The following is a 72,089-nucleotide window of genomic DNA, read 5'->3' on the forward strand; positions in this document are numbered from 1 at the left end:
TTAGGATATGAGTGATGCAATTGGTGTGAATGGACAGAGACAGGGAATGCATTGTTCCAAGGTTATTTTTCTCATTAAACCCAATTTAGCAGACGTACTTGTTGTGTCCCCGTGATTAATCGAGAATGTGCACAAAATTATCATCCGCAGCATTCGTCACATGAACCGACTTCCTCAAAACAGGCTGATGCACTAAAAATCCAGGCTTTCCAAAACATAGAGCGGTGGTGTTTATCTCTTTAAGAACTGCACACTCCACCACGTTACTTTGATTGACAATTGAGAATTGTCACTCTCCTGTAGCCCGACTTCTCGTTCTTCATTCCAATCTCAACACAGCAACCCATTCCATTGGTTGGCGCCCGCGTAGCTCAACGTAATCGACGTATTCAACTACACAGCAGTAACTCTATTGGTCAACCCTGTTCACCGCGTCATTTACCCACGTGGAGCGATTGCTTCCATTGGCTGTTCTCAGTTTTCGGGGCGGATCTTCGCATGGTTAGCTCTGAGAGTGTGAAACCGCGTGTGAAAGTGACCAGTGGAGGAGAGTAGGGTAAAGAGCGGTGTTGCTATTCCTATTATAGAGATTATTATTATCACCAATACTACTGTTTTTTCATTGCATGATTTTATTGGTATGATATTTTGTTGGACACGTACCGCTGAGTACTTTTTGGTCGCATAGGGTGTTTTATACATGTCAAACATTGCCCCGAGCTGATCGTTAATTGGGGGCACAGTCGCAATTAACTTTTGATGATTCAATTGCGTGCGATTCTGGATGGGTTTTGGACTTCTGTCGGAGTAGTTTTTGTTTGTTTTGGTCGTGCGCTCCTTCGCTAGGCTTCTTTTGCTGGATATTGCTATCCGGAGCCAACATCATCACATTGACAGAAAATACATTTCAGTGGAGTTTTCTCTTTTTTATATTTCTCTGTTTTTGGTTGTTCGTCTGGTGATTTATTTTTTTTCCCCGTCGTTTGATTGTATTTCTGTCTCTCCGGTGGAATACCAAAAGCAATCGAGAAATAGCTCGCAGTTGGATCCGAGTTAGGTAATTACAGAGCAGCGGCGGTGGAAGCGCCTGTTTTTGTTCTGGGGAGACACCGAGCACAGGAGAACGACGGGGGGTCGGCCATCGGTGCTTCTTTTGCGGCCCCTTTTCATCGGGGACGGTCCAGGATGAATTTATCCTAATCTCGAGCTTTCCTTTCGGCGATTCCGAGTTCTTCCTGAAACAAGCTTAAAACGTAAACAAGCGAGACTTTAAGATTCCCGAAGGAGCTTCAACGATGTTTCCCCAAAGCAGGCACCCGGTGAGTCAATCGATATCCGGATAAAGAACAACTTTTCTCTTTTATAGTTTAACGACGGTGTGTTGCGTGGGTTGTTAGTTATGCCGACCGATGCATTGGGAGTACATGCCGCTTTGCCCGCGACACCGTACCGCATGGTCGGCTCCGCGCGATCGCCGCCGTCCTTTGATCGGCGCTACTTAGTAGCTCCCTTGTTTCAAGCATCCCCTTTGTTTCTCATTAGATGACCTAAAGTAACACGGCCAGTCGTGCTGTAGCGCCCCTCCGCATGCACTATTGTCGGAGGCCACATCCCAGAAGAGTTGCACTACAGTTTGCCCGATGCTTTTATGACTGTTGTTAATAATCATTATGTCAGATCTGGCTTTTGGGGTTCTGGGGGAGGGGAGGGGGAAACGTGTCCCCGATGTCACATCTGCGTTTCACGGCTTATTCAAAAACACACGTTTTTTAGTATAAGAAAGGGACGTTGTTTCGGATTTAAAAAATAACCTCCTTCTTTTACAGACCCCGCATCAGGCTCCTGGGCAACCGTTTAAGTTCACAATCCCGGAGTCCTTGGATCGGATAAAGGAGGAATTTCAGTTTCTACAGGCCCAGTATCACAGGTTTGTGCGACATCTGATTAACATGAGAAGAGCTGAAAGTTCCCCCCTCCCATGTAGGCTCTTTGTGTCCAGTCTGCGGTAGGTAAAGCTGCGGTATGGCTTCCGAGCCAGACGGTGGCGTCTAAATCACTTTAAATAATCTCAGTCCCCCTCCCGTCCAAATATGCCATGCTACTGTCTGTGCGCGCTGTGTAAATATACTCTATACTACAGCATTTTTTAATTGACCTTTAATTAGGGATGATTTTAAACATGGTTTGTGCCGATAACTTTTAAAAAGATGACATGTCCCATCCTTTCGTAATTAGAAAGATAATACAGTGAATATCTGCGAATCATAGTAGTAAAGTATGTATTCCGTTGCGTGTTTAAGGATTTTGGTTTCTGACTGGGATCTTACTTAAGACGCTTGTGGGGATGTAACATGAATTTGTATAAACCCGTATTTGACCTCGCGAGCTGCTGTATGGCACTGAATGCTTCCCTGTTAGAGACAGCTGCTCAAAATGTCATGTTGTGATTGTTACTTGAGAGGCCCTCCCCCACACAAAATGCTCAGAGACGGACACCACATGTAGTGGTGGGCCTCAAGTCGCTATGGCTGTAAATTAAGTATTAAAGCATTGGGTTTACAAAAATTGGCTGCATGCTATGGAGGGGGTGCATTTTACAAGATAACTTGGTTGGGCGTTGCAGCTGTCTTCCGAGGACGTCCGTATTTCATTTAATGGCTTCTGGCAGGGATGGGTGTGGGATAGTTGATGGGGAGAGGATTGTGAATATTCCTTCTTGTGTGACGGTCTTGTGGGGCTTGGAATCTGCACAGAGGTTTCTGCCCGATGTTGTCTTTTGGTGGTGACCTTTTTCGTTATTTATTTTTTTTTTTAAAAAGTTCGCTATCTGTGCATTTTGTCTGCAGCCTGAAGCTGGAGTGTGAAAAACTGGCCAGCGAGAAGACGGAGATGCAGAGACACTACGTCATGGTGAGTTTGCGGCCTCCTGCCAGAGTCCACGACAAGCCCCGGTCAGCGCTTTGTCCCACAGACTGGCGGCGAAGTGGGCGGTGCGTGTGCCCAGACCGATGTGTTTTACGAATAAACTGATGCTATTGTCTTTTTTTTTTTTTGCAGTACTATGAAATGTCTTACGGGCTGAACATTGAAATGCACAAACAGGTAGGTGATGCATTATTTTGTTACCCTCCCCTGCCAATTCTCTGCTCTTGATTTGAAACTGGAGTACAGCTGGCTGGGGGGGATGGTGGGCCGGTTGGGGATAGCGTTAAACCTGTGTGGCAAATCCTTTGGCGTAATGAGAAAAGCAGGAGACTTTCTGAGCTGGTTTTTATAGAGGGACTCTTCTGAAGTTGATGGGGAAAACATTTGTGTATGGGTCAAGCCTGGGTGACACTCCTGAATCAGTGGGCGGGGCTTTGTGGGCCTGGCTCATCATGGGGGGGGCGCCAGCATAACTCACAAAGCCTTGAATGCTGTGACATATGAGTGATGTCTTGGGACAGTTGACTGAATGTCTTTTGTGTTGGGGTGACGGAGCGGTTGTTCAACATCCACATTCTACGTTACAGTGGTCATCGTTTGGAGAGGAGATGTTTGTGGTTGGGGGGGGTGAGGGATGCTTGTTTATGTGCTCGCTAGCGCATTCTATAACATCAGAGTCTTGGCAACGCCGTGGCCATTAGGAGCTGATTGGTGCTTTATCGGCAGATCATCGTTAGTTGACAGCGTGGCGGTTCAGCCGTGGAATGAAATTCTCACTTGATGAATTTGTGCTGCCTTGGCGACCTCCCACCCCCCCCTGTTTGATTTCATTACCGTGCCTGCCTGGCCCGGCCCGGTCAGCCAGTGTGCCGTGGGGGGGGGGGGGTGGCAAGTGGAATTGATTAGTGGAGTCCACTGTTCTTGTTCTCTCCCCTCTGCCATGTTTGGAGCCATTTATTAAGCTTGTTTGCTGGGAATGTCACCGAGTCCTGCTTTGTGTGTGTGTGTGTGTGTGTGTGTGTGTGTGTGTGTGGCAACTTATTTTACTTCGAAGGTTCCGAGGCATCTCATCTCCGCCCGCACGGAACCTTCTGGAGGATTAGCAGGGCTGTGGGGCCGACCGAATTAATTTTCTCGTAATTGCTTCTAAAGCAGAGAGGGAAACAGGCACGGCAGAGTGAGGCAAATTCCGGCGAGATCCTGTAGGGTTTGGCTGGGGGGGGGTGGTTGGAATGGCTGGGCCTGTGCTTACGGGAGGGGCGGGGCGCGTCACGCTTGCGGGGAAAGACCTCGGTGGGAGGCGGGACGGGCCGGGCTGTTTCGGGTGAGTCCCGGGCAGCCGCAGACGAGCGGTAACCTCAGGGCGTTGGCAGTACCGTTGTTGTTTTGGCCTTTCTGGTGCCATCTGTCGTGGCAGAACACACGCCCCGGTGGCCCGTCGGAGGTGCGGGCGCGTCCAATGAGGCTGGGAGGTGTGGTAAAAATAACTGCCGTTATAATCGCTGCAATAATGCATTCATGGCGCCTGGTTAGGTGTCTGCTGGGGACTCTTTGGGGGCTCGGTGGGTCTGACATCCAGGCATCAGTGTTTCGGTGGCAGGGAAGGGGGCGGCGAGGCCGGCTTCCTCCCTGCAAGCCAGCCAGCCCTAAGTGCTCATTATGTTGTAGAGAGGAGCCAGGACGGCTCCCATTACTTCTGACAGCACTTCTCTCCAGAGGCAAGCAGGCCGGGAACGCGCCCCCCCCCCCCTCGTCCCTCCCCCGCTGGCCCTCAGATCGTTTCTCTTTTATTGCTTTTAAGCAAATGCTGGCGCTCATTGTGAGGGAAATGTCATCCTGACAATGTCTCTGTCGGCGGGGGGGGCGAGCGGCCGTCCGGCGGCGGCGGCCCCGTCACCGGGGCCCACTCCGTGCGGGGCCTCGCGGGGGCCCCCCGCTGCTGCCCTTTCTTCTCCCCCCTTTCAGGAAGGCTTTAATTCAGCCCCCCATTTGCTTATTCAGGCCCCTGTCATACTCTGCGAGCAGACTCAGATATTTTCTATCTCCTGGTTCGTGGCCTGGATGGGGGGAGGGGGTGCATGTTTTTTTTTTTTTTTTGTTTTGTTTTTTTAGTTAAAGAACACCCCCCTTTCCCTCTGGATTGGTCCTGGAGGTACAAAAACCCATGGAATTACAAATTGGCTATGATTTGCTGGTATAAACCGTGGTGTGTGTGTGTGTGTGTGTGTGTGTGTGTGTGTGTGTGTGTGTGTGTGTGTGTGTGTGTGTGTTGCTTTAATTTCATTAGTTAAAATTTCGCCAATCTCACTCAATCACCATGCCGGTTTTGTGCTTTGAAAAGCGGTACGCTTCACTTCACTTGTAAGAGCTGTTTACTCAGCCATCCCACATGCCCCCCACCCCTCCTTTACAAAAAAACAGCACAAAGTGGCTGTTCCAGCCTCTGACTGTTTGTTCTTTATTGGGGGGTTTTGGCTTTGAGACAGGATTTCCCATGGGGAGGGGTGGAGGTGGCTAACACCGTAAGGAGAGCCCCGGTGGGGAGTGGTCACGGGTCATCGGGCCGCCCCAACCCCACTCCCCTTCTCATTCGACCCCCCCCCCCCTTTTTTTTCCCCCTGTACTACAATGCACCAATTCATCCATTGTGTGGAGGAGAAAGAAGAGGCAGGTTTGCAGAGGCTCCAATGATTCTCAGATGATTTAACTAAAACAAAAAAAGTCTTAAATAGTTTCCGCTGTCCCTGGTTGCCCTGGGGGCCTTGGGGCTACGGATGGTGGTCCTCCACATGTGGTCGTCCAGGCGGCCATGTTTGGTGCTCCTTCAAGGATTTGGAGAGACAAAAGCAGTTTATTTGGTAAACAAATTCTCTACTGTCCTAGAGCAAGATGGGGATCTACAAATTAGGGTTATCTGCTGGGTTGTGTTGGATTCTTCAGCAGAAGGTGTTGGAGGACTAGCTCAGTTGGTCTGTTAATAGACACCTGCAGAGCCAGTCTCCACCATGAATCTTCCACCAGCACTGTAAAGTCATATAAGCCATATGACCTTAAAAGACGGCCCCTGTGCTCAGGAGGAACCCTGCAAGTGCAAACAAAACTGACCAGGGCTCTAGTGTCAAAGATCATTGAATAAATGGTGTTTTTTTGGGGGGGGGGGGGGGGGAAGGTATTGATGTTGGCATCTGGCCTGTTGGCTGCTTTCACCCAAACAGATGCTCTAAGATGTCACTGATGCACAAGCATAAACCTTCACATTTGTCTTTGGCTGCATGCTCTCAATATTACACGTAAAGTGGGTTATAATCATTAATAAAGCTTTGATTGGAAAGAAATGCCATTTCCTCTCTGTGATGGACCAGCTTCAACAGGATGTAAAAGTAAAATCATCATTCATTGCAGTTTTCCATTGAATCCGTTGTTGGGACATTATAACTAGATCGACATTGTCGTCAGAGCGTAGCTGTCAGTACATTGGGTTTGACCCTCCATATTGGCTCTCAGTAGGACCGTTGGCTGCACTGTTTTGTTCCGATGACACTGGGCCCCATGAAATCATACAATCCAGTCCTCCTTTGGGGTCCAGTTCCTGTATGCTGGAATTTGCTTCTACACCTGCTTGATGAGATTAAAAACACATAAAGATTGAATAGAAATGGTCAACAGCTGGACGTGCTCATAACATGATGTCTCAATGGTCTTTGGGGTCAGATGTGCTGTGTAAGTGAATACACTATTGCTGGTATACTAATACGTCGTCGATGCCTTTGTTGCATAGCGTGCATTACTTCTGCATTCAAATGCTCTGGCAGAGAAATGTAAATAATGCTATGCAAAGGTGAGAAACTTTATATTTTAAGTACTTCTGCCACAGAAAGCCTAAAATTCAAAACTTGCTGCCCGCAAATACATGGGTCTTTAGTTTTTGCAGTTGCAAAAACAATATGTAGCAGACAATTGTCCAGAGCAGTGCACAAATGAGGCAAATTGCGCACACAGCTACAACGTTTATATGACAGGGTGGGGTCTGAGTTTACTGCGCTGCTGATGGATAGCGGTATATGTTACCGCGTTCTACTCGCAGGGAGCACCATCCCATTGCACGTTTCCGGTATACGCCGATGGCACCTTGTACTTTCCTCACGGGCTCCTGTCACGGCCGCTAAGCTCTGGCACATGCAAATCGAAACACGTTCCCACGGCGTTAATGTCACCGACATCGCCGTATGGGCTGCACTCCGCCACCCGTGAAACACGCATCTTTTTGGCAGGGTTTCTTCCTGGGGCATTAGAGTTTGGCCTCATTGCTGATTTGCCAGCGGGTTTGGGGACCCCTGGTTTGGTTACCTGTCCCGGTTTAGTGTGTGGGTTTGTCAGCTTGGAGGTGACGAGCTGCTTTTAGTTCTACTGAATTCTTTCAAGCATCACATTCTTCCTAATTTTCTTTTGTTGACTCATCTAGAGAGATGTGCAGCTTTCTAGACTCCTGTTTATACAGGCCGGTTAAAAAGTCTGATGTGTTCATGTGAGCTCCGTGTTTGTGCTCTGGAACTCATGCTTCCCATTTCATTACATTTTTTTTCCTACTAGCAAAACACTGTTCTGGAGGGAAATTTTAGTACTCGAATATAACATGGCCAGTGTTTTGTTCTTTAATAAGCATACTCGAATAATGAGTTCAACTGTACATCAGCTTTAGAAACAAGCTGTATTCTATTTAATGATCCTTTTTGTTCACGGCAGCAGTCTTCCACTGGAAAAGTGCAGCTTCTGATTTCAGTGAAACGGTTCAGGGTTGGGTTTTAATCTAGGATGTAAAAGCCCTAACGTACCCAGCGTATGCCGACCCGCATGGCCGCTTAGCTGGTCTCGACTCGCTGGGAAGGTTGCGGGAAGCGACGGATGTGTGGTGATGTTTTTCCGTCTGGAGAATAGTTCATGAGGTAGATTTTATGAGTGTTGAACCATAGGCAGCCATGTGCTGTACCACAGAATCAGAGTTTTTGCTGCAGAAGCCTTTAGCTGCACTTGGTTGGTTACAGTCTGTGGGGTTTTTCCGAACTAGACTCCTACAAGGGATTAGATTCGGGGGGGGGGGGGGCGGGGTGTTACACCGTTCTTACTGGAGAACTTGGGTGCTGGTTACAGGTGTTGTCGTTGACCCGGTTGATTCTGTTTAAATGTAGCATTGGCGTAATCGCCATCCCCCGACCAGGGTTGGGGTTGGGTGCGGGGTATTGGACCATCCTCCTCTGCTTGGCCATGTGTGATGTGTATTTTGCCCTCCGTGGGGTGGCTGGCAGCCCCTTACTTTGCCTGTCCAGTTAAGGCGAATTGCAGCCTCCAAGTGCTGCCTAATTATTCCCTGCTTCTGTGGAAGGTTCTGGATAAACCTTATATTTTCCTCTGCCTGTGACAATCCTGTTAAGGCTGCATCTTGGAACTGCCCCCCCCATGTGGTTCCTGTCCCTAGACATGTTCTGTGAGCACTGCAGTCTTGTCACCTACTAATGCTGTCTACAAAACACCACCCTCCATTGTTCCCTTTCTGGTACAAACATTTTGTCTTATTTACCATTTTTGTTTATACTTTTGAATTGTTTTGTTTGCAATGATTTCTAACGACCAAACAGCCCCTAATCTTGCTGGTCCGCCTTTCTCCTGTGTTTAATTTGCCGAATGCTAATTGGCTTGTTTTCAGTGCAGATGAACGAGGGCACAAATGGAAAGCAAAATAATTTAAAGAACTTTACCTGTGGGAACCCTTGCAGCACGCCTGAGTTGAAGAGACTTAATGGGGCTAAATACTGGTTTGAATTGTATTCGAAAGCTAATGGAACATCAATGATATCCCATGATCCCCCGGGAGACTGAAATCTGACTCATGACCCCAGCTCATCTGTTTTTTTTTTTGTCATCGCCCCCCACCGAATATGGCTGGGAAACCGAGATGGATGCGGCTACTTCCAGACCGCTATTACTCAGGAGGCTGGGAAATTTGATTGGCTGTTGCAATTTGAGCAGAATCATTCGATTTGAGAGCAACACAAAGATAAGATATCCAATTATCCCGACAATTTGCGGGGTTGGCTCCCGTTGCTATGGAGACGCCTGTTGGAACAAATGAAATTTTAAGCAATGAAATAATCTTAAAGTGCGCATGGGAATCAGCGAATTTGTCGCTGGCACTTGGCTAAATTGAATATAAGCTTGACATGCGATTGTATGACATTGATGCACTGCCGGTGTATTAGGTTTTCATGGCCCTGGAGTGCCTCAGAGAGCGTGAGCGTGGGGACCCCGATGTGGAATGTTCCGGAAACGACACGGAGGCATACCTAAATCGCGGTGGTGTGGTTTGGGTGGAGGGGCGTGATTTTAATAGCTCTCCAAAAGATACTGGCAGGTCAAATTTTGGTGGTGTGTGTGTGGTGGGGAGGGGGGGGGGGGTGCGAGGCCATCAGTGCTTTACGGGCTGGTGGTAGACGCTGGGGGGTGTGCATACAATCCACTCCAGGCACATGCGGCAGCAGGTCGTCTCTCTTCCCAGCAGCCTGTAGGTAGAACCACGGCCAGAGGTGTTCAGTGTTTTTACCCCCTGCCTGCCATCTTGGACTAAATCGTTAAGGTGCTCCTGGGTTCCTTATTTGTCATTATCCTTGACCTTCTGGTGTTAGCTTGATGGTACCTGGTGCTACTGAGGGCGGGTGTCTAACCCCCCTACCAAGTCATTCCTACGTTTTTGGTTCTGCAAATGGTCTTGAGTACCTCCGACATTTGCGGGGCCATGATGCCCGTTTGAGAGGGCTGCTGAATGTCCTCTGCCAGCCATTACCCCAGGATGCATGGATTCACAGAGCCGCCTAGCGTAGGCTAACACCTGGCACGGCGTGGTACACAGGCTCCCCCAGTCGCCTTACCCTGCAGTATAGATTACGCCTGGCTGTACCCGGCATCAGCTTTGATGCTGTCCGGTAGACTGGGCCACGGGAGGAATGGAGAACAACCTGGGGGGGGGGGTGCGTAGTAGGGAAAATCAGTGTTTCATCAAAGATGCGCGGAGGGGGTTGGTGCAATGGCTGAAAAACAGCGGTGGTGCATGGCTGTGGCATGAGACATCGGGACCGCTTAATTACCCAGGGCTAACCTGTTTACTGCTTAATTACCCAGGGCTAACCTGTTTACCTAACCGCCTGAGAAGCATGCTGCAGCCGTGCGCGAAGCCCTGAGAGGAAGGGCGGGGGGGCGTCGGTTGGCAAATCAAAAGGCCGTCATTGTGGCTAGATGGGTGGGGGGGGGGGTGTGAATGGGCCGGCTTTGTCACTCTTTGATGGTTCCTCCTCCCCCCCATAGAAATGGATGGGGGTGCTCAAGAGGGCTTGCTTTGCAAGCATAAACAATTAAAAGGCACTTGAGGTGCAGTGCTGGGAAAGATGCCCCCCCCTCCCCCCTCCGGGTACTCTTATACAGGGAGCTAAAGGGACTCAGAACTGCTGCTTCCTCAAGCTGCTTATGGCTGTTAAAGCCTAAATACTTCCTTGTGTGTTCATCCCTAGTGTGGGTTTTGTACTTTGGGGGGGGGGGGGTGCATGCGTGTCATATTCAAATCAGCCATCAAGTATTTCTTCGTAGATTATAATTTTCTGGACTTCATGCCTGTAAGAACCCGCTGAGTTCCACTGCACGCCCCGGGTCTGCGTGTGAGCATGTGCGTCTCTGTCCACCTGTCTCTGCATGCCAGCAGTCTGATGATGGGATTAACTTGGCATATCGCCCCTATTTCCTCGTCAGACTTGTTTGCGCGTGTGGTTTTAGGCTGAGCCTCTGTTTATCTCTCATAACCTAAGCTCAAACCACATTGGTTTGGTGTGATCCTGACTAATATCAGGATCTGGCTGTCTTTGAGAAACGCTCGAAGCATATTAGGTAATATGAGTAAGTTGTGGTGTTTTTCTTTCTCTCTAAGTTACTTATTTTATTTTAATCAGTCTGTATTAATGTGTCCGTCTCTCTCCCCCTCTTTCCCCCCTAACAGACGGAGATTGCCAAAAGGCTAAACACAATCTGTGCACAAGTCATCCCCTTCCTCTCTCAGGAGGTAAGTCGCCTTGGCTTGTGTTGGTGTCCCGTTGTGGGCGTGGCTTCTGTGCCATGTGACTGACCCGCTCCCTCTGTTTGTCTGTGTTTGGCCAGCACCAGCAGCAGGTGGCTCAGGCCGTGGAGCGCGCCAAACAGGTGACCATGGCCGAGCTCAATGCCATCATCGGGGTACGTGGACTTCCTGGTCTGCCTCCTACAGTGTGTATACCATTTCTGTTACCCTCTTTTTTGTGGGCTGGGGAGGGGAACGTTTTTACGTAAAGTACCAGTCCTAATTATGGGAATATAAACCAGGTGTCCAGTAACTGAATCATCAGGCTAATTCACTGAGTAATAAGTTAACCAAGTGGACACATGGGTAATTACTGCTGTGATTCGCCATGTATGGTAGACCTGGCAGGATCTCTGTGTAGTCCTGCGGCTTTCTGAGAGTGATTGTAATCTTAAGTCATTCGTCAGGTACAGGTATGGAATATCAACATCTTAAGTGCCTAATTCACTCAACTGAAAACTGAGGTCTTGTGTTTGGATATTTTCTGCCATCCAATTGGTCCTGCCAAGGTCACATGACCCTTTAATTAGAATGGGTGTGCCCAGAATAGCAGTATGTCTGGGGTCACATGCTTGGATGGCTCTGAGAGTTTGTGGTTAAAGGGAATGGACATTTTTTCTCTTCTTTTTTTTAATGACACCTTTACACATAATACTTATGTAAAGCTCCCCACAAACTGTCCTACTGCAGATAAAAGACTACCTAAAAGATCTTAAAATATTTTAATCCTTTGCCTAAATGAAGTTTTGGGGAAAAAAACAGTGATGAGAGATGGGAACTCCTCTGCTGTGTTTCTCTTCTGAAGGCCCGTGTGCAGCCACATCAGAATGATGATCTGAGAGTGCGATGTCTCTCACAGCCCGCCCCGTGCCGCGGGTGTTTACATTATTTCGTGGCGCATTCTGAAAAGCCAGGCTTGTGTGTAGGAATTTAAACGAGCCGTCACGCTGAGATTGGTGCAGGTCCCCTGGCTCTTTGAAGAGGTGTGGGCTTCGTCTCTCCCTTAATTTCAGCTTTTATTTGAGCTGACAGTTGCTACGCTTTGGCGTCCACGTTTATCGGAATTAGCGCCTCGCACAGCTAGCTGCTCTTCCCTTGTACATCGACAAGAACCCCCCCCCCCCTCCCCCCAATCTCCTTTCCTGAGAAAGCTTTTGGCCTTTTTGGGTTGATTAGAGATATAGGAGGAATGGTGTTTTGGATGAATGGTGGGGTGTGGGGGGGGGGGGGGGGGGCTGGGAATTAGCCACGGTGGTGGAAATAGACCTTAGAAAACAACCTCGAGCATTATCAGCTTGAGAAGACTCAAATGAGTCATTTATCAATTTCTGTTAATTGCTTGTGAGGAGGTGCCCTGCTGGGCTCAGTGTGTTTCCCAGACGCTTTGTGATGATAATGAGACGTGAGGCAGCGGGGATTAGTGCTGTCACCGTCCCCATCACCGTCCCCGCGCTCGGCCTGCCGACAGCCGCACAATGGAGCTCTTTACCCTCCACCCACCTCCCCGTTTATCTGCCCCGCCACTCTTTACTCACTTATTTATTTATCTATTTATCTTACATACATACATACATACATACATACATACATACATACATATGGGTGTGCCCTCTTGTGAGGGTGGGGGGAAGGGGATGTTGCTGGGGGCGGGGGGTAGCATGGCTATGAGAATTGGCCCGGGCCGCGAGTCTCGGGTGTCTCTCTGTCGGGCTCGCTGTGGGCACGCCGGCAATAAGCCATCGGCAGTCAATTAGGTGAAATAAAGTCGGGGGGGGGGGGTGACCTTCGAGTCCCTCTAATGGTATCTTCTCCTGTGAATTGCTTGGCTCTGCTGGATTTTCGGCTTAAATCTTATTCATGCGGCTTTATAATACTTGGCAGCTTAGCCTTGCGTAAACATTGACTCCCTTTGTGGATGCCGCACACACACACACACACACACACACACACACACACACACACACACCCGGCCATCTCTATGACCCCCCGAATCACCCCCTGTTGTAATCGCCTGCATTGTTTTTGTTCAGCTTTTTTAAATTTTAAGGTTCATGCGGCGGTAAAGGAGACAGTCACTTGCGGGGGGGGGGGGGGGCATGGCCGGTCTCCGTGGCACGGCTGGGGGGGGGTGGGTTTGTACCCATGGGTGACGTGGCTCCTATCATGTGCAGGCCTGTGATATAAACACCTGCTCTAATGGCGCATTACGGGGGCTGCAGTAACGCCATGGCATCTCCCATCACTTGATCCTTCTTAGTCTATTTACACGCGTTACAAAATTTGTCTTGTAAAATCCCGGCTCTCTCTCTCTCTCTCTCTCGCTAAATGTGATTTATTTCCCACGTCTAGCGGGCGGGCGGGCGGGCGGGCGGGGGGCGGCCTCGCTCCTCTCAGCTTGGAGAGCGGCCATTTCCAGCCCTAAGTGTGCTTTAAAGTGCTGTATAATGACGTTTTTGAGCACAATGGCTTTCACGCGTTGCTGCTCCCCTAATTCGCTGTGAAAGAGATGTGTGTGCATCCTGACAGTCAAACGCGCACCCCCCACACACCCGCCGACCTTTGTCCCCCCCTCCCCCATCTCCGCCTTTCAACCCGATGAAAGCCTGCCTGACGAGCCCCCCCACGATAGCAGCTGGCTGGCCCCAGCCCCCCTCCTCAGTCAATCGCAGCTGTCATTATTGTTGAGGATTTGACCCTAGTGTAGAGCAGTGTGGGGGGGAGGGTGCTGAAGAGCTGTCACCGCGGTGATGTTTGGGTTGCGGGGTGGGGGTGGGGGGGGGGGGTTGTGTGGTTTGGATGGCTATTAGTGAGCGGCTCAGAAGATGGGAAGAGAGGGGGGAGGGATAATGGGATGTGTTGTCCTGTGGGGGGGAGGAGAAGGGGAGGCTGTTCTCAGGAATGAGCTGAATGGATGCAGGGCTGGTAATGTTAGTGTCTCGCTCACCTTGCTACAGCAGCACTGCGATTCCTATAAAAGGATGATGAGTGTTTTTAGCGGTATTACTTGCTTAATAATCGTCGCTTCAAACAGTGGGATCTTAATGAATCTTTACTGATAAAATTAACTTTTATTAAACTGTCTCTTAAAGTGTTTGGCTCTTGGCACTGGGACTGCGCAGTCTGCTGGGTGCTGATTGGTATGTGAGATGTGATTGGCTCCCAGCAGCATTGGTATGTGAGATGTGATTGGCTGCCCCGATATGTCCGTCAGACGCACTGACGGCTATTCCCTTCTCCGCAGCAGCAGCACCTCTCGCATGGCCACGGCCCCCCCGTGCCACTGACCCCCCACCCTGCCGGACTGCACCCAGCTGGCCTACCTCACCTGGGGGGCAGCGCCAGCTTGCTCGCCCTGTCCAGTGCCCTTGGGGCCCCGCCCCACCTGCCTGTCAAGGAAGACAAGAAGAGCAGCCACGAGTCGGACCACCACAGAGGTGAGCGGCCAGGCAAGATCGATTAGGCCGGTTTGGGGCAGCCCCCGGACTTACCTCTCCCCTCCCCCCGCTGCTCGCGGCTCTCACTGGCATCACCTAGATTTATTTTTTTAACTGCGGTTTTTCAAAGTTTCGGTTAAATCCGGAAGTCTGAACAAAGCAAGGAAAAAGACAATTCCCCCCCCCCCCCCTTTTTTCTTTTCAAGATGCGTTAAGGTTTTTTTTTCTTCCTCAGCTACTGTGCAGAAAATAAATATTTGTAGCCTCTCAGAAGACAAGAGGTCCAAAAAGGCTTTCTATGAAGCCTGAGCCCTGGGTGTACCCCCCCCCCACAGTTTCAATCATTATTATTATTATTATTTTAATGGGTATAGGCTGTGTCCTGCTTGCTGTATTGAACTTAAGGAATGCTTTGTGCAGTGGTTGTGTGTTGTCGTTTCCAAACGGCATAAAGGAGACGGTGATCACATAAAAGAATAAATTCACTTTAAATTGCATATTAAACTGAGCTATTCAGGTTTAACAATCATGTGAACGGCAGCGGTAGTATGCTGTGAAGCAGGTCTGCCTTCGGAGTCCTCGGGCGCAGGACTGCCCGTTTTTACAGACGTGTACAATCACGTGTCGCTTTTCCAAGAATTGTTTAGAATTTGTTTTTTTGTTTTTTTTTTTTTATTTTCAAGGTGTTACGGTTGTGTTTAGTCCCACGGCGTTCCTGAAAGCCGGCCGTGGGTGTGTTTTTATTTAAGAAGAAAAATGTTTTTTGTTTTTTTTTTTTTTTTGTATTACAACCAAAACAGAAATGGAGGCACATGCCCAGTCGTGTTTTGTGGTTGACTTTAATGTCGCCGCTCCCGTCAAGGGCTTGGTCAGGGGTCGCTGATAGGCCAGGCCCGTGCACCTGTAGCAGGTGCCGAGGGCTATAGCCAGGACTTCCATGGCCAAAGGGGTGGGGTGGTTTGGGGGTGGGGCAGGGAGGCGGGTCTCTTTTTATACTGTAACGACTGACAAGAAATTGCACTTGAGTCTATTTAAAAAAAAAAAAAAAACAAAAAAAAAAAAATTGACTGGTAACTTATTTGTATTAACTGCAAATATTGGAGCAGTAGCGTTGGCTGTAATGATTAAGATGGGACGCATGTAAACAATAAACAATTCTAGAGAAATGTGCTGTATTAGGATTGTTTGGTTTGTATAAATAAAATCTGATGGAAAACCTTGCATTGGCCCTGTGTTCCTAATTTCATTTTTTTCTTTTTCGTTTCTGCCTTTGCGCCTTGTTTCTGAACGGCCGTGTTTGTGCGTTTCTTGGTAACCACGGAAACAGAGAGGGAGCCGAGCACGGTAAGTACCCTTGATCTCCTCTTCACTCAATGCTAAAGCTCATCTGTCGATGGGCCGTCCGCCTAGTCGCTATTCTCCGGTTATGATTGTCTTCTCTGTGCCGCACCTCTGCTCCCTTCCTACCCGTCTTCTAGCTTGTGTACAGTAATCTATAGCAGAACAGTTGGGGCAGCTGCTAAACTTCAATAACGTGGTAGATGTACAGCGTAGCAGCTGCCCACTCTGTTGCATGCATGCCTTTTTGTGCTTCTGGGTTAATTCTTTAAATTTTTAACACTTTTGTGTGTGTGAGCATATCGTTTATTTTCAGCAAAGGCTTCTGCGTTGAATGTCTGCCGTCAGTAGCCACGTAACCTGCGTCGTGGCCCGATGCTTGTAGTTATGTTTCTTGGGAGGTGCGCGTCAGGCTATGGCTTTGGGTGCGTGGCTACGCTGTTCACTGTACCGACGGTGTTGGTTCTACGCAGAAGTAGAAGTAAGTCGGCCTTAAGGCGTTTGAGGTAGTGTCTGTATTGCCGTGCTGCCAGCGACCGGTTGGACCTGTTCCGCTGTAGAACTTCCTGTGCGGGGCGCTCCAGAGAACGGGCTGTCTACAACCGGCGGACTCCCCCCGTCAGAGTGATGACTTCTTGGGGAAGGCTTTTGACGTGACGTGGCACATTCAGGGGAACCATGCAGGGAGTTTAGGTGTTAAGCTTCTGGCCGTGATATGTGGCGTCAGCTGATGCGTGATGTCATCCAGGGCTGGATCCAGGTGTCGGCAAACTAGGCAGCTGCCAAGGAGCCGTTCGGCACAAGGGGACCCAGACAGAAAGTCCTAAAAAATGCATATATATGGCTGGGTGTGCCTGCGCCTGCGGCCCCTGAACGGCCTGCGCTGCGGTTGAAGTGAAGTGTTCATCACTTGTCTTGGTAGGGGGGCCCTACCAAGTGAAGCTTTGCCCCCCCCCCCCCCCGTGCTGTGAGTGGATCGCGGGCGGATGTTACATGCAAACGCTCAATGACCGCAGTGCCACTGCAGGGGACATTGGAAACTCAGCTGTCACGAGCAAAGAGGGAACGCCCCCACCCACTGGAGGCACTCGACAGTTCAGTAGAGGCTCGATGCTCCTCTGTCTTCTAGTGCTTGTTGGTTTTCTTCCCCCCCCCCTTCCTTGCCACTGTTGAGGTTATATCTGTGGGCCCCAGTTCCTGCCCATCCTGGTCCCCACCCCCCAGTTGTCATGGCGTGGGGGCCTGATCATAGACATGCTAATGTTCAGGCCCAGCCACATCTCACATCTGCAGCCCCTAATCCTGGGCCGTTGGGCTCCTTTGTCGTAAACAGCCAGAGGCCAAGACGTGTCAATCCTCTGTCAACAGCCCGGACAAAAGGAAGCCTAATTGAGGATTTACGGGTGCTTAAAACCCGCATGTGGATCGTTCTTGACTGTACAGACATCTCCTATGCAGTTTGAGTTCACCCCATCCAGTCCGATGAAACTTGACCGGTGGTTCTGATCCATTTCTGCCTGCCTCAGTACGAATCCGGCATGATGTAGCAGGCTGCTACAACAATGACCTAAACCCTGAAGCAACCTAATGGTGAACCTTCTAAGCTAGATTTGGTGGTCGAAACCCGACGGCCTGAGCTAACCATGGTGGCCGTGTGGGGATACGTTCACATGATGGATTTTCTGGGTGGGTGGGTGGGGGGGGGGGGTTTGCTTGGTGTATTTATGGCGCTTAGTTGCTTGTGCTGTTAGTCATCTCGGTGACCTCACTAAATTGCAGAACTACTTTGTTCCCGTAAAGTAGGAAGGCTCTGTCCTGTTGCAAGACTATTGCAGTGTTATGGAGGTGTTATGTGGAGAACACCCCCGGGGGCCGTGATGGCTGGAGTTCCAGGGAGGATCATTACATCCTCGCTGCCTCCCTGTGGCCTCGTTCTTGGGTCAGGGTGGCCTTTCTCACAGGGTGTTTTGTGTGAGAGCCCTGCAGCAATTTCTTCTTGTGTCAAGTAGCGGGTCGTCATTTTTGTTTTTTGGTATTCATTGACCTTTGACCTTGTAGAGATTTGTCTGGTTAGCTGAAGTTATTTTTTTTTTCCCCCAACGCATCTTGCAACTTATTATTTTTTAAGCAGCCAGCCTCTATCAGTATCAGCCCCGGAGAAGCCCTTGTGATCAGGCTTTTGCCCAGAAATTAACATCTGACGCAAGATTGATCTTCAGACGTGACTGGACTGTCAAAACAAGATCCATATCAGTTTAGCTGAAAGTCTACCTCCAGGCAAACTGTCTGCTGACTTAAAATATGCTGGCGCGCGTAATGAAACTGGAAATCAGAAATGTAGCCCGCAGCCAGAGTAGTCCTTGCTCGTCTTGCTGCTTGGCGGTTTGATTGCCTTTCTCGGGGCAGGGGAGGGGGGGGGGGGGGCGCCCAATCAAGGTTTATCAGCGATGCTCTATCGATCATCGTTTGTTTATATATTTATATTCTGGTTTCGGTGTTTCTAATAGTGTTTATTCATCGCTGTATTCTGATTGGTCACTGGAGATGTGACCCCCCCACCCTCCCTCCCCCAGCCAAACATGTCTTCGTTGCTCCCCTTCTGCCTTTGGCTGGCTCTGGGGTTCCTCTAACTCTGTCCTCTCAAACATTACTTGTCCCCCTGTGATGCTCCGTAAGAGCATAACTCAAGAATGACCCAAACCTGCTGTCTGCCTGACCTTTGTGGCTGGGCTGTGTGTTTCCACCCTCGTCATATACAGTATGTATCTTTCTGGCTGCTTAAGTGGCTGTAACTCGGGACGACATGTAACATCGCATGTAAAACCATATTCCCATGATGCACCTCAGCTTTTTACTATGCAGCTTAACCCTGGCCATCCCCCCCCCCCCCCCCCCCCAGCCCCATGGCACCCCTTTCCTTATCGCCGTGGTATAGCCTTCGCCATCTGCATGTATCTGAACGTGAATCCTCCTTGGCCTTGGTTTCCTTTCGATGTGCGTTTGAGGTCTCGCGTGCGACTCCGCTTCCCGCCCGGCCTGAAGTGGCAGAGAAGAGGCCGAGGTGAGTGTCGCATAAACGTGGCGGCGTCACTTCCGGCCCCTCGCACCCTGGCGCCGATATGAGCCTGTGACCGGGGCGAGGGATTCCACACCCCTGGGTGCCAGGGGGCCGAGGTTGTGTGTTCACGGCTTTGCACGTTGGTGAATCGCATGTCCTAATTGAAGAAGAAAAGAAAAAGGTTGTGGGTGGAGCTTGCAACCGTGGTAACAACATGCATGTTGTTATTGGAGAGCTGTGAAACGTGTCGGGGAAAGTGCTAAGGACAGGAACCAATCGGAGCGCTCTGTCAGCGTGTGTGTGCCAGCGACAGTGGGAGATGCTCCCCCCCCCCTCCTCACCACCATGCTAGAATAAAAATAAGGGGGTGCGGGGGGTCATGTTTATGTAGCTGGTGCGACTGGATCATCTGTTTCTAATATGTATGTTGTAGATGATAAGTAGGTGAAACCTACATTTTCTAATTAATTTTTGAAACACAGATGATTATTTGAACCTCAGGAATAGAGGGGTTTTTCTGTGACCCTTGGCCGTCCCCTGTTTCATTTTTAGCACGGGAGTTAAATATTGACCCTGTGATTTGCACGATCGTAAACAACATGGCAGATGGGGGGGGGGGGGGGTGTTGTAGGATGACACTGTCACCCTCCCTCAGCAGCCCCCACGTACCCCTCCTCCAAATGAGGGTTTAGCAGGGTCTGGTGAAAAGGGTTCCTACACAACTTATTCAGCATTGTTCCCAGCATTTAACACATCACTGAACAAATTGCCTCCTTGGATATGTTAATCCCAGTCTTAAAAGAGCTCATTGTAACGTGTTTTAATACTGCAGCCGGAGGGGAAACTGCAGTGGGGGGGGGGGGGGGGGTGACCAGGCAGGCAGAATTGTCATGTGACCTGAGAAACATCAAAATCGTGTGTATTTTGCGGGTCAGTACTTTATATTCCGAGGTCTTTTCAATAATTTACCCTGGTGTGAATACAGTTATGGTCCAAAAAAAGAGATTCTTTAAGCGCCTGACCTTGTGACCCCCCCCCCACTACGCAGGCACGCACACACCCTGTAGACTTGTTGTCCAGTGTCTGGATGCTGTGACACATTTTGTAGTGCAGAGTTTTTAAAGTTTATTTTACATAATGGTTCAGCGATAATCCCCATGGGGGGGCAATGAGCCCCCGCCGACGTCGGGTGCTGCTCAGCTCCCCGCCCCAGAAAGAGGCGTTGTTCTGCCCAGGATTAGTGCCATTTATCTGCGGCATTATAGTGATTTAGGCAGAGATGGGGGGGGGGGGGGCTGCGACATTCTCCCCCCTCGGTAAAGGGGCGAGTGCCATCCGGAGCGGTGCTGGCTGGGGGTGGGTATTCATATGCCCTATGTTTGCCACTTTTTTTTTTTTTTTTTTAATTTTAAAGAAAATCCAGCGAAATGAGCGCTGGGAGAAGTTGCTTATTTGACAATAAGATTTGTCTCGTTAAATCTCCTTAACCGCGGCTTTGCGCAAAGCCGCCAGAAGCTTTAATATGCAAATGGCACAACAAAAGTCTGTGTGTCAGGAGTAATATTAGCAGCTAATCTGTGACGGGCATGCTCATGAATATTCCGCTGGAATGCGTCCGTTTGCCTGGGCAGGGGGTTGGTGCGGGTTGTGATTGGAGCGGCAGGGCAGACACTAATGTGATGTGGGCAGAGTGTGAGCCCGTCCTGACGATCAGGGTGAGGTTCCAGGACCCGTGGAGGTGTCACCTTGCACCCCTTCGATGTTTGCAGCATGGTTCGGACCATGGAAGGAGGTCTTCTGTCACTTATCCGCGGGGCCTCTCGACCCTGGGTGTCAAAGGTTTTGGTGTGCGGTGGGGCAGAGGTTTGCTTAAAATATACTGAACCCTTTTCACTCTCTCCCCCTCAGAGTAACTCGCTGCTGGTGCCAGACAGCTTGCGGAATTCCGACAAACGGAGAAACGGACCTGAGTTCTCGGACCCAAAGAAGAGGAAGGTGGATGACAAGGACTCCAGCCATTACGTAATACGAAGCGCTAAAACCCAGCAATTCCATAATCAGCACGGGATGCCCTCGTAGCCTCTAGACTAATCTGCGTCCATTCAGGCTCCATTAGTCTAATCTCTTACTCCATCTATGAGGAGTTTATCATGGTGGAACTTCATGCTTCAAGACGCATGGCTGATTGTTCAGTTGCCTCCTGGCCTGCAGCCCATCTCCCCCCCCCCGCCCCCCCCCCCCCCCCAGTGCCCAGCCACCCCCCCTTACACTGCTGCCATGTTCCCACAGGACAGTGATGGAGAAAAGAGCGATGACAACCTTGTGGTGGATGTCTCCAATGAGGTTGGTGTCCTGGACTGCTGTGTGTGTGTGTGTGTGCAGCTCCTCACTGGGAGATGTGATGCTGAAGCTGCTGAGACACTCTGGCCACCATACCCAGTGTGCTACCCGGCTCCTGACCTGGGCCTCTGGACGCCTCCCTAGTTTGCCTGGTCCATTGGTGCCGATGGCCCTTGTTCTGCTTAGCCTCTGCTCCAGGAATCCCAAGAACGCTCGTTTCTCAATCCCTGAGATCTGAATCAGAAGTGTTTATTCGGTCTGATGCTCGTGGCTTGACACCTCCTACTCCTCATCGGCCACAGGACCCCGTGTCTCCACGCGGGACGCCCGTGCCCTCGCCCAGGGAGAACGGCCTGGACAAAACACGTCTCCTGAAGAAGGACGCTTCGAGTAGCCCCGCCTCCACCGCCTCGTCTGCCAGCTCCTCCTCCCTGAAGTCCAAAGAGCTGGGCCTGGTAGGTGATGTCGGCGTTACGCCGTGGTGACAGCGCCTGATCCTGAAAGGTCATTGCAATGGCTGCATTTAATGTAACTTTAGCTGGCAGCTGCCTGCAGATTGGCGTAGCATGACTGGCCCGAGGCCCGTCTGGTCTCAGGAAACCCAGTAAACGCGGGGAGGTGCCAGAGGGCAAGACTGTAGGGTTACCTGGAGATAAATTCCTATACACAACAAACCGTGCTGGGCAGCAGCTCCTGAACCCCCTGCTGTGGTTCCAGTGTCAGCCTTTGCTGTAATGTGAGACGGAGAAGGGCTCCGGCGGAGACCCGGGAACACTCATGGGGTACCTGGAACCGGCAGGGGTCCCGGTTCTGTTTGGCCCTCTGGATGTCTCTGTCTGTTCTGTCCTGTTAGCTTATCAAATCAACATGCAGGATTTTTTTTTTGTCACTGTGATAGCACGAGAAAGCTAGCACGCCTGTGCTGAAGTCCAACACACCTACCCCACGGGGCGACGCCACCCCCGGGACCAGTGCAGCGCCTGGGCTGAGGCCCAGCCTCTCCAAGCCTCCCTCGCTGGAGCTGCCCCATCCACCCAGTAAGAGCGTGGCAGCGGGATGCTGGCCCTTTAAGAGGACATGCTGGTGTCTGAGCCAGTCGCCGCTTGGGAAATGAATGCATCTGAGCTATTTAAACTGGGGAAGATGAAAACGCTGTGCTGAACTATAATAAATAATAATAATATGGGTGACGGAAAGTGTCCGCCTGAAAGGCGAGCTTACTAGCGCTGTTGATATTAGTGCTATTATGGCAAAGAACAGCTTGTTTATATTTGAGGTGAGTCGTTTTGTTCTGCTAAACTGGCGTGTGAGAGATCTTTTCATTGAACTATTATGTATCTGTGCCCCCCTACGTACTGGTTCTGCCTTATTTAGGTTTATGTTACGGCTCTTCGTCCTGCAGGTTGCAAGATGTTGCCTACCCCCCCATGCTGCAGACTGCTGGCTGACTTAGACTGCTGGCTGACTTAGACTGCTGGCTGACTTAGACTGCTGGCTGACTTAGACTGCTCATTAAACCAGTCAGCGGGTTAAAAAATGAGCACAATTACTGCCTGGCCTTTTTTTTTTTTTTTTAAAGAAGAACAAAAACTGTGGCTTTTTACACTTAAACAGGTGGAATTAATTAAGTACTTATGAAGCCCCCTCTTGTTTACGCGCAGGCTGATACAGAAGGACCAGTACTCATGAGGCCTGATCTGTCCCTGCCTGCCTCCCCCATGTCCCATATGGACTGTTTACATGCGGATTCCACACACATTGTTTGAATTTTCTTAGTGGGCAAATTCATCTGCTATAAGTCAGTCTGCCTGAGGTCATTTTTCCCACATGACTGTTGTGTGGCTGTCATTCCTTCAGACAGTTCATGGTTTCTTGTTTTCGGATCTGCAGCAGGCCTGCGGACCCCTCTGGCGGTGCCGGGACCGTACCCGGGCCCGTTCGGGATGGTGGCACCCCACGCCGGCATGAACGGGGACCTGACCAGCCCGGGGGCCGCCTACGCCGGCCTGCACAGCATCCCGCCGCAGATGAGCGCGGCGGCGGCCGCGGCGGCTGTAGCGGCATACAGCCGCTCCCCCATGGTGCGTTGCATTTTTGTGCGCATGTGTATACACTTCCCCCTGTAGGGGGCGCAGTACAAAAGCCCAGTGGATGGACCATTTCTGAAAGGTGAAGGTGTTTAGTTTTTAGATGCCCACGCTTCAGTGGAAGTCAGCCTGACTGTGTTGAGTTCTCAGCCAAACGCTCCCTGAAAGCCAACACGGTAAACGTTCAGCGTTAAACTCGAACCAAAGGCGTTTTTTACCCTCCGCCCTGTTTAACAAGCGCCAGAATCTGCCCATGAAACTGTGGTCGCCATCTGCTGCTGCTTCCTCCCCCAGACTGATACATCTCCCATCTAAGCGTCTCCAGTTTCCTGACGGCCGAGTGTGAGTACGGTCGGGCCGCGGTGCTGAAAGCAAACCGTCTGTGATGCCAGCTTTTTGGAAATGCTGCAGTTGGGTCACGAAAGGACCTGGCCCGGTGGTACACTGGTTTGGGTGCATTTTGGCAGGCGCTCTCCCCTGTCCTTGTCGAGGGACGTGGCCCCACAAAGTACTTTCCATTGGATTTTTGGAACAGTTGGGTCTGTCTTGCAGGATGTGCCTCTCAGAGCAGCGTCGTGTCTGAATATGGGGGTGGGTTTCAGTATGTGCTGCGTTTCCATGGTGACTCCTGATTGAAACATGAGGCAGACCCAGTTCCCTTAAAACACCCCATTTCTCAGAAAGTCGTTATTGTGCTTGCCGGCCCTGTTGCATCCTGGGTAGTTTCACTGAAGCCCCCCTCTTCCCTAAAGCAAAGTATTTATTAGCATATCAGGCTAATTTATCGAAGCCGTGGTCTGGAGAGCATACAGCCTTATTGGGTTTAGCTGTGCGCTTGGCGTCTCAGCAGGAAATAAGCATTCTGCTTCGGGATGCTTGTTTTAGCCCCTCTGCCGTGATTTTATTAGCGCAGGCATATTTTCTCGACATGTGGAAATAAGATTAAATCATCTCGCGCTGCCCATTTGTAACCCAAATTCAATTTGCAATTAGTGCTCATTTTTATATTAAATCTTTGCTTTAGAAGAGTCGCTTAAACAATTTTCCAATGCATATTTAAGATTCTGCATTTGCAAAATGCAGTTTTGCCTGTAGCCTGGGTTCTACATTTTTAAAAAGGCGCTGAATTAGAGGAGCTGTTTTGGTGGAAGTGGGGGTGGGGGGGGGGCAGGCCTGTGTGAGCGTGTGTTTCCTGTCTGTGCACATGTACACATGCCCTTAATCAGTCTTGATTGCAACAGCTGTTTCTTCTGTTTGTTTTTTGGATCAGGTTGGCTTCGACCCACATTCTCACATGCGAGTATCTGGGATTCCTCCCAATCTGTCTGGCATCCCAGGAGGAAAACCGTAAGTGAGCCCCCCCCGCCCCGCCCCGCATTCGACCAAACCGGAAAGTGGGACATCTCTCCATCCGGCTGTTTGTTTGTACAGGCCTTGTTATAAAGGTCAGCGATTTATAGTCATGCGTTGCTTAATGACAAGGATTATGTTCTGAGATCATATAGTGTGCTTATACAAACCTAGATGGTGTAGCTACGGTATAACTGCAGACCTGGGCTATATGGTGTAGCCTAAATAACAATAGAAAGTACAGTATAGCAAATGCCTGAACCAGTAACGTAGTTATTATCAAACATTACGTACTGTGTATAATTATACATGTCGTACTTTCATACGACTGGCAGCATAATATGCTTGTTTACACCAGCATCTCCACAAGCACGTGAGTAATGAGTTGTGCCACGATGTCACGATCGTTATGATGTCGCTAGGCTCCATGGGACCCGCATAGTATAAGTGGTTTACCGTTGACCGAAACGTCGTTATGTGGCGCGTGACTGTATTTCTCGGTTTCGGGTTTTGGGTGCCCGCTGCAGACTTTAACACCATTGTAAACCCTCTGAACTCATGCCAGCTTTTAATGAAAATCATTATAATGCAATATCCAATCACCATTCTCCCTCACCGGTCTGTCAATTATATGAGCTTATCGGGAGCTAGCTAATGCTATCCCCAGCCCTTATATGCATTAGTTGTTGCATCAGCAGTTTGAGAGTAATCAGGGGTGAACTCGTTACTGGACTGTTAAGTATGTTAATGATACCGTAAATGTTCATGTTAAGTAGATTAGACTGTATTTGTTTGATAATGTTTAAAGTTTATATTGTTAACGAGTAAAACCCCCTTGTCTCGTCATTTTGCCGTTTATATGCTTGTACCTTGTACATTTAATACTTTGTTGTATGTTAATGGGAATTCCAAAGGTCACTGTCATTCAATGCAAAACACTTAAGCCTAATATCACGTTAATTTCTTGAGTATCTTGGCTCTCTGCTTTATCGCATGCATTTCCGTACCAGTCTATTTTATACACGTCATTAACACAGCAGTAGCGTGTTGTTGCAATAATTGATCTCACAATATTTATGACGTGCTACTGCTGTTAGTGGTTTGTTTACGTTATTAATAGTTTATTAGTATATGGTCAGTTATAAATGTTTGTGTTGTTTAATAGGTAAATGTTATCTTTCCTATATTTTTCTGTTTTCAGAAACCACAGGTGATTTGTAAATAGCTTGTATATGGTACTTGATAATAAGTGAGAGTGCATGGCATGGAGCTGTATGCGTAAATAAATCTCAATTGGACATTCTCATCACCTGTTCTTACCAGAACAGCCTGTGGAGATTGCAAAGTGAGCCAGAACAAGCAGTTTCATTAGAGAGGCCACAAGATTGGACTCCCACACCAACATCCCCCAAACTGAAGCCAGGTGGGGGCGGCCCTATCCCGGCGTGAGGGTCATGTGATTCCTCAGGAATAGGGGCGGCCCTATCCCGGCGTGAGGGTCACGTGATTCCTCAGGAATAGGGGCGGCCCTATCCCGGCGTGAGGGTCACGTGATTGCTCAGGAATAGGGGCGGCCCTATCCCGGCGTGAGGGTCACGTGATTGCTCAGGAATAGGGGCGGCCCTATCCCGGCGTGAGGGTCACGTGATTCCTCAGGAATAGGGGCGGCCCTATCCCGGCGTGAGGGTCACGTGATTCCTCAGGAATAGGGGCGGCCCTATCCCGGCGTGAGGGTCACGTGATTCCTCAGGAATAGGGGCGGCCCTATCCCGGCGTGAGGGTCATGTGATTCCTCAGGAATAGGGGCGGCCCTATCCCGGCGTGAGGGTCATGTGATTCCTCAGGAATAGGGGCGGCCCTATCCCGGCGTGAGGGTCACGTGATTCCTCAGGAATAGGGGCGGCCCTATCCCGGCGTGAGGGTCATGTGATTCCTCAGGAATAGGGGCGGCCCTATCCCGGCGTGAGGGTCACGTGATTCCTCAGGAATAGGGGCGGCCCTATCCCGGCGTGAGGGTCATGTGATTCCTCAGGAATAGGGGCGGCCCTATCCCGGAGTGAGGGTCACGTGATTCCTCAGGAATAGGGGCGGCCCTATCCTGGCGTGAGGGTCATGTGATTCCTCAGGAATAGGGGCGGCCCTATCCCGGCGTGAGGGTCATGTGATTCCTCAGGAATAGGGGCGGGATATAAGGTTTCTTTCTACTTCCCACTGGCCTCCAACCCCCTGCTTTCGGACTCGATCCATGTCCTCACAGCCTCACTGCAGGTTTACGGAGACACAACGTTTGCACGTCATGAATTAAAGATGGCGTCCCCTACCTGGGGGGGGGGGGGGATGTTACAAGGTACTTCTAAATAAAAGACCCTGGGACCCCTGAGAAACATCTGTAAATGCTGATACTTCTCCCTAAGAATGACTGAATGTGTTTCTCATTAAGACGCGTGCGGTGCTTGAGGGCCTCTCGTCTCTGGCTGCTTTAGGGCCCCCGGGCCCCCGGGCCCCCGTCCTGCTGACAGCAGAGCTGCCTTTTATTTAGTGCCTGATTTACATGGGAAGTGGCCATGGGAGGCGACTGTCCGCCAGACGAATTAAACATTTAAGAGCTGCAGTGAAGTGGCTCACCTTGTGGCTCCGGCAGGATTAGCGAGTCGTCGCATTAGCATTGATTTGTTGCCGGTTTGTTCAAGAAGCCACCCTGTCCCTCATCCCTCCCCAGGGCCTACTCCTTCCACGTGAGCGCCGACGGGCAGATGCAGCCCGTGCCCTTCCCCCCCGACGCCCTGATTGGCCCAGGCATCCCACGGCACGCCCGCCAGATCAACACGCTGAGCCACGGCGAGGTGGTGTGCGCCGTCACCATCAGCAACCCCACCCGGCACGTCTACACGGGCGGCAAGGGCTGCGTCAAGGTCTGGGACATCAGTCACCCTGGCAACAAGAGCCCCGTATCCCAGCTCGACTGCCTGGTGAGCGAACGTGCCGTCTCTGTCGTTAAGAGGGTGTCGGCGGGACCCAGAAAACCACGAAGCAAGGCCTGGCTGCTGGGTGCGTGGGGCAGGCCGGCTTGGGGGCTGGGTGCGTGGGGCAGGCCGGCTTGGGGGCTGGGTGCGTGGGGCAGGCCGGCTTGGGGGCTGTAGTTTCCCCAACTTCTCTGCACCTTCAAGGTCGTTTCCTTGACGGCACATTACGGTGGCGGGCGGCTGTTTGTCGTCTTCCCATTGTCCCCGGCCACCCCACAGTGTTCTGGATCTAATTAGCGGGCCCGGTTGTGTCAGGTACCACTGTGAGGTGGCCGTCTCAGGTCCCGTGTTCCCCCAGCTGCCTGGATGCAGCTTTCTCCCTCCCAGTAAATCCCAGCAGATGAACAGTAATAATAGCCAGCAGAGTGCCTGGTGCTTAAAGCACACGCATACCCCCCTCTGAAGAGTGCCCCCCCATCCTCAGCCGTGTGGCAGCTGCCATTGACCTCCTGACTGGGGTCGAGGGTATGGAGAGGCACGTACAGATCGTGTTTGTGTAAGGTGCTCGCTGGAGCTGCCGGAACAAGCCCCCCCCCCCCCCCATCTCGTCCCGCAAGTGCTCTGCTTATTTATTTATTTAGCCCTTTCGAACTCGCCGGCGGACAGCGGCGGATGTGGAGAAGGGCCTCCAGCGTGGGGGTATCTCCACATACGTCTGCTATCTGGTAATGAGATTTATGGAAATATCTGTGTCTGCCGCTGTAATCCTGACACCGGATGCATTTTTCTTCCCCCCCCCTTTCGTTCCGAACCCTCAGAACAGGGATAACTACATCCGCTCCTGTAAGCTCCTTCCCGACGGCTGCACCCTGATCGTGGGCGGCGAGGCCAGCACCCTGTCCATCTGGGACCTGGCCGCCCCCACCCCGCGCATCAAGGCGGAGCTCACGTCCTCGGCCCCCGCCTGCTACGCCTTGGCCATCAGCCCCGACTCCAAAGTCTGCTTCTCCTGCTGCAGCGACGGCAACATCGCCGTGTGGGACCTGCACAACCAGACCCTGGTCAGGTGAGAGCCCCCGCCCGTGGTCCCGATGTGTCACCATTATCCTGAGAGAGCACTGTTGGGCCTTTCCAGGGCAGCTCCCCCCAGCCCAGCCGCACACTATGACCAGGACCTGCGTGCTTTTTATTTTTCATTTATTTTTGCACTGCCTCTTATGGAAAATCTGATTAGAACTCCGAAATAAGCAGAACGGGTCCGGTGTTGGGTCACAGAGAGATGCTAAGGATGCAGCCTCGTCTGATACCCTGATGCTCCTGAGCTGGCCGGTAGCAGCCCCCCCCCCCCCCCCCCACTAGCCTTTCTGTCCTGGGGGGGGGGGCTGTCCTTGCTGCTGACCTGCAGAGGTGTGTCTGCACCACTCCCTCCTTCCCAGGATGATGAGCCCTTCTGGACATACAAGGGCATGACCCCCCCCCCCCCCTGCATGTGAGCCCCTTGTCCTGGGGGGAGGGGGCTAAATTTAGAGGTCATGCCCTAGGAGGATCATCATATTTTCACCAGATTGTTTAGACGGCTCTGTGATGTTGGAATTTGCCGCCTCCCCCCTCCCCCAGTGCAGCATCTCCCAGTAAAAGTGTGGCTTCGCTGGAAGCCGATCCGTATAAGTGGATGTTCATTCCGCCGCTTATTTTTCCAGCTGCATCCTGGTGCGTTTTCCTCCCACCTGGGAAATGTTTACATAACATAAGCGCTGCGCATGCTACGCCGGGGTCTGTTTATCCAAACGCTCCAGCAGACGCCTTAGCGCGAAACAAAAAGGGCCACGTTTATACTGGCTCCAACAGTAACAACGTGACCGTGTTTACCTTCGGCTCACTCAGGAAATCTTTATTCAGCCTGTATTTATTTTACCAGGCAGTTCCAGGGCCACACGGACGGAGCCAGCTGCATTGACATTTCCAACGACGGCACCAAGCTGTGGACGGGGGGCCTGGACAACACGGTGCGCTCCTGGGACCTGAGGGAGGGCCGGCAGCTCCAGCAGCACGACTTCACCTCCCAGGTAGGGCCCCGTCCCCTCGCCTTTGGCCGTCCCACACCCCCTTGCGACCCCTCCCCTTCCCTTTCCGAGCCCATTTTCCATCCGGGTAAGGTTACAGCAGCGTATCTGGAAACCTGAACCGCTTTGATCCCAGCAGAAGTGGGGCCGTAACGTTGTTAGCCTTCTGGTACCTTCCTCCTTGTCGGTGTCTGGCTGGCAGGGATGCTCAGACATGGCGGCCGTCTCTTCAGGTTGCCTGCGCTCTGAAGTGTTTCCTGCGTGTTCTGTTTTATCAAGCCGCATTTAAAATCAGCCGCAAACAAAAAATGTTTTGTGTTCCTATTAAAAAAAATATATATATATCACAAATGCAATGGAAGCATTTTTCTATAACTGCGACTGGCAAAAAAGCACAGGTGTGCAATGAAATAGTAACTGTGTATTCAGCAATCAATCATGCGGGGTCCCACCTTAGTCACCTGCGTGTTAAGTGGAGGTCCACATTGTCCCGATGGGTGCCCTCTGACCTCTGTCCTCTTCCGGCAGATCTTCTCCCTGGGCTACTGTCCCACTGGCGAGTGGCTGGCCGTGGGCATGGAGAGCAGCAACGTGGAGGTCCTGCACGTCACCAAGCCGGACAAATACCAGCTGCACCTGCACGAGAGCTGCGTGCTCTCTCTGCAGTTCGCTTACTGCGGTGCGTGCTCCCCTAATACTCTCCCCTGTCACACCCCCACCCAGTCCCTGACTGGCCATTGGAGTGCGGAGGCACACGAGTGTATGAGCAACCCTCCTCAGCCTCTTTCCTGGGGAGGGGACGGTGGTGAGGTCGCCCCTTAGATCTGCCCCTGGTACTGAATTCAGAAATGGCATTCATAGTATAAGGCTGGACGATGCGCAGTATTAACAGCAATGTCGCATGCTATGCACATGCAGTTCTCATGTTGCAAGGACTGCGACAGTCAGCTGGGTTGAGGTCAGGCTTTTTTGTGTTTTCATATGGAGTATGCTTCTTTTTTTGCTTGATAAATATCACAATATCACAAAAAAAAAAATCAGATCACAAAATATTTCCAAAGTCTCGCAAGGCTATTGCATTATAGCAAATACATTATTTCTTATCTTACCATCCAAATCCCGCCAAATCTGTTTTTCAAAACACATTACAGTTGGGTCACCACTTGGGTCTAATTTTTCCACGCATCCATTATTACTTTATATTTATTTATTTATTTTTACTTTGTTTATCATTGTTTTTCTTGAGCTTGTAACTACGCTGTTTTAAGGTGGCGGCTGTATTTTGTTTGCGAAGCAGGTTATTTGCATAAGTGATTGACAATAAACACCAAAGTACTGAAGTACCCAGTGAGTCCCGCAGCTGGTCTGGTACTTCTGTACTGGTACCGGACCAGAATTCAAAGGGAAAAAAAGGCAGTTCTGATTTTTTTTTTCTTGTACCTGGTGCGGTGGAAAAGCACCCATAGCTGAACTTACGCATTTCGTCTGCAGGTAAATGGTTTGTTAGCACTGGGAAGGACAACCTCCTCAATGCCTGGAGGACACCGTATGGAGCCAGTATATTCCAGGTGAGAACCAGTCTGCACTGAGACCCAGCACTATATGATGAAGCTGGTTTTTCAGTTAGATGCTTGGAACTTGTAATTATCTTGTATAAACACCTTCTATGGAGAGTCAATGCATTCTGCATGGACACAGAGCCTCGTTCACTCTGTCTTCTGGTGACTGGTATAAGAAGAGAAACTTTTTTCTCATGCTGAGTTTGTTGATATATTTGTAGGGTGATTCGAGACCGCATATGGCTTTGAACGTGGAAAATTGAACATGGAAGTGTTTATGTCAGTGGTACATAAATGCCTTTGTTCCCTTTGGCAGGGTCCTGCTTAATCAAGTGTGGCTTTTCATCTGGAATTACTTTAAAATGTATAATGAAAGTATTACAGGCCTTAAATGTTTAAAAATGTAAATGTGAACAGCTGTTCGGGGAGTGTCGAGCGTGTCGAGCCTGTTTCCCTGACCCAGTTCTGTTCTCCTTCATTCCCAGTCCAAGGAGTCGTCCTCCGTGCTGAGCTGTGACATCTCTGTCGATGACAAATACATCGTCACAGGTTCCGGGGACAAGAAAGCCACAGTCTATGAAGTTATCTACTGAATACCAAAGTTCTCTCCTCACCTGCATTGCCCCTCCCCCCCCCCCCCCCCCCCCAGCGCCGGGGTTTTTTTTTTTGGTAAATGTCTGATTTCTCAGACGGCTCTGCTTGTCCCTTTCCCCCCCGGGGACTCTGCGGCAGAGGCCAATGCGGGGATGGAGACTCTGAGGGGGGATTCGGACCCACGGCACAGGAGTTTCTTCAGGATGTTTATGCCGAAAGAGGGGCTGCTATACCATCAAGCCCTCTTGCCCTGGCCCTAAGTGACCTCTGACCTCCTGTGACTTGTCCCATCCATTTGTACCCACTTGTTTTGGTGGTCTAGCAGATGTACAAATTGTAAATATTCGGTTTATTACAGCAAATGCTTTAGTTACTGCAGGAATGTTTGGTATACGTCTTAAAGAATAACCTAGTAAGGGTAACTCTTGATCTAAATGCTATCTAATATAATTTGAGGGATTCGTCCACACAGGAAATGTTTTTCTAACAATGTTTCACACTCGTTTTCAGAAATTTTGACTATGTTCAAGGTGTTTTCGCCTGTCTGGGTGTTGCTATGGTAATACGGGGCAGTGACCTGGTGACTTGCAGCTCTGTGATGAAGCCTTGTGTATACGCCTGGCGCTGTGGCCCCCACAGGCCCCCGCTGTGCTGATAGAGCAGCCCCGGGCCCTCAGCCGTGGCATGGACAGCATCGGCCCATGGGGTTTCGTAACACAGATACAAAACGGGTAGCGAGGTCCAGGTTTTGTATTATCCCAAGAACGTTGTCTCCGAATGTGATGTATTAAAGTACAAATGTTTTAAGAAAAGAAAAAAAAAAAAAAAAAACTTGTCACATGTATTTCATTACAGAAAAGGATGGTCTTCCATGACTACTGGATTTTACTGGAGGGTTTGAGAAGTAAATACATCACTGGGTGTAGAAACAAGCTAACCGAAATGACAGTAGACTGTGCCAACGCACTGTACCATTCCTTGTGTGAAAGTATCTGTTTATTTGTACAGATTACAGAGGAAACCATAAAAAAAATTCCTCCGCATGGAATAACTTTTTGGTTAATCACCTGGTTTCTTTGTGTGTTGGCGTCATTCCAGAGGGAGGTTGGGATGCATCTGAATGGCTTCGATACACCGTGCCGCGTTTTTGGAATCCACCTTTCTATACTTTTATTCGACTTCTCACGTGCTGGAAAAATATGAACGAAACCCCCCTCTGTGCTCAAAAGTGACTTGCATTCTTCCGAAAGTGTCTTCAGGTTAAGGCTGTCGTCTCTATCCACGATGTTTTCCTGACCGGAGACGGTGCTGGCGATCCTGGTTTTCCATGGCTTTTTGTGACTTGGGGCTCTTGGATATGCCGGTGTGATGCGTCGCCCTGCCAGGGCGGATTCCAGTGCATACGTGGGATTTCAGGTTTCTCCCGCTCCTCAGACACCAGTGTTTCCAGCTTCATACCAAGCGACCCGCTCTGGAGTCCGTGCAGAAGGCAGGTGTTGTTCCTGATGCTCTCTTCACAAAGCTTTTGCATGCAGCCAGGAATGCTGGCACATAGTTTAACTCCAAATACAATCATGTTGAAATTAAACAAGGCCGCCTCCCTGCGCCAGCTGGGCCCCGAGTGGATCCAGTGAGCCGCCGTGCATCGTGCACTTTGCCGTCGCATTTTGAAGTCTGCAGCAGTTGGACGAGGAGCGACCTGCAGACTCGACATGGACTCCTGCAAGTTGTCATTTGGGATCAGAGGTCAAGGGCTACTGTGTGTTTTCGGAAAGCTAAAACAAAGTGCGGGCATTTCCTCACTGGAGGGGGGGGTGTGGCAGCTCTCTGGTTCACTCACCCCCAGGAACCTGAGCATGGAAATTCAGGATCGCTTTCCTTTTTTCCTCTCTCTGAAGTGTGTTCATTTTTTCTGCGTGTCTGCTTTTTTTTTTGTCAAATTCTTGGCGCAACCACCGGACTGTGTTTTTCCAAAACTGGTTCTCATTTATCGTTTACTCTATGATTGGGGGTGGGGGGGTGAAGGAAAAAATGGTTGAGGGAGTTGAAAAGTCCAATTGGGTCACTTCGTGTCTGTCTGCCTGGCTCTTGGGGTGTGAGACTTGTATGACAAATTAAGCATCATAAAATAATGTGATTTCATTTTAAACACACCCTATATCAGAAAAAAGCATCAAATATGAAAGCTCTGTGAATAGCGCATTTGTTTATCAAAAGATCTGATAGCAGAATGGATTCTGTGTTCAGTTCTCAGCTGACCTCTGAATGCTTTGCTCTCATCCGGCCTTATCAGCCCGTTTCATTGAACTGGATTGAATAATTAATCAAATTTCTGCTCCTCGGATATGGCAGATAATTCCTGCCCGTGTAACATGAGCTGGCGGAGGGCTGTGGGAAAGGACCGCAGTACGGCATTATGGAGCTGGGAAGTTATTTAGACAAACAGCGGGACGCCAAAAGGAGTCCTGCCTCGCCGCTGAGAGCCTTTGTGTCTGGTCGCCCACACCCTGTGTACGTGAGCCTGTGGGAGACTTTACCCAAACAACCTACACAAGCGTTTACTGGATTTAAAATGGAAGATACCAAGCGTACCCCACCCCCGATGAAGGAAGGTCTTTTTAATTGGCTCTGGGGGGAAGTGGCCATAGTTGGGCTCACGTAGGATGTTTATTGTTGGCCAAGTGTTGCTCGGTTAATGTGCTTGTTTCATGCACTAAGATAAATACCCTCACCTTCACTCGCTCGTTGACACAGACCTCGTACAGGAAGTGCCACCTGCACGATGTCATCGGCCGGTTGCTGAGGAACCGTCCTTCCCGGTCGGTGCCTGAAGCTAAGCTGGATGAGAAAGGCGGTATGGAGAGCCCCCACTGGCCAGGGGGAGGAGAGGAGACGGGCCGGGGGCAGCACAGGAAGACAGGGCGTGGACTGGCAGCCCATCTCCCACCTGCGGGAGGTCAGGCAGCCCTGCCACTGCAGAGACAGTCACGCACTGATTACCCCCCCTGCCGCTCCCGTCATAGACGGTTAGCTTCCTGAGCGAATGGCCGGGAACCAGCCGACAGATTGCAGGAAATTGCAACTCCAGGCCCCCCCTGGGAGAAGAAAGAGAAACAAAAACAAAAAACAAAGCGGCAGAACCTCACGACGTGCCCCGCCCTCGCCCCGCCCTCGGCACACCCACCGCTGAGACTGCTGTCGCTTTCACACGTAGCAGAACAGCTGTAGGCCTCATGGGGGGGCTGGGGAGGGAGGACAGATGAGGCACTCAAAGTCTTCTCCTGCCCTAAAACAGCCACTGTAACGGGGGGGGGTGTATGCTATTTAGTCGGTGAGGATGGGGTTTATGCGTCCTTACAGATCATTCATTAGCCACTTAAGGAGCACCTCCCAGCTGCAGGATCAATCACCAGTAAAACCACATTCCTCCAAGTAAACAAGACACTAGATCTCTAGCAAATGATGAAAAATGATCCCTAAGGGACCCACCTGGGGGATCAACCACAGTCTGCGTACTGCTATCTTGGGCACGATTATAAACCCTCATAAAATAATAATTGATCAAGTTCCTACTTTCCTCTGTAACAAGCATGGGAACGTTTCCGCTTCCTGCTCTGTGGGTCCCTACCTGCAAGAACAGTATCTGACGGATTCCTGATTAAGCGCCCGTCACGACAACCACGAAGCCAAAAAACGTTACTGAAACTGCATGGTTTGCATGACGCTGCGGAACCATTTGCCGCATGGTTGTTTGGTTGTGGGATGGGTGTTTTAGTGAGTTGTGGGTCCAAATCTGGTCCTGAGCCTCTGACGTGTATGTGTACTAAAATCCTCTGGAACTTCTCCGTACAGCAGAGGAACCAGCCTTGTTGTTTGAACAGCTCGATTTAATTTTAGAAATTAAATTAAAATAACAATAACTTCTTTACATTTGTAATACAAACCTCTTATTTCAGCATTTTGAATCCAGGTGAATGCAAATGATAATATGACCTTACTGCTTGTTACTGTGCTGTTAAAACTGTGGGTGGAAGAGAAAGGTTTATTTGTAATGAAATTCTTGGTGGCAAATTCGCTGTGCTGGATCAAGCACTTATTTAAGGGAAATCCTGGACCGTACATGAAGGTGGTGGGGGGGGGGGGGGATTGACCTACCATTTGAGTGAGCTTGAGTCCCCACCCATTTTCCAAATCCGTAAGTTACAAGTCAATCTCTCAACTTATATTTACCCAGAGGATCAACAGATTATGTAAACCGCATCACGCTGTGGTTTAAGGATTTGCTCGTAGCTGATGCGTCGATCGGTTTGTTTGTGGACTGTAAATCTCCTATGGATATCAGGCAGACGTGACACCCCGCCCCCACTATGCCAGGGTAACCACGGCACCAAGTGGCTCGCCTCCAAAATTTCTTCGGAAAATTAAATGTCAGCATGAGGGAGCTGTGGTAGTCGGGGGGGGGTGCGGCAGTGTTCTGAAGTGGCTTCAGAGTCACGCGTCACCGGGGGGGCCGGCAGGGGGTGGCCGGGATGCCTGTTAACTGACCAGTGCGTCTGCCCGCCAGTCGGTGTCAGAGAGCGATCATATTGCCCTGAACACGGCACAGACGGCAGGTGTTTATGTGATACTCGCCTCTGATTTCTGACAGAACCACCTGCTTTAACACCTAATAAACACACAGAGAAAATCATTTATGTTTGTGACCAGGGGTGTACATCACAATTCTGGGCCCCTGAAAAAATGTCGCCCATATTCAAGGGTCCCAGAGTATCCATGTCCCTCTGGGAGTCCTGTTTGCGACCCAATAACGAAACAACCTGCACAAATGACAAAAAAAAACCCAAAAAAGCTGGAAAAGGGCCTGACTATGTATGTCAGGGTCCCTGGAGCCTGTTCCAGGCGGCATGGGGAACGGGGAACGGGGCAGTGGACACCCTGGGTGGGATGCCAGTCCAGTGCAGAACAACTTCATATATTTCATATTACATTTGCTTGATGCCACAGAAGCATTGATGAAACTTCAAGACCGGTATTCATTCCAAGAAGCAAACCAGATCCGATGCCTCTGGTCATCCGTGTGTGGCCGTCGGATGGCGGAGGACCTGAGTTCCTTTGGTGGTGTCATGTGACATCGTAGACCATGCATCTGAGAGCGCAGCCACATAAGGCAGCCTGCTCGTGGAGGCGTGGCTCGACGTGATTGGCCGCTTGCGGGCGACCTCATCCCTTCTGCACCACCGCTTATACGCCCGCATCAAACAAGCTTATAAAATCCTCATACAATAACTGTCGTTAATTACTTATTTCAGGCATGGTGGATTATTCCTGACTGTTGGTGAATTAAAAAAAATATATTATAATGAAATGGTGCCCAGATTTAACTTTAAAGAGCACCGAGAAGGGACAGAAAATATAACATGGCACCCGAGAGCAACAAACAAACAAAGCCGCTTGGTTCTTTAAAGGACATAAATAATGTAATGGGATTAATGGCGTTAGGGGCCCACCTGAGGGGGTTACATAATCAGGTGATTATTGATGTCTGTGTGTGAGGTATCTCCCAGGAACACCTGGCCCTGCTCCACTGCAAGCGTGTGCTGCAGCCCTGAGATATGAATATTCCTGTCATGTAAAAAAAACACCCTAAAAATAATCAGCCTCTGGCATTTTGTAAGCTATATTAATCCACAGATTTTGCATTAAATATTTATAGCGTGGGAGAGTTCGTCGTTGCGAAGGTGATTAAAAAAAAGGATTTGGGGTGGCTGGTGAACCCTTGGAGAGCTCGCTGTTTTTGTTGAATGGTTAAAAAAATCCCCTGTTTTATCATTTATGGAGAGAGCAGCTCTCTCTATAAATGATAAAACCTGGATAAACCTGCTCTGTGCCTCCCAGCCTGTCACTGCCGACATGCACAGTTTCCGTGTTGGTACCTCTGTGTGTGTGTGTGTGTGAGCCAATGAACATGTTTGTGCATGTGTCTAGTGCTAGAATGGGTGAGTAACAGTGAGGATCTGAAGGACCTCAAAATACACACCTAGAGAACAGGCTGCCTACAGATATGCCTGTCAGCGCTGCCCATAATAAGAAGAGCCTGCAGGAGTTTGTGTGGGTGCGCATGTTGACGCCTCTGTGCGAATGCGTTCTAGTGTGTGTGCCTGCATGTGTATTCGGGATCTGCCGAATGCTTGATCATTAACGAAGCGAGCCTCTCATCCCTTCACTTCTGGGGAGAAAAAAAGGCTCGCAGTGTCTTTACAGGTGTATGAGATGGAGTCCCAGGCACCCCTGGAGAACAGGTTATCCACACTTACACCCCGTCGTAGGCAGTGACGCAGCGGCAGGTCTCAGGCGCACTGTGCTGCTACAGAGACACCACAAAAGGTGCAGGAGGCTTCAGTTTTCCTGCGATGATCTTGATGCGACGCATGTCTGTGCGAATGCATGACAGACAGAGAGAAAATGGTCTTGTAAATGGTCTTGGCAGACAATCCCAGAGCTCGAGTCATTATCTGCATCCAAACGGTCATTTTGCCACCATTTTCCCCACTTTTACAGAAGTGATATGAGCTGTAGATCCTTTTTGTCACTCTTTTGTTACCCCCTCCTTGCCTCCGCAATAGGAGGAGAAAGTACCACGAAATAGTCTGCTCTTATGGTGGTTACCGCGGTGGAGGGAACAGTCCGTGTCAGGGGAGGCTTCTGCTGAAATGGGCCTGGAAGGTAGCGAGTAGCCTAGCAGGAGAAGGGAATCGTCAGAAAGTGGCAGCAGGAAAGGTGCTGTAATAGAGCAGGAGAGGGAAGATTGTAGCCACCGGCACATTTTCAGAGGCGAGAGGCTGCTTTTCCAGAGTGGCCACAACCACGCCCCCCCCCACTTGCACACAGACGTGGCCAGGAACAGGTTCACCTCTTTTCCTCCCCTCACTCCCTTGTGTGTGCATGCGGGAGACTGTCCTTCGCTACTTATAAATCACCCAGAATGCCTTGTTCTGCTTACACTGATTACAGAGAGTTTCTGTACCTAAACACAGGCTTGCTGAGCTCAGGCCTTTATTAAGTCCTTTGTCCTACTACTTTACCAGCACTTTGATTCGCAGCTGCTCGTCAAATTTGATACAGAAACCATGAATACCACTGAAACAAAACTGCCTATACTGATGTGGCTAATCAACTAGAAGAGGTACTCAAGAGAGATACGATAAACACTGGTCTGAAAAGATCTCGCTGCAAACTATTCCAGCAATCTACAAACTAGTGATAGTAAACACTGCATATAATAATTAAATATTCTGAACTGGAAGTAAATATACAGTATACAGTGACTCCAGTGAGATAATATCCTTTTACTTTACCGACTTACATTTGGAACAAACAATGACGTTATATACACAGATACACTCCATAAATCATTTCAGCCATACAATAATAGGCTGAGTTCTGGAATTCCCCGTTTCCAATGTATTTAGAGAGGTTACCCATGGGCTAGGCTTTTTAAATGTCTAATCTTATTTCCAAACACTTAACAATCCCTTCTTTGGAGAGCAAATAACAATGTGGAATTGACATCAGATATGTTACAGTAAGCCTGTAAAATGCAGCCTATTTAACTTACAGTGTTTATGGAGTTAAGGGTGCTCTGCATTAGCAGCCAGTTTGACCTGTTTTAGACTTCCATTCAATTAGCCTAAATGCTAATGTAACCTAAGATTAACTAAAAGGGAACATGAAGGCAAACTGTGGTTAGTTTCGTCTGGTAAGATTTGCAACAGAACTTTCTCACTGCATCGTCCCAATAGAAAGGGTTTACATGCTACATTTCCAGACTCAACCAGGAGGGTAAACTTGTTGAAAGTTAGATATTTTTTTGTGGTGCAGACTTTGGTAGAAAAAATAAGGCTACAACAATTTTAACCTAAAATGAAAAAACAATGTATCGTAAATAGAATTCTGGAATGTTCCACAGCCCACATTGTGATGTCACACACCCATAAAGAGCTAAAATGGTCATCTCAGCTTCAATCAGAAACACACATCGAGTATGATAAAAGCAGCATGTATAGGAGATCTTCCTAAGCTGTCTCCAGATTGTTTATTGCTGGAAATTAAATCCTTTAAATGATTGAATAAGAACCACAGCAACCTCAGCTGCTTGGTGGCTCATTGTGTACTAAGAACTGCCCTCAGGAGACACGGGACCACAAAGCTTTGCGTTGTCTTTCATTCAGCTCATAACCTGTACAGGAAATCTAACAGCACATGCCATGAACATTTCATTTAAACATTTTCACAAACGTGATGCGACAAACAGAACAAATGATTATGGTTATTTAATAGATACACATGATCAGACAAGCAACTTCCAGTGGGTACAATGTGGCCTGCTGAGGATCCACTAGTGCTATACAATTGAGCTGTCAGCTACCAGCTGCAAGGCATTAACGCTCATGCTGAAAATGACAAAGTAAGCATTTTGCTTAAAGCTGTGTGCTTCATCAAGAAGGATTGAATTGCAGCTGATACAGTTTAACATAGACCATCAATTGGGGCATTTCATCATATGTAACCTTATTATTTTAAGAACCAAGGAGCATTCAGTTATAATTATGAAAAAAATGTTACATCATTATAAAGCATTGGGTTGCCATGAGTAACCAAGACACCCTGAAACTTAGTATAAGTTCCACAAGCTTCAGTGTGCTAGGGAATAGGCTCCACAAGCATCTGGAACTCGATGGGATGCAACAGTTGTTCCCACATGACTACATTCAAATGATGGTGTTTTCCTTACTCGACACACGTATTCCAATGGGTTGAGGTCTAGAATGCTGGCTAGCCATGACATCATCATGACATCAGACTATTCAGTGACTGCGCTCTTTCAGATTGGGGGCATTGCCATCACGGGAGAATTCACTCCAATTGGGGTGGAAATGCTTCTCCGTAGGATGCACCTGGTCATTCAGAATGGCTTCATATAGATTTGTGTTTACGTTGAGTGGACCTGTGCCAGTAAGACGTGTGCTGTCCTGAGACATGGCTCCCAGAATCCTTCATTGTGTGAAACAAGCTCTTGAGCCAAACACTTCTCCTGGCATGTGCTATTCATGTTCTTGTCTGCTTGCAGACAGTGAAGGATGATTCATTTGACCAGGTTTTTTCCCACCTGCTCAGTAGGCTGCTCACTGTGAGCTTAACTCACTATAGTATGTTTTTACCCCTCCGACAAAGTATATCTCGTGAAACTGCTTGCTTCTCTCATCTGTTTTGCCTCGCATGGATGTCACGGTCGTGCAGCATGTGATTTCATCCGCAGTTGGCCCTGGCCGGTCATCTCCTTCCCTCAGACATCCATGCTAATGTCGCACACTTAGTCACTCTTGGTTGTGAATAATCGGCACGTTGAAGGCTTCTCACCCAAGCTCCTGCCAACCGCGTTCCGACAGTCATCTTTCTCTGGGATCAACAGATCTGAGATCTGTTCCTCTACCACAGAAGCCAAAATAAATGGCGCTTTTATGCAACACCAAAAGCACGATGGGATGCTGTTTACTTAATACATGAACCTCTTTTGGGAGCTCCTGCTTTCAATACCGCATATTCTCCTAATTTGCAAAGTGGCTATCACTGTAGTTACCTTTAAAAATGTAACATAAGTCATGATTATACAGTTATCTGGTAGAACAACAGTATTTATGTCCTTTGTGCCATACTGACGGGATGAGCAAGTTTTTGATGCAAATGAGTGTGTGGCTCTGAATGATCCTCAGTTCTGTATTAGCTAGCACAGAACTTGGCATAGACCGGTGTAAACCCACAATAGACCCCATACGTCCAGCAACAATAAGCAACAGAGAGGCAGGCTTTCATCGCTCACTGGCTGTGGCATCTACTGTACAATCGAGCTGTTGTGTGGAATGGGAAGTGGATGGACCGTCATTTGAATTCTAATCTGGAAAACGTAAAAAATAGTTTTTTAAATAATAAATACATTTAATTCAACCACTGCTTGCACGTACCCAAAAACATCAATCAAAAGTTTAAAGCCTTCCTTAAAAATATATGGCTCCTCCAAAATTAAAATCAGTTTTGTTTTTTTTTTTAATTTGTAAAAGTTCTAGTAATACTTTTGACCGCATCTGCTTTGTGTTTTAAGTAGGTACCAGTGGAAAACACGTCGCCTACATCTTGCCAAGCATCAGGAAGTCTTTTCTGAAGCTAACCCAAAGCAATTAGCTTCCTACTTATTAAGTTAAATTAAATCATAACTGCATTCAATAGCATATGTCTCAGGATCTAGCGGTAGCACCATCTGCTGTTTTTATCCCCCCCCCCCAACTCTTTTTTTGACTCACTGGTCTCCTCTAAACAGCTGCCCCCTCCCTCCTGCCTTCTCCAGCTGTACCTTGCCTCCCCCACCCCCTCCTCCAGCTGTCTTTCTCAATCAGTCAGTTAGTCATTAGAAAAACAAGCCGACAAATTGGCAAATAAAAAACCCCAATTGTTCAAGCAGCCTCCGAGAGGCGGGGGTGTGGGGGGGGGGGGAGCCTGACTTGTCTGGGCTCTACCAAGAGCACAAAGCGTGTCTTTCACAGTTATGACTAACTGGCAGCTCCCCTCTTTCAGATGTCAGAAAGACGGTGGTCGTCCCGATCGCTGCTTGCTGACAGGAGGGGTGGGGGCGGCTCATTCAAAATTTTCATTAATCTGCATAATATTATTCTTTCCCCCCGTCCCCCTCTTTAGAGTGGCGCATGTATAATTAAACTAATCAAGGTTGTCTGTGAGAGTGATGTTGTCATTAATGGCGCTAAATGCCGAGGCTCCGCCAGGTCGTTGGGGGATACGCAACGCCGCCTGCTTGCTTAGCTTCATTTCAGATAAGTCGCTAATCGCGCTTTTAGCTTCTTTAAGGCACGAGTGAGGCAATCCAGCTTTAATCGGTATCTGCACTCCGCAGAGCACGCGCTCACCGCCGGCCGCGCCAAATGGGCCCTCGGCAAGCGGAACAGGTGGCCTCGCAGGATAATTCCACGAATAACGTCGCCGCTTATCAAAGCCCGCTTCCTAAACCCGGCTGCACTCATTTATTTATTTTTCTAATTAAATATTTAGTTTTTTTTTCCTTCCTGCTTTGCCCCAAGACCGGTGACGTCGTCAGCCTGACCTCGTCAGGCCGCGCGTGTCTGAAGCCTACTACCTCCGTGACGAAAGCGCGCATCGAATGCTGGGCCTTGCTTCACTGCCACCGATGTCTGGGGGCGGACCTCCAGCAACCTCGATGGCCGAGACCCTAAACTAGCATAGGACTGGTGGGGAAAAATAGAAAGAAATGTACAGTTTGGACCAAGGCACATCAGTGCATTTAAACTGAGCTTTCACCCTAACGTAAATGCAATTAAGTAATTATAATTTAAAATGCTCGAGGGAATGCAAACTCATTACAAACACAATATATACTGCATATGTAAATTTTGGGAAAGGGCTTATTTTTTTAGTCGCGGTAATTAGAACGCGACGTGGCTTTTAACCAAACAATCGCTAATTATGCGGATGCTAATGCGGGATCCTGTTTGTTTTGCTAACTTGCGGACATGTGCAGGCATTAGCATGCTAACGAGGCTGAGGCAGCGGGAGAGGCTGCCCGGAGATTACCTTATTTATTTGCTCGACAGAGCCGTACATCCGAAGCGGCTCTCAGCTTCGCCGAATTGCTTACGAGGGTCCTGCCTCCCAGCTGGCCGTCCTGGAGAGCGGTGTCGCTCAGCAGCGATTGTGGCACAATCCACGACCCCTCCCATCCACGCATTTTGCAAAAAAAGAAATATCTAAAATTATCCAAGGAAACAACAGCAGCGCTCTTCTTAGACTCTGAACTGCAATCTGGAGCTACTGTTCAGATCTGGTAAAAATAAATAAAAAAAGAAACCTCATTAGCTTCACCACCTGAGCCACCCCCCCTCTGCTTGATGAGCACGACCCTTTGACTGCAGACTGAAAGCCCCCAGAGTGCCCCCCCCCCCCCCGCAACAATTCAAAATCCTATCATTGGATCATTGGCTAAAAATAAATTTGGCCCCTCTCTATGAATTATGGCCTCTCTTATGCCCCCACCTTAAAAAAAGATAGGATGATCCCAAGCACCTCACTAGTCACAAGGGACCCTAAAAGCTTAATAGGATTGGTCTACGTCGAGGGTCCCATAGGGCTTCCATGGGGCTCAGAATCACTAGCTGCACTCCTGATCACCTCTGCTATGGGCTATATAGCTGTATGGATAAATGGGACCTTAATCCTAGTCACAAACAATAAGGACTTCTGAGTGCCATAAGCTTTCTGCAGCGTAACGACATCACCTGTTTCCTGTGTGTCAGGAATCATAGGCATCCATGTGAGGGACTGTGTCCCAGTCACCTCACCAGAAGTGCCTTTGCTTGCTCGCTGGATTCGCTGCCAGTTGGGTGATATCCACTGTGCGCTCATGTTGATTTATGCTTAAACAGTAAATGAGCAGAGCTCTGTGAGGGATGTATGTCATCGCTGTGTACACTATCAGCAGACAGCATGTCTGTGTTGTGTGATGCCTGGCTTATGCTGGTATCTCACGGAATGTTTAGTCTGCGGCTGTATATGGCGGTTTGCGGCGCTAGCCGGTGTGTCCGTGGTAGATGGTATCTGACCGTTGTTTAATGTAAACTGTCTGTAGTGGTTTATGGCATCGGCGATCCGAGACGTGGCGTCGTGCTATTCGGCAGGGCACGTTTGGCTGCGGATGTGATTGGTGACAGACCTGGGGTGAGGAGTTTGGCGACTGGACCCTCTGCTGGAACCTGCTGGAGCGTTACTCTTCCTGAAATGGTGTCCCACCCACATTTGCCCCCCTTGGCACGTGTTGTTTGATTAGCATACAGAGCGTGTTCATTTACCCACTGGACTGAGTCAACACTCAGGGGTGGGGCAAGGATCTCGCACTTGTGTCCGCAGGTAGACGATGCTGAGCGACTACAGTGTGACAGCGGCAGGATTCAGGTTGGACGTATCACATTTCAGAAAGAGGGGTGATGCCTGAGTTGTGACAGCGAGGGTGACATCAAAACGAGTGGCAGCGGGGGTGGGGGGGCGGACGGAGCGGCAGGCTTCTTCATTTCTAGCCACCGCTGAAGAGGAACGTGTTCGAGCGTGAAATAGTGCGAGGTGGCGGATGCAGAGGGCACGGAAGGTCCACTTGATGGCAATGTGGTGCCACTGCTGTTAGCCTGAGATGGAAGTCGGAATATTCGCGACGATTTCGTGGGGGGGAGCCACACATCAGTGAGCGACGGTGCGACTCCTGTCGTCGGGCAGTGATAAGACTGGTCAGTCATATGAACATGGTTACACCTCAGTCCAACCACTGAATCACAGGGTTTACGGTTTCCTATAAATAACACACAGGTACCACTTCAGTGTTACCTAACACCATTAGAGACGAATGTCACTAAGCTTTGATGGAGCTGCCAAAGAGTAATCTTGCCAAATTATTGCCAGATGATAAATTACATAAATATGCCCCATAGCTTCCTGCACACAGATACTCCTTCTCATGCAAAACCCTCCCAGCCCTCGGGCTCCTCCCAGAAGATGTCCGGAGGCAACCAGCGCAAAACACAATCTAAATGGAAATAATGGCTGTAAAATATATTTATAAGGAAACACAAATCATTTAAGGAACTTTCTTGTGTGCTGATGATTGAATCATACCAGGGAATTTGCACCATGATGGAATTTCATTCCAGAATCTGCCGAAGCACTGTCACGCTGACCTCAGTGCGGCTATCAGAACAGTCCGCGGAGAACAAAACGTGTCACACTTCCCTCCAGACAGGCAGAGAAGCCGCTGCGAGCTGGGAGACGCTAAAGTTAGGCTTAGCTTTCCGCTAACAAGGTGTACGTACACGTTTAAACGATTCAGTCAGCTGACGCAGTCTCCACACCTGCCTGACCCTGAGAAACTTCCGGATGGGAAACAAGGCCGAGGCAGCGGGGTCTGACAGCGGCACGGCACACTTCCGCGCATGACGGGCTGACAGACGCAGGCGTGGATTCGAAAGAACAGCGCTATGTATGATTTAAATTAGGCAGTGGGAGGTTTTCTTATGACATTTAATTTCTTGCCCAATCCGCAGGGCGATTTTTCACCGCGCTTGTCTCGGGAGCACGCTCAGTGATTAGCCAGTGATCCGGTTTCTCTCCCGGTTTTTAACCCACGTCATCGCTGAGCCTTTACAGTCCGGGGGTGGGCTGCCTGTCAGGGAGGATAACGCAGGCAGACAGGAACACGCTGTCACTAAGGACACCTCGCAGAAGGGGAGCGGGCGTCTGTAGGAGGCAGGAACCGGGGCCCACTCCAGCGGTGTCATTTTAGCGCCGTGCTAGGAAAAAAAATCAATGGCTCCTCCGTTCAGCGCGGCTGCTGAGAGCACAAGTAACGGAGATTGATGACCGTCTGGCCCACAAGACAGGTGAGGAAAACACCAACACATAAACACCAGCTACCTGCCTGGCGCCTCCTGGCATATTTATTCGGCAATAATCAGATTTAGAGAACAGCCATTAAATTTTGGTTTCAAGAGAATCACAGGAACGGTGCAGCCCTGTAATCGTGAGGCTATTTTATCTAATGGCTAGACTATGTGGCTAAACCTGTTTGTTAGCATTCGGCTCAAATGATGCAGGTAAATAACTTAGTTTAGAGCTAGGTAGCTTTAACCAACAGGGGAATACAACTGTCCTGTATAATTAATTAGGGGCAGAACAAATATTTATAATATTCCCACGCACACCAGATTCCCAGTGTTTCTACAACAGGAGAAGAATACAGAATATCAGACCAAAACTAATTAAGTGAGGCTGCCATCGCCCACTGCTCTCCACCTCTGCCTGCGAGGAAGAGACTCTTCCCATTTCACATGCCAGGACCCTCCAGGGAAACACAGATTGCTTCCTATTAGAGCCAGGGACAGAAAAAGGCACCTTCAGCGCTGACAGCAGCTCGCGCACAGAAATAACACCACAATCATCCCCTCCAATCAGCTGAGCAGAACGAAAACCTACAAGCTTCCGGAAAAGGAGTGGAGTGATGGAGCCTGGGGGTAAGAATCCGCCGTGATTAGGGGGACGGGCTCTGCCAGGGCCACTCGCAGCATATCATCCTATTACTTAACCACATTTCCCAGGATTGGAGGGGAGAGTGGGGGTGACTGGGTGGGGTGGGGGCGCGCTCCTCAGAGGCCGGGAGACGAATCAAGCCGATTCGAGATGACAAACCAGCGTATGCCTGGTCTTCGTTATCGACTTTGGCGGCACAGATCCCCCCACTCATGTGCCAAATTCATGTGCCCCCCCCCCCCCCCAAGGGCTGACCTGTAACTCTAACTCTAATATTTCAGTGAGGTGATTGGAATTCTGGTTAATTTCACCCAAAAACACGCCAGTTTTCTTTATGTGTACTTGTGGATGCTGGTGTTTTCAATATTTAGATGCATATTTCAGAGACCGTGGTAAAACACCAATAGCTTCGGGTAAGTAAGGAAGAGGCTCCTAGCCGAGTGAGTGCAGAGGTGGCCGGTTATCAGGAGCCTGTGACTCTGGCCGTCGGCAGCTTCTTGATCTGCAGGCAGTCGGGCCGGCCTCCCGTTTAGCTCGATCACAGCCGTCACACATGACCACTCCTGTCTCTGCTGACACAGGCAGGGTTGGCCTTCCCCGCTTCTGCGGCTTCCTGGGGTCACAGACAGTTGTGGTTTTTTGTTTTGAGTTGTCATACGGTGTCCTATGTCCCATGAATCCCCAGCATCGCAGCAAGTGTCCTCACTATGACTCGCTCTCATGTCATGATGTTGGCAGCCGTGTCACACCGGCTTGGACTATATCCCACCCCTGGCGCCCCCTGAGGCAGAGGAGGATGCAATACAAGCTGCTCACTTGTGTTCTGAGGATATCTGAGGATTGTGTGAGGTAAGATATGAACTAGCTTTGTACAGTTCATAATGACATTGGTGGTATATTGTCTGCCCTTCTGAATCTGAAATGTTATAACCAGTTTGGGAGTCGCCAAACTCGGCCTTGTTTCTGTGAGCTCTTCCTGGTGCTCTGGGTCCCTCCCACAGCCCAATGGCGTGTGGCCAGTCAGGCGCATTGGCGTGTGGTTGTGCATGTGAGGGTGGGGCCTGCAGTAGGTTGGCATCCCATCCAGGGTGTCGCTGTCCTCCATGCTTCCTGGGATGGACCCCAAGCTCACCGTGACCCTGGTAGGAAGATGGGTGGATGCATGGATGTATAGTTCAAGTTATGAAATATAAAAGTTTTCCTCCACCACTTGTTAACTAAAGTGGATTGTGGGTGTATAGAAAGTTGATGGTCCAGCTCATACAACAGCAACCTGGGACTGGGGGTATGCAGTGGGGGGAGGGGGGTCACAGGGATTGTGGCTGTCATTGTGCCCCTGTGGGCCTTTCTGGTGTTTTGATGGAGTATAAAGTGACTTTTTCAGGTTTAAAAAGTGTACAGATAGTTTTCTAGCCAGCAGCTAGTGCCACACATGTTCTGTGTCTCCTTCAGGTTCCTCACGGAGCCAGGGAACACGCAAGAACACGCAAGAAGTGGCAACAATGCACAAGGTCGTCACTAAGACACCCATCTTCATTGGTCGATCAATAAAGCCATAATAGCCATAATTCTCCTGACAGCATAATTCTAATTTTATCGGCCTCAATCCCCATGTGCTCCCCATGACACAGACAATAAGATTTTTTCCCCAAAGATTATACTTAATTTATGCATTTCATGTGTTTTCTGGGTTTTGCATGATGCGTATCAGCAAGGTCGTGATTTTTCCCCCCTCTGAGGACAATGAGTCAGCATGTTAGCAGGACTGGCAGAGGCCCCTCCTTCATGTGATCCTTCATTTGATTTAACGAAAACCTTTTTTTGTGATTAATAATTGAACTTCAAGCAGCTTATGAACTGTATCATTCACAAGAGATCTTAGTAATCGCTAAAAAAAGTCAACATGTCCATAATTATAGGTAGCTGGAATGGAAGATTAAGTTCTAGAACAAAGTAGAGCAAAGGGTCTGAAATACCACCCTACACCATCAGTGGAGGCTCTGGTCTTGATCTCTCTGCCAAAGTCACTTCATTCAATATCTCAGTAACTCAGATGGACAAGCATAGTATCAGGATTGGGGGTGGGGAGTCAGTGTGTTATTCAATCAATAATATGATCCGGGCTTTTGGGAAACAGGAGGACAAGGGCCCTCCTGGCACTCAGGGGATCTCTGACAGGATGTGTGAGATGTAGCCCCCACTGTCTGCTAAGCCACAAAAAAAAGCACTCACTTAAATCCTCTCCGTGCCTTCATTCTTTATTTTGATTAGCTGTACGGCGGGAATCCATGAACTTGTTTTGCTCAAACCAGCTGAGATTATTCGCACAAATCCCGGCCGCGTTGACCTGTTCCTTGCTAATGAAGGCTCTGTGTCGGTCAGTCTCTCCTCTGAAAAGGCCACTAAATTTGTGGTGCCCAGAAAGTGTGTATGAAAAAAAAAAATCACAATCCGAGGGCTCGGAATAAACCATGTCATTTGTGAGGATTCTATTACCCTGGCTCGCAATTTCCCACTGCCCCACTTTCTTACATCAGGCCTTTGTTATGGGAGACTGGCTGCCAGTTCAAACAGCAGACAAAACGCCAAAAGGGATGTGATCCCTTTTTTTTGTTTCCTGCCCCCCCCCCCCCCCTTTTTTTTTCCACGGGCCTCTCGGAAGTCTCTCTGTCGGTCGCTGGCCGGGTCAGCCGTTTTCTGCGGAGGCTAATCTCCCCTCCCGCATCTTCTAGGGCTGCTGGGGCACCCTGCCGTATCAGGGCTGCGCTTGTAGAAGCCGTGCCGCCGAGACCTGGAGACGCACTCAACCTTATCGCCGGTCGATAGGGGAAAAAAAAAACAAGTCCAGACAGAGACTGCAGTGGGCTCTTAGAAAAGCCTTTAAAAAGCCATCGTCTATCGATCAGCGTGTGGCGATAGGATTTAATGATCCCGTCTATGACACGAAAATAATGTATTGATTCCATTTCCCAGCTGGAGCTCACATCACTGAGGCTCTAATGCGGTGTGCGTGTGTGTGTGTGTGTGTGTGTGTGGGGGGAGGGTGTGTGTGTAAATATTTTACCTCTGTATGACCTGTGTCACCTGCCTCGAGCAGCTCGAAATCACTTGCTTCTCTCTTGCTGACTCGTCAGTGATCCTAAATAGCTGCTTGCTGATTCAGTTCTTAATTTACATCACTTCCATAATTAGGTTACATGACCGCATCGTTTCAGTCCCCAGCCCGTCTTTTGGTACTCAGGTTGGGTCACGTCCAGACCGGCCTGGAAAATATGGCTTCTCAGCCACGTGCTTTGCTTTTAGAAGGTTTTAGGTTTTTTTTTAGGCTAGGTTTTGGGGTCACTCCCTCAATCCACACGCGTCCCTGTAGAAATATTGGCCTGAGTGCAGAGGATGCCGGGAAGGCCCCTTTTAAGCAGGAGGAGACTGGGTGGGAGTCTTGGGGCTTTGCGGCGATGGGGGGCAATGTGAAGATAGGCGGCTCCTCGTCAGATTAAAAAGAGAGCAGCGACTGGGGATTTAAAAAGTGCCACATCAGATTTTCTTCCAGCGACATTCATCTGCACATTTTGTGATGCAAATGTTTCTGAAACTATATAATTATGATTAAGTAAATAATGCATATGCTTAAAGCGATTGAGATCACGGTTGGGTGCTGGCCAGCTCGAGTATTTACGGGATTGTTGAACTGTAAATATGTATGCGAGATTTCCCTAATCTCATGCATCATTTTATGGGATTGGAGGGAGATTTAGCTGCCGTTTACATGACTACGAAGCTAAAACCTGCTCTACATAATCCCTCAATTATGTTAAAATATGCATTTTTGGCACTTAATATATAAAAATATGTCATGGGATTTTAAGCTGCCGAAAGCTTTGCCTTTTGTATGACTTTCTGTATCATATTTTATGCAAATACTCCGTCATGCGCCTAAACTCATAGCATTTGCACAAAGGGCGGCCTCTTGAGGCCAGATAAGGTCCTGCGGGATCAGAGACAGGCCTTTGACCGTTAGGATGAGCACTGCGGTTTGAGCTATTGACCCGCTGCAGTAGTGCCAAGGCCCCACCCAATGCTGCAGTTGGCGCACGACTCATTGAATAACAATGAGGATATCTCAGGGGCTAGCCCTGTCCTGGGGGGGTGGGGGGGCATGACCTCTGGTGTAAAACCATGGCATTTCAGTGTTCGATCGGTGCACTCGGGATTTGACCGGTCAAATGGCATGTGCCAAATCGAAGGGGGGCTCCTGGTGCAGCAAATAGCTAACAGCACAAGTGTAATAGCCCACCGAGGAAATGCTGGATACCTCATTCAAGCCTCAAGAGCGTAGTTAGTGACAACAGGCCATTTGAATATGATTATGCGTGGTGTTCTTGAGCTGAGGGCAAAATTATACTGTCCTCCTGATGACAATTTCGAATGAGGGACATTGGAAAAATGCTGTTAAAGCACATGGCTAAAGGCAATAGCAGACATACTTCGCCGCATCAAGCACTTTTGAAACACTTTCCGAATCATTCATTCACTGAAAATGACGTGCAGTCTTTTTAACCCCAAACCTGGGAGGTGCATTTTCCCACAAAGTGTGTCGGCTTAACTCCCCAAGTGCACAGGCTCCGCCCATCGGTATGGGATCTGCACCGCTATTGGTTCCGTTGAGTAGTTCCACAATCGGCCGCGGTAAACAGCTCAGCCGGTGACAGTGCATCTTTCCCAGCAGCTGGCCGTTCAGTGACTGTCAGGCCTTATCTGCCCCTAAAGCCTCGTCTGCACTCAGCTCGCCTCTCCCGGGACTCCGCTTATCGGCCTGCCTGTCTCATCCCAGGTACCACTCTGCGCTCGGCCCCTCCCCCCTTAAGCCGGGCTCCAGCCTCAATCATCACATGACCTACATCTCACTGGGGCGGCCCTTTATACTCGCCCATAAACATAATAGCCGAGCAGCCCCTGAAAAAGCGCTGCTATCCTTTTCTTCTTCTTTTTTAACAGGGACCTGACAGCAGCGACCTGAAACACAATGACCCATCGCATTACGCCGTCGGCGGGCGCATTTCTGAGCTGAGGCCATGACGGTAGCAGCTGGGTGTCCTGCAGCCCAGGATGCATGAATTGCCTTCTGATTGGTCAGTCAATAATAAACGAACAAATGAAATACAACTTGCCGTAGTCCTTCTCTCTCTCAAGTCTGCTGAGGGCTTACCCGCTGAAGGATTCCAGCGTGTCACGCAGTAGCGCCCCCCCCCCCCCCGCACCCAATCCATCCATCCACACCAAAACCTGCGAGCCATTAGGATTCTGCTCCCCCCCCCCTGTATCCGCCGGGCCGCTCGCCTCATTAAGATGCTGCAGGCATGCTGTGTTCCTACTCTCAAATTAAACTTTCATGGCCTCTCCACTTCTTCACATTTCTCGCTTAACAAGCCCCGAGAAATTCATTTCACCCCGGCGACGGCGGCAGCGGCGCGGAGAAATCCGCTGATAAGCCGCGGCTAAATGGGGAGCGCGGAGGCGCGCCGGGGAGCACGGACGGCTGGCCCGCCAAGCCCTGGGGTGGGGGTGGGGGTGGGGGCGGGGGGGGGGTGATTTGTGTTAAGATGGGGGCAGCCTGGGGCTGCCTGGAGTCAGCGCTTTGTAACATCTGCCAATACTCCTTTCTTTATACCTGGGAGAGCAGCTTCATTCTTTATTATTGCTCCAGAATCAATACAGCCTCTGCCTTCACAAAATGCTATACAAGCATTATTGGCATTTCGCTTGGCAGCAAAGGGTATCAGCATCAATCTGACCCCCACGCCCCCACCCTCCTCTCTTTCTCCCTCCCTCTCTCCCGTTCTCCTCACTCCCTCCCTCCCTGATATGGTATTTGCATGCCGGGTGCTGCTCGGCGCATGGCTCTGATTGAGTTCCCCCCCACCCCCAGCCCCCACATTAAATACAGCTCATGTCTTGTTTTCGCCTGGTCCCACTCAATCACCCGTAGCCAAGTGAAACTAAATACCAGCTCAATCTAAATTATTAAAGCTTTAGCTGCAGTCGGTTTGGCACACGGCAGCATTAAAATGCACTTCGCTCTCGGCCTGTAACAAACAGTGGCAGTTTATAGCCGCTAGTCGTTCGGCCCTCCAATTCGCCCCATTGTCCGTGTGTCTGATTCTTCTATGCAAACGTTTGTTTTGTATCTTATACTCTTAAATAATTTCTATTAATGCACAGGCCCTCAATCTATTCAAATATAATTTCATTCCTTTATTCATTTTCATTCCTTCCCAAGCTTTAATCTTAATATATAACTCTGATGCTCTTAAGCAACTGAAATGATTAAACAGGAGGATTTAGAATCAACAGTAAGACTCTTCTGCTCACTAATTTACGCAACTGTGTGTTTGAACACATATAATCAACAGTGGTGTGCTTTAACATGACTGATTAACTGCAAATAACACTATGTATGTGACACAACAAACAGTAACTGACCTGGAATATGTCAATCTCATTGTATAAACAGACCAGTAACATTGCCCCCATGGTTTAATCTCTTTAATTATTTGTGTTTCTTTTTTCTTCTTTCCTTCCAAGTCACATTAGTGACCGGAAAAATAATCAAAAAGACAGTGAAAGGGATTTTATTTTCAGTTTCACGGTTTAAAACTCATGTCTGTCAGCATTATTGAAAATAATAGGGTGATAAGGCTAGGTGACTTTATTAAGATGGTTTGATAAGCAGATATCCCCTGTCCCCCGATAGCGAGAATGCACACTAATTAATGTTGTAATTAATGTCGTGAGGGTACAACAGCAGTAGTTAGACCAGTGACCTCTTGATCTGTGACCTCTGACTATTACATACATTGTTGTCAGATGTTTAGGGTCTCAATCAGCAGAGATGGGGTCTCCTGGCAGGGGAAAAGGGGAGATGCAAGGGGGGGGGGGGGGTCAGTGAAATTTGCTAACTGGGTGGGTTCCTCTTGATACATTTTGCATTGCCCCTCCTATCTTGATGGGTCTGTCTCCTCTGCTGCTGGCCTCCGTGAGATATTGAAGTGTGGCTGACGCCCTGCTTAACACGACCCACATCTCTCGAGGTATGCCATCGCGCTGAGGGTTCGAATCTGAAAGCTCCATACCTGGAACGTTAAAACGTCATCCGTAAAGTTAACGGCTGGATTTGTGGTACTCAACATCATAGCAAGACAAATAAATCAGTTCTATAAAACATTATATTCTAATGGTTCACTACTCAATTTCACGGTTCAAATTATCTCAAATAAAATGAGATGAAGAGTCTCACACTTAGATAATTTATTGTGTTTCTCTCTGTGTAAAAGATGACTTTCAGTATGAATGCCCCACTGCATTCGACATAAATTGCCTGACTACTGTTTTCAAGAAGGATCTCCACTCGATTTCTACAAACTATAAAGAAATACAACACTCTGATATGCCATAGTCAGCATTCACTCCAGGATCACCATATATCACCTTTTAAAGTGTCCTGTTAGACATTAATCCTTCTCCTCGTTGAACATTACATCCTTTTGGACCGGGGTGGGCAGTCTTATCCGCAAAGGGCCGGTGTGTATGCAGGTTTTGGGGATAACCTGTAGGTCAGCTGTCTAAACCCAGGTGTGAGGACTCGTCAGCCAATCAGTGCTCTAATTAGTAATCTTATTAGGGAGTTGCAGTGAAAACCCACATTAAGTACCAATAGGGGGTATTTAAACCCTATGCCAGTCCACAGCTTCTCTTGCCAAAGCCTGGAACGTAAACATCAGCTACATCTGGAGTTTCTTCTCTGTAATTCTGAAATTACTTAATCGACCCATTATTTCTGTAGTGGGAACAAAATTGCCTCCAGAGGTAAATAACAGCAGCAATATGGCCTTTGATGAATCAGAGGTGCACTAAGGTGCACTAAGGTGCACACGCCTGGAGCTGTTTCCGAAAAACACACAGAAGCGTGCACCGACCATCTCACACGTGTGTGTGTGTGGGACACCGGATGGAAATACTCACACAGGCCTAAGCCTTTTGTCTGCCTTGTCATTGATTAGCACAGTGGGGGGCTCGTGTAAATGTGTTTGTTTACGCAAGACAAACGTGTTGGTTGTGGGGGGGGGGGGGGGGGGTGAGCGTCGTTCCGCTCCAGTGGCACTTGGAAATAAACATTCACATCACACTCGAGCCTGATGGGCCTAACCCGGCACAACCCAAACAAAGGCACAATTATTTACCTGCACCCCTTCCTTTGGGGACAGAGGGGGGTCTGATTCCACAGACAGAAGCAGTGATTGATTGCGCAGACAAGCAGTGGCTTGGGGGTAGTTATTAGCTTACCGCGCCACCTTAAAACGGCGATTGACGTGCCACCTTAAAAGCTGAAAGATTAGCGGGTCCTGGTGTAATTAAAGGTGGCTTAACAGTGATTCCTCACTATGAAAATCACAGATTCGTGCTGCACAGTAGCAGCACAACGGTTGTCTATCAAAACAAATTTCAGAGTAGAAAACACAAATATTAATCCATCCATCTATGTTCCAACCGCTAATATGGTAGAGGAACATGGGATATATACCAGGGTTGTCAGCTTTGGTCAGCTGGTTAATTTGAGATTTTCAATTCAAGACAAGTCTGCACACGCAGTACATGTATGTAACAGTTTTATTGCCTTGTAAATAGTGTGTAGGGTTTGCAAACTACACCAGAGCTTTTGATGTAGCCAATTTTAGGTTTATAATGGAATAGCACAGATTTGCTGTAAGATTTCTTCAGAAAGTGTGAGTGTCATGCCAGATGCATGCGAGTTGGCAACCCTGTATATACTTTCGAAAAAGTTTTGTAAATGACAGAGCTAAGAGAGAGGCAGACTGAATGGATACTTGTGAAAACTTAACCGACAAAGATACAGACAGTGCTGACACGTGAATAAAAAGCACCACCACAATTCCCCAAGCGACTTTTTGGTCACTTAGCCACCTAGAAACACTCTGAGAGTCACCTTAACGGCGTTAGGCAGTAGCGAAAGGGGGGGGACCGAGCCGCGGTCTGGTCGGTCTCCCCGAGAGCTGACTGGGGTTCTTGTTATAACCCGGAAAAAGCAGGCGCGCGGGAACGTCTGTGCTCCGGCAAGCAGTGTTTGGCACCCAGCTATTACAAATCGACCATGGGAAAATAAATAGCGGGGAGTGTGGAGCGTGACCGGAAGGGGGGCGGGCCGAGAGGGGAGCGCGGTGAGGTCATTGTGTAAACAGGCAGCACTGCACTGCCGCATCAGCGTGATCACAGCGCCATTAGGGCTCTCACACGTGTGCGCGCTCCCTGAATGTGTGTGTGTCATCATGGCAGAAGTATGAAAAAACACACACATCGGTGGTCCAGTCTGACAGTGTCACTGGGGCATGGAGAGCAGAGCACACCAAAATACTCATTATACAAGCCAACCTCTGACCCTTGACCTTAGCTATCACCCCACCCCCAAACAAACCTCCCACCTGGAAAGCCCCCTACCCCCCCCCCCCCCAAGCTCCCTCTTGGTGAGCCACCCTCACCGCTCGTGGAACAGGAGGCCTATTTACACAGACTGTTCTCCTACTTCATTATGGTCAGCCTGGGGGTTATCAGGGCAGACAGTGACTGATGGCCACGGGAAAGGGTGGGGGTGGGGAGGGGGCAGAGGCTGGGGGCAAAGCCTGATTTATGGGGGTGCCTGATGTATGTGCTAGTGTCCTGTCCCCCCCCCCCCCCCGAAACTGGCCAGCTGCCATGCTGCTTGGTTCTCACTGCACACGTCCTGCAGCCCTGAACCAAGCTGACCGCTGAGCCCTATCTCTCTCAGACCCCCACTTCCTGACAGGTGAGCCCCTGGCGGCTGGAGCAGGAATAAATGCCGTGTCCCATCCAGGGATGATGGACGTTGTCCTGTCCCCGTCTCGTTAAAAGGCCAACTTAATTATCCTGCATGACATCGTTCAGCTGCTCGTCAGTTTGGAGTGCCTCTAATCTGTACGAGGCTCTTACTGAGAGGGTCTGTTGACATTGCTGATACGCAGCAGATATTTACAGTTCGAGGTGAAAACCACCCATATCAGACACTTTAAATACCTCTCCCTCTTGGACATCTCACAATGAGAGGCCCTCCAGAACACAGCAGACTGTCGATCACTTTTTGTTTATATTCATTTAAAGTAATTCATGATTTGGAAGTTATCAGTAAATGTCAGACGTGGCGAAACGATTAAAGCAGTTTTTTACAAAGCGGAAAGAAAACAAACATACAGCGGCTCTACCTCAGGGCATTTGACTTATTGGCTAAACCAACAGCGACCCAGAGAAAACATACAAACACTCTCGATAAACAAGGGAGAGCACAGATGGCCGGCTGCTTCCAGAGCGCGTCACCGTATGAATTTCAGCAAAACACAACAACAAGAACAAAAAAACCAATTACTGCCACACACGGTAAGGGCTCTGATCTGAGCATGTGTGCAATCAAAAGGCTGACGGCTCCGGGTGAACGAGCAGGGACCTGTGTAACGGGAAGTGCTGCTCGGTACAGTGCCACACTGTCTAAATCGGCCAGGGAAAAGCAGAGTAAAAAAGCTTATCTAAGGCACTATGTGAGGCCTGTGTTGCTGCAACACGATTCAGCCCTGCCTTCCCGGCGCAGCTGCTGAGTGGAAAAGGATCATTTCCGAGAAAGCCAGTGGTCATCTCACAACGCGGTTCTGTACAGTGACACCGGGAATCATTTCATCACTTTAAGGACCCTCTCGGTTAACTTCTGAGATATCATTGCAGGAAAAGTTAAATTAAAGGTACAACAGTCCATCCACTCTCTATACCCCTTATCCAATTCAGGGTGACAATGTGAGCCGGGGCCTATCGCATGCTGCACAGGGCCGAGGACCCCGTGGATGGGGTGCCAGTCCATTACAGGTCAGATATTCACACAAACAATCACACACCACAAGTCATTTAAAGATGCCACTTTGTCTAACTGCAATTTTTTGGACTCAGGAAGGACACCTGAGGTACATATACCAGAATATGACAATCATGCAAATTACAGGAAATAAAGGTGCTGATGCATTAGTCAAGCAATTTATGAGCAACAATGTACTAGTCAGGATGGTTTTTAATTTTTGTTTATGGTAGAGAAAATGGGAAGTGCAGCTGGGTTTGCCCTTAAAACCAGAAAAAGTGGAGTGTGTGGTGAAAATAGCAGTAAATTAGCTATAGATATAGTCAAAATCTCGGCTATGAAAAAAAAAATGCACACAGTCAGGATAGTTAGAACCATTATCTAAGTGGCTTGGGCCACAGTGACAAACAAAACAAGCTTGTGATTTATAACTAGAAAAGAAGGATAATTGTTGTACTGACTTTATCTTTTTCGCTTGCCCCCCTCCCCACCCCACTCTCAGCCAGAGTGATTACACCTCGTTAAAATCTGAATAAAACATCGTTATCCTGGATCATTAGGAGCACTCAGCCTCTGCTACACAGTAATTTGTACTCAGTCTGAGTAAATGAATGGCCTTTGAGAAATGTTATTCTAATTCCAATTAGCTCTCAAACCTTGGAGACAAGCCAAGACGCAAAACAAAATAACTGCTGATGTTAGGGGCTCTTCTGCCAGCCATCTGAAGTGCAATTAGGAATTCCTTTTAAATTCCACATCATAAATTGTTCCCATATTAGCCATTTAGGCACCATAATCTAGCCACTGTTTATTTGCAGCCCATAACAATTTATGGTTTCCAACGCCCACTCTCTCACCAAGGGCGAATCTCGTGCTGTCAATACTGCAAAAGATCTGCATGGATGCAATGGGGCAATTAATGAATACAGATAATACAAATAGCATATATATTACATCCATTAATGAGGCAGAATGTAACCGTATAAATATTACTTTGAGGCCACTTTACCGCAAAAAATAGCACTGGGCCAAATAAAATTGGATTCACTTTGAGTTGACGAGCAACCAGTGACAGGGAGGGTCGTACGGAGAAGGCTGAAGACCAGAATTGTAGGGTGAAGCTTTTTGGGCTGATTAAACGCAGACAGCCATTAAATGCAGGGTACGGTTATAGTGACAAAAGGCCTAGAGAGTGGTGACCTTCATAAGCAATCAGCATCGTGTTTTTCGTATGTCAGTCTCAGAGCTGGACTCTTGATAGCAGTGGGCAATTCTTCTGGCTTTTCCATTCTTATGATCTCATCTGATTCGAATGACTTCTTTAGAGTGAATTGGCTCACTCTCAGATGGGGGGTGTGCTCAGGAGTGTAAAAACAGTGTAAAAGTAAGCAGGGTCACCCTCAAGAACACATGTTCCAACACCGCGTCACATCACACTCAGTCTGAGAAATGCTCCAATGCTGTTTACCTAGAATAGCACAGAAGCTCAAAGGTGAAGTTTGCTTTCAGTCAGAGAGAAGCTTCACCCTTGTGTAAATGCATCCTCAGTCAGAGAAACTCTCCAACACTAAGTTTCAGCTCAGCCAGAAACTCCAACACAAAGTTCACTCTCAGTCACCCAGTGAGGAAGATGCTCCAGCGTGGAGGAAACTCACACTCAGGAACGGCAGCGGGCATGCAAACTCTGAGGAGGGCACACGGTAAGATATGCGCATTTCTGATGGAGTCTCTCACTCGCGGTAGAGATGTTAGATTGCTGTCAGCTCTCTGGAGCTTCTCTGACAATATGTTATCAGGGTATGTTTGTATGACAGTGGCAACCCAAGCAGGAAACATTAAAGTCATATGACTTCAGAGACGGAATCTATCAAGCGTGTGGCACAGCTTCTGAAAACTAATTTCCACCTTCAAAGAGCCTGGTTATCTCCGCGACAGACACAGACTTTGTCAGCCGTGCTGTTGCGCCGCTGACCGAGGTCTACTGCAACGGCTGAATTTCAATCAGGTTTTACGAGGTGCCATTTAAATATCCGGCTGATGAATGTCTCACACGACTGCTGATTTATAGAAGCTAACTGTATCGCTTAGCCAGAATTGGATGTAACATTGCACAGATGGCAATAAATAACGTTAAAATTGATACTGACAGTGATGGATGTAATCTCTGTAGTCGCTGTGTAGACTTATTTTTAAGTCAGCTAATATTATCCAAAGACACTGTTTGCATTACCCTGAGCTACATTCCAGTCCTGCACAGGATACATCATTTTATGGTTCATACACTCTACAGCAGAGGACCTACAAAATAACCCGGATGTGTCACGCTTTCCTTGTGCCTTTGAACACAATCTGCTCCTTCAAAATCGCGGAGGCTTAATAGAATAAGACAGCCGCGACATCTCCTGATCTGGTTAGAGGTCACTTGTAAACCACGGGCAGTCAGACTAAACTACACCATAGCAGAAGAGCTCTCAAAGGCCCAGTTGAGATGATATGGCCTAGGAGGGGGGAGGGGGGAGGGGGATGCTTTAGCTGACAGCTGGATATTATATAATGCAGCAAGTAGTGGCAGAAAACATATACAAAGCGACTCTCTTTGGAAATGAAATGTACAGAGACTGTGGGAGCTTCACGTTGTCAGGTTAGATTGTCAGCCTGTTATTTGGTAGCTCGCAGTGTAAAGAGGGGAACAAAAGTAAGGCCTTGCTGTAAGAAATGGACAATCGACTGACTAAACCGAGCAAGTCCCTGCTGTTCCCATTGTTCCACTTTGATTCATCGTTACTCATTTAATCATATAGTATTGAAATCGTAGCAGTAATTTCCCACCATTTCATGGAAACACAATAACTTTTACAGATCATATGGAGAAGAAACACGGTGGAGCAGCAAGAAGAAACAGAGTAAACATGTGAAGGAAGTACTTTCTGAAATAAGGAAAGGTGTTTTTAAAAGGAGGATGGGATAGGATGGGGTCAGACCACGTGTCCTCGCAGGACCTTCCAAACCACACCTCGTCCCACGGCTGTCCTTCACAAAGCACATCCCTCACGAGCCTCGTTTACAGACTAAGCAGGTTGTAGTTTCAGTAAGACATGGTATTACACTGGACGTTTAGTCAACACATATTTTTTACCTTTTTCTTAATTGTTTCAAACACTAAGAAGCACCCTTAAAGACATAGAAACAGGCTGCCCAGTCTTCCATCTCATAAGTAGGCTGGGAGCTGTAGAAGAGTGTTTCCAAATCCTGTCCTCACACAGACAGTCCACGTTTTTTGCTGGGTGCTGAGATGGAGCAAAAACATGGACCGACTGCGTCCCCGAGGACCAGGTTGGGAAATACTCTCCCTGTACCTTAGTGCAAACTTCACTGTAACAGCCTCTGAAGTTTCCAGTTTCTCCACAGAAACCACTGTTTATTCAATTCCTCGGTTGAAGCACATTATAAGAGCATTTCTCATGCAAGCCATAATTCATTGTTTGAAATGATTAAGTTCTTAGTCTCATATAATGACCTAATTATGTTAATTAACTTGTACCATTGATAAGCATAATTATCTATAATAATCATGTTTGTTGTTTGTACACATTATAAAAGGCCTTGAATGAATATTATGAACTTGTCTTTGGTGTCTTAGTTTGTCACAAAACAATAAAAATGCACAAATGTATTTAAAACCAATGCTGTAATTGAAAAGTAAAAATGTAAAAAAAGCCAAATATGCAGACATATGAAATATAAATGAAATTAGTACTGAAATCCACATATGAAATAGCAATTGGAAGCAGTTTCACCCTCTCCGTAAGTCTGTCACCTTTGCTTAATTAACACCTTATGAACAACTGCTTTCAAGTTTTATTCTGCAGCTTCTCACAAAGATTCAAATCATATATTTAACTAGGCTAATCATTCAAGGACAGCATTTTTTCCTGTCTAATGTGACATTGACTTCTGGAAGATCTGCTTATTGTAAAAGACAACATTCCCGATTCAATTAAATCCTATAGTAGTTCGTCGTCATCCAAGGTTGCACACATCTAATAGTGGCTTGCCTCTTAGCCTGATAAAATATACATTCTGCAGCGCTAAGGCTATTTAATGTGTTCATGGGACTCTTTCTGCCACTTGAGAGGTACATCAGTCAAAGCAAGACCAGCATCAAAGCAAGGCGAGTCTCACGGTTGGCACTGCTGAATCCATCCTCGCTGTGTTTCCTGGAGAAGAGAGAAAGCAAAACTGACTCCTGTTGTGTGGGTTGGGCACCGGGCAGCTCTGATAAGATGACACTCTCTCCCTGCTGTGTATCATCGCTTGATAAGTCCTGGAGAATAAAAGGAAGCGAGTAGCTGACTACACACACCAGAGTAGGTGTGTGATGTTCTCTGGAGCTGACATGGAAGTGGCGAATTTTGGAGGGATACCGAGATACGTCAGGGAGAGGAGCAAAACTCAAAGTTTGATTTGTAGTCAGGAATTTGTAGTTAACTTGTGGTTACAGACTTTATACACTTGTTTACCGCCACTCAAAAACCTCACATTTGCATGGGGCCCCAAAGGCTCCATGAGGCCTCCCTACTGGCCACAAACAGTTACTACACTAAATACTCAATAATCAAGTTCTTCATTTAGGAGATTCCGAAGTAGCATTTTCTGACTCTGTTTGGTAAATAATTGTTTTTATTATTGCTCTTGCATGACAAAACTCTTGTATATCAATGATCTGAATGAGAAGTTATTTGGTATGTCCACGTGCATAACGTCACATGCGTGTTTGGGCATGTCAAAATGCACTAGCATTTGAATGAAGTCATAAAACAAGAACAATACTCAAAGACTCACTGGAAACGATGTCCTGAAGATGCAGGTCAGTTCTCAGTGGACTGTGGTTTTCATTCACCTGCAGGAGAAACATTAAAAAAATATTACCTGTGTTCAACAAATTGGGCCAAACAAAATCGTAATGATTTCCTTAGCTCAGTACCTAGTTATCCGTCCATCTGATTCTACTCACCAACTTCATTTTATTGGTGCATCAGGTTCAATTATTTTAGTAGTAGTTTCTCACTGTTTTTCCAGTACATGCACAACTTCCTCTGTTTAATTCTGATTAAATATGGGCAAGTCCACAAAATCTGAGCATCAGTGTAAATGAGGTTGGCAGTGCTAACTCATCTGGGATAACCCTCCACCAGCATCCCAGCATAAAACTTAACTTTTAGCAGCAACGCAGCTCTCAGTGCCTTAGAAGGTCATTAAGATAGCAGCATTTCCCTCTTAGCGATTCTATTTTCAGAAATGAGGGTTTTTAAGACTAAAATCTTAATAATGAGAACTAGGGGCGTTAGTGGGAAAATAACAAGGACTTGCTCTGCCATCCCAGCCGTGCTTCCTTAGGAAGCCCTCGGCCGCATTAACAAGGCTTCTGGGTTTTTTTTCACTCATAAACAGTCCCTGCCGGTAAAGCGGGGGCCTTATTTAGCCGACACCAGCGGGCTGGGGGGGGGGGGGGGTGCTCCACAACCACAGACCCAGTTACCCCGTGATGCATTGGCCCCACGTGGCTCCTCACGCTCCAGGCCCAGCCGGGCGCCCCATTGATGTACGACATTGGGGACCGCAATTATCGGCTTGCTCAGCAAAAATCCGCGGAGGGAGACTAGGACAGGCGCGTTCTAGACCCCTGGATTTCCCACTGGGGGATGAATCTCCTTGAAGCGTGTGGGAAAGGGCCCAGTTCCTCTCCTCTGCTGAGCATTTATTGCACGTCCTGGCGAGCGGAAGGAAAGTAGGGCGGGTTATATTCTAAAATGAATTTTACCTTGGGGATCCCTCTCTGGCTTATGGGCATGGCAGGGGTGCCTGGTAATGAAAAATCTTAGTACACTAGCACAGGTCATCTCCATTCCTCTACCCCCGACTGATTTTAGAGGTCCAGGAAAGGTCAAACAAGTAGGTCACATCTGAATTTATAAAGCCAACCTGCATTCTCTAATCATGTTTTCTCTAAGTGTTAAGATAACTGGAAATATACCCACATTTATCTGCTCTGTGGCGAGCTGAATCTTCAGAAGGTTCAAGGTACGTTTAATATAGACATCCAAGGCCTAGATTATAATCTCATTTTGCATCTTTGATATCAAAGAAGAAGGTCTGTGTCTGTTTCTGAAGTGCGGGAATCTGTCTCCTGACCACGAACCTTCTGCTTTAATAAATTGCATTTTGGTAATGTATTCAAATATTCAGCATTTCGTAATGTGCCTATGGACCGTTAGTCAGCTTCATGATGATTTATTCACGATATAAACAAATACACACCACAACTAAACAAAGTTAGTGTAAATAAGAATTCAACAGGAAAAATATGCGAGACATAAAAATATAAAATAGCACTTCATATACAACATATGCTTTTGTGGGGCATTGTAGGAGGTGAAGCGTTGACGAATTTAGTGTTTGACAGTGTGGGCTAGGAATGGGTTTGGGGAGACAGGTAATAGCATTAATCACTGATTCATTTTACACTTTACTTAACGCACTCTTGCAAAGCATTTTAAATACTTTAATAATGCATTATGATGCATTTATAAAGTATTGTAAACACTGCTATAACTATTTATAAAAAGGCATAACAAATTATAGCTATGTTTACATTATAGCTATTCATATTATGCATTATGAATGCTCTATGAAGCTCTCATCTATAATGCACTATAAATACCTTCATAATGCATTATAATGCCTTATACTGACCATTATGAATCAATATGAAGGTACCTATACTGCATTATAGATCATAGCTCTAAGTAAAGTGTTACGATCAATTTTATAATTGCAACAGAGCAAAGAAAGGATCCAGGTAACACTATAAATAAATTGATATGTAATGTTGAATTGGGGGTTCATTTTAGTTTTTTTGGAATGACACAGGAGGTCCACAGATTCACGCAGGCGTGTATCTGAAGCAACACTCTCTGATCCTGCTTGATTCCACTATGTCAGTGATGTCGAGTCTTAGAGTGTGTGCAGGAGTCTGATCTGTCACCCCCCGCCCCGAGCAAGCTGATGGGATTAGCTCAGGAAACTAACAGTACCGTTCATTACTGCCTGCTGGATCTGCACCCTGTGTCCTCTGTGCAAAGTGAGTACGTAAGGAGTCAACAGAAATGTGACTCGATATGAGCTGATCATCTTTCCGGTGTGGTGTATATGACACTAATGAAGACCAGATTACAGTCATGTACAGTTTTTATGGTTGACTATATATGCTTCGTATATAGATCGACCTAACAAACCACAGGTATCACGTTTAGACACACACATAATTTATCACAACGTCCATAACAGCACTGAGCATAAGTGAAAAGGAGAGGAACCTTAGAGGCATCCTGAAAATCGTTCATATCTGATTGATAAGATCAATTGGGGTGACACAAACACACAAGGTTAACCCACCTGACCACGACATGGTATTAGCTCAGAATGATATTAGGTCAATATAAATCAGTACCGGTCCTAGCCAATGTGGCGTCCTGGGCGAGCATCACCACTGGCACCCCCCATTTGAGGTAAAGGGAATTTGGCTGGCAGGTTGGTGCCCCCTCAGTAGGTGGTGCCCTAGGTGGCTACCTATGTCGCCTATAGGATTGACCAGCCCTGGCAGGGGTGGTATTAAAACCCAGCCAATTACAGCACCTAAGCCACATTATAACATCCATTCCATTCCATTCACTGCCATTTATCCAGTCAGGGTTAGGGGGCAGCAGTCTAAGCAGGGATGCCCAGACCTCCCTCTCCCCAGCCACCTCCTCCAGCTCCTCCGGGGGAATATCTAGGCGTTCCCAGACCAGCAGAGAGATATAATCTCTCCAGCGTGTCCTGGGTCTGTCCCGGGGTCTCCTCCCGGTTGGACACCTCCCCAGGGAGCCATCCAGGAGACATCCTAGACAGATGCCTGAACCACCTTAACTGGCTCCTTTTGATGCGGAGGAGCAGCGGCTCTACCTTGAGCCTCTCCTGAATGTCCGAGCTCCTCACCCTGTCTCTAAGGCTGAGCCCAGACACGCTACGGAAGAAACTCATTTCTGCCGCTTGTATCCGCGATCTCATTCTTTTGGTCACTACCCAGAGCTCGTGACCACAGGTGAGGGTAGGAATGTAGATCGACTGGTAAATTGAAAGCATTACTGTTGACACTGCACCAATCCGCCTGTCGATCTCCCTTCTTCCCTCACTCGTGAACAAGACCCGAGATACTTAAACTCGTCCACTTGGGGCAGAAACACATACGCCACCAGGAGAGGGCAATCCACCCTTTTCCGGTGGAGAACCATGGCCTCAGACTTGGAGGTGCTGATCCGCATCCCGGCGACCTCACACTCGGCTGCAAACTGCCCCAGTGCATGTCGCGGGTCGCCAGCCGACGACACTAACAGGTCCATGTCATCTGCAAAAAGCAAAGATGTGATCCTGAGGCCCGTGAACCGGACCCCCTCTGCCCCTTGGCTACACCTAGAAATTCTGTCCATAAAAATTATGAACAGAATCGGTGACAAAGGGCAGCCTTGGCGGAATCCAACACCCACTGGGAATGAGTCTGACTTGCTGCTGGCAATGCGAACCCAACTCTCACTCTGTTTGTTCAGGGACCTGATGGCTCACAACAACAGACCCCACCCCTAAAGCACCCCCACAGGACCCCCCAAGGGACATGATAGACTGGTTGGGCAAACTCCCATGAGCCTCCAGCAACCTTGAGAGGGTGAAGGGCTGGTCCAGTGCTCCGCAGCCAGGATGGAATCCGCATCGTTCCTCCTGAATCCGAGGTTCAACCAATGGACTGACCCTCCTCTCCAGTACCCTGGCATGGACCTTCCCAGGGAGTGTGACGCCCCTCAAGCTGGGACACATCCTCAGGTCCCCTTTCTTAATGACATCACCACAGTCTGCCAATCCAAAGGCACCGTCCCCAACGTCCGCGCAATGTTGAAGAGGCGTGTCCACATTATAACTTTTTAAACAGAAACTAAATAGCGAGACAAATTAAACTTGACTATTATTCATGCACAAAAATCCTCATCCAATTAGCACTTCTCTCACATGATACTTGCTGTTTCCTCTACATGTAAGACTAATCAATAATGAAAATTCAATGGTTTGAAACTGTTAGTTAAAAGGGGGGATGGAAATGAAAAAGACAGGCCCAGTGCAGCAATTAACACATTTAAAAGAAAAAGTGTATATCGTGTAGCAGCTACTCCGCATTCCCCAACACCTGGAAAGGTATCTCCACCTTTCCCTAATGAATTCACCTAAGCAGTGATTGATATTCATTATAGCTATTTATTACATGAGCAAAGCAAGCTAGTAACACTCTGCTCCACCTACCTGCCACAAACAGGAACACAGTAATTACTCTCATTAGCGATTATTACCTCTGTCTTTTCCCTGTTTTAATTCCTCTTCTACTTTTTCTTCCCTGGGCACCGGAGGGCTTTGGTCTTTCTGACATGGTAATGTCTTTCTGAATTAGATACCCTTAATCGTATCACACACCTGAAGACACTGACAGCACGCGATACAGAAGGGAGGGGGCTCTGGGCAAATGAAAAAATATTTAATAGGATTTGCTCATTTAATAAACTTTTTATTATTTCAAAATAATCATGTCAAATAATATTAGTAAATAAATATAGTAAAGGCAAAAAATTTTTAATCTTCTCCCGTGGCCAGGCCCCGCCCCCAGCCCCACCCCCACCCCCTATTGGACAGTGCCCCTAGCATTTGCCTGTACTGCCTATGCCACGGCTGGCCCTGATGTAAATGACATTATATCACTGGTACAGAATGACCTCCCCTCGCATAGGTCCACTTCCTGCCGGACTTACAGTTAAAGGTCGCATCAGATGGCGCCGCTCATCTCTTCCTCGTTTAATCGTTGATGCTGTAAAGGTTGACAGAAAGGACAATGGAGCTGAGGAAATCATTTCCTCAGGTTCTCTCACTAGGCGTGCATCAACCACGCTGTTTACAGTATCTCATCATAATTATCCCCCAGCAGATTGTCCTGGCACTGTTTTTAATTCTGAATTATGCTGTTCCTTCAATTTCTAGATCTCATACTTAATTTAAAAGCTTGCAGGAGTTTCCCAGTGAACATCTGGCCCTCGCTGAGACGGCGTGAGGTATCGCAGCAGCAGGGTAAGGGGCAGGAGCGAGGCGCCGGCTCCTCGAGGGAGGGGCTTGGGGCTACGGTGGAGCTCACATCCGCCTCATTGCAGGCTGCCTTTGAGGAGGCCTCAGGGATTCTGGGATACATTACAAAAAAGGAGCTCCATCATTCTCCCACATGTAATTACTTTTTCTTTGAATGTAAACATTTAATTATAAGCTTCATAATATGTACAACCTCAATTTTAACAGTCTAAGGAATAATAATAAAAAGCATCTAAAAAAGAGATATTTCAGGGAATGATAATACCCCTTACATATGACTAAGTAAAAAACGTAAAAATGCACTTATCAAATGTGATTAAATAATATTAAATGGTATAAATACATTAGTTGCATTTAGGGAAATTAGCATCTCTCAATTGCCCTTTCTGTTACATATGTGCTGTGTGATGGACTGGCAGCCCGTCCAGGGTGTCCCCTGCCAACAGCTTCCTGGGTCAGGCTCCAGATTCACCCAGGATCACCCAGGCTCACCTAGGCTCACCCAGACTCACCCAGGCTCACCCAGGCTCCAGATTCACCCAGGCTCACCCAGACTCACCCAGGATCACCCAGGCCCCACTGGATAAGCAGCTACGAAAAATGGATGGATAAATGTATCAGCTTTTCATAACATATTCTATCTATACCAAATATGGTAACTGGTATCCTGTCTCCTGCCTTGTGCCCAGTGTTTCCCAGGATAGAAAATCAGTAAGAGGGATGGATGGATGGATGATTATAATAACAATGCAATGAAAATAGCCTTCATTGTCGGGACATCCTGTTTTAATCCCAAAGAGGGAATTTTAAAAACCAAGCTAAGAATTTGGAGTATTGTGTATTATGGCACCAAAAAAGTAGAAATGATAAGTAGAAATTTAACTTACAGCTACAAGGCAAACAAGGTTTACAATGTATACAAGCATACAAGGTATACAGGTTATACAAGGTATACAAGCATACAAGGTATATAAGGCATACAAGCATACAAGGTATACAGGTTATACAAGGTATAAAAGCATGCAAGGTATATAAGGCATACAAGCATACAAGGTATACAGGTTATACAATGTATACAAGCATGCAAGGTATATAAGGCATACAAGCATACAAGGTATACAGGTTATACAAGGTATACAAGCATGCAAGGTATATAAGGCATACAAGCATACAAGGTATACAGGTTATACAAGGTATACAAGAATACAATGTATACAAGCATACAAGGTATATAAGGCATACAAGCATACAAGGTATACAGGTTATACAAGGTATACAAGCATACAAGGTATATAAGGCATACAAGCATACAAGGTATACAGGTTATACAAGGTATACAAGCATACAAGGTATATAAGGCATACAAGCATACAAGGTATACAGGTTATACAAGGTATACAAGCATACAAGGTATATAAGGCATACAAGCATACAAGGTATACAGGTTATACAAGGTATACAAGCATACAAGGTATATAAGGCATACAAGCATACAAGGTATACAGGTTATACAAGGTATACAAGCATACAAGGTATATAAGGCATACAAGCATACAAGGTATACAGGTTATACAATGTATACAAGCATGCAAGGTATATAAGGCATACAAGCATACAAGGTATACAGGTTATACAAGGTATACAAGCATACAAGGTATATAAGGCATACAAGCATACAAGGTATACAGGTTATACAAGGTATACAAGCATACAAGGTATATAAGGCATACAAGCATACAAGGTATACAGATTATACAAGCATACAAGGTATATAAGGCATACAAGCATACAAGGTATACAGGTTATACAAGGTATACAAGAATACAATGTATACAAGCATACAAGGTATATAAGGCATACAAGCATACAAGGTATACAGGTTATACAAGGTATACAAGCATACAAGGTATATAAGGCATACAAGCATACAAGGTATACAGGTTATACAAGGTATACAAGAATACAATGTATACAAGGCATACAAGCATACAAGGTATACAGGTTATACAAGGTATACAAGCATACAAGGTATATAAGGCATACAAGCATACAAGGTATACAGGTTATACAAGGTATACAAGCATACAAGGTATATAAGGCATACAAGCATACAAGGTATACAGGTTATACAAGGTATACAAGAATACAATGTATACAAGGCATACAAGCATACAAGGTATACAGGTTATACAAGGTATACAAGCATACAAGGTATATAAGGCATACAAGCATACAAGGTATACAGGTTATACAAGGCATACAAGCATACAATGTATACAACGTATACAAGGCATACAAGCATACAAGGTATACAGGGTATATATGGTATACAAGCATACAAGGCATATAAGACATACAAGGTATACAAGCATACAAGTTATATAAGCATAGAAGACAGCTAAATAAAAGGCTCTATGGCTGCTGTAAGGAAGAATATAACATAAACTATATAAAATTTAACTTACAGCTACAAGGCATATAACTATCCATCCATCCATCCATCTATCCATCCATCCATCCATCTTCTGTGCCCACTTGTCTGATGCAGGGTTGTGAGGGCTTGGAGCTTATCCCAGAAGCTACTACCACAAGGGAGGGAAGAAGCCCTTGATGGGGAGCCAACCAGGGAAGTTTCTAGCTATTGAAAAGATCAGGGGTTAAGTCAAGTTTACCCGGGGCTTGACTTTGTTTGTTTTTGAAGGAATATTGGCATCGGGGCTAAAATACTGGGGGCTCATCTTAAAAAACTGGGGGCTATAGCCTCGAGTGATCGGACCTATCGGCGCCTGTGGTGCCAACCCCTCACAGAGGCATGTAATAATCTTAAACCGTACCGATTTATTTTGACCTAATATAATAATATCATTCTTAGTTAATACCACTTCATGTTCAAGTGGGTTATACCTGTGTGCATGTGATGTCCCACTTGATCTTATTATTCAGTGATGAAAATATCTCTAAGTGTAAAGATAATTATAATTGTTTTATGTGGGCAGTTTAACTGATGGTTACACTTATTCTTATTACTATATTAGTTTAAGAGAATTATATAGTCTTTCATACTGTGGAAATGTACAGACCTGTAAAATATTTTCCAAAAAATGGGAAGTAACCTGAATCTGAAATTAGAAAGCTTATGATTTTCTGAAAAGTGTGAATGTTTGGAAATGCTTATTGCAAATGAGAACAGTGTCACCTGACTTTATGTGGGTGAAAAGTTGGATTCAATCAGGAGTCAATTAATGTCCCGTTCCTCACATGTTAGTCCTGATCGCAGTGGAGGTGACACATTTAGAGAATAAAGACACGTGTTCATGTAATAGTAACCCAACAAAGAGCTATCACCTCTTAAAATGAATATATTTCACAAAATTGTAAAATTAAATATGGTGCAATTGATATAAAAGACATATTACAATAGTGATACATACTGGATTTTTATTAATTAAAAAATGGACAGTACAAGTTGTTTCTCTTGGGCTGTAATAAAAGCATATTGCTTCTTGCTGATCCGTGCTAAAAATGTTCACTGAAAGGCCACCTGCTTTGAATAACAGTTTACCTTTTCATTAGCTGGCTTTAGATATTTTTCTAGCATGTCTTCTGCATTGTTCATTTATTCATTGTAATTGCCTCTGCAACTAAGCGAACAGGAAAAATTGACTGATTCACTGCTCGATATATCAATATGCTGAATGGCTGAAGTTGGCGTGGTCCTTCTTAGGCTTGGTCTTTGGTTCTTAGAGAACTGATCCATGTGATGGGGGGGGGGGGGGGGAGGTGAAAGGAACCAAATACAAGGGTTTGGAACCAAACACATCACCAGAACAGCACTCACGCAACTTAACAACTTTTAATATATTAAAACTATGAGTGTTGAATTTGACAATTTAATAGTTTTTCCTTTGCTTTCTCATCTCAAAAATGATATGTTGTTTTT

The 72,089-nt window shown here is 47.8% G+C and overlaps 1 protein-coding gene across 4 annotated transcripts; it reads left to right on the plus strand.

Moving 5' to 3' along the window:
* Window positions 1-501: 501 nt before the first annotated feature.
* Window positions 502-32,914, plus strand: LOC111839227 (TLE family member 1, transcriptional corepressor). 4 transcript variants are annotated; one of them, XM_023802925.2, is made up of 20 exons: window positions 502-1,319; window positions 1,827-1,927; window positions 2,847-2,910; window positions 3,058-3,102; window positions 10,961-11,023; window positions 11,119-11,223; window positions 14,319-14,511; window positions 15,839-15,855; window positions 20,816-20,929; window positions 21,197-21,250; window positions 21,550-21,702; window positions 22,146-22,284; window positions 23,138-23,328; window positions 24,605-24,681; window positions 27,404-27,653; window positions 28,466-28,713; window positions 29,566-29,713; window positions 30,239-30,389; window positions 31,202-31,278; window positions 31,755-32,914. In XM_023802925.2, the coding sequence occupies exons 1-20, from the start codon at window positions 1,296-1,298 to the stop codon at window positions 31,860-31,862; spliced, it is 2,322 nt and encodes a 773-aa protein (XP_023658693.1). In that variant the 5' UTR covers window positions 502-1,295; the 3' UTR covers window positions 31,863-32,914. The 4 variants fall into 4 exon arrangements, with proteins under 4 accessions (XP_023658693.1, XP_023658694.1, XP_023658695.1 ...); XM_023802926.2 differs by having other exon boundaries at window positions 14,322-14,511; XM_023802927.2 differs by having other exon boundaries at window positions 11,119-11,193.
* Window positions 32,915-72,089: the final 39,175 nt, after the last annotated feature.

This window comes from Paramormyrops kingsleyae, chromosome 2 (genome assembly GCF_048594095.1).
Source record: "Paramormyrops kingsleyae isolate MSU_618 chromosome 2, PKINGS_0.4, whole genome shotgun sequence".
In the NCBI taxonomy this organism is placed as follows: domain Eukaryota; kingdom Metazoa; phylum Chordata; class Actinopteri; order Osteoglossiformes; family Mormyridae; genus Paramormyrops; species Paramormyrops kingsleyae.

Excerpts from the sequence above, each read along its gene's own strand:
- LOC111839227 (XM_023802925.2), top strand. The coding sequence starts at position 1,296 with ATGTTTCCCCAAAGCAGGCACCCG. Across the intron at positions 22,285-23,137 it reads GGAGCTGCCCCATCCACCCA|CAGGCCTGCGGACCCCTCTG; the intron begins GTAAGAGCGTGG and ends TCGGATCTGCAG. Across the intron at positions 27,654-28,465 it reads TATCCCAGCTCGACTGCCTG|AACAGGGATAACTACATCCG; the intron begins GTGAGCGAACGT and ends CCGAACCCTCAG.